The sequence below is a fragment of the Phragmites australis genome, chromosome 11 (genome assembly GCF_958298935.1).
Source record: "Phragmites australis chromosome 11, lpPhrAust1.1, whole genome shotgun sequence".
Taxonomy (NCBI): domain Eukaryota; kingdom Viridiplantae; phylum Streptophyta; class Magnoliopsida; order Poales; family Poaceae; genus Phragmites; species Phragmites australis.
The window spans coordinates 24805328-24874977 of NC_084931.1; the positions used below are offsets into that span (position 1 = coordinate 24805328).

A 69650-nucleotide genomic window follows, 5' to 3' on the forward strand; every position below is an offset into this window, starting at 1 on the left:
GAATTTTCTACCATCCATTTTCACTCCTGTGCAGAAAGTACCGCTGTGGGTAGCAACCTGCCTACACTGTCAGTAGCCAGACCCTAGTTCTTCAGCGATCAGATAGCTAGCAACTCGGGGGGTCATACACACGCACGCGTGGCCGTTTCCTCGAGCTCCTCTTCTGTGGGGCTGCTGCTCGCCATGCAGTGTGCGCTCTCACTACTATAAAATCATTGAAAATAAATAGTATATCATAAACAGTTTCTTAGTATATATCTAGATAAAATATCTTTAAATAATTACTAAAATAAACGTATATGTAAGAAGGCAGATGTCTAGATGTAAATTAACTTACATATATTTTTTTATAAATTCGTCTATTTCTATCATACAGATATAGATGGCTTTCATAAAAATCCGTCTGTGAAATTATCATAAATTTCTTGTAAGATTTGTCTATGTCCATTCAGTAGACACAGAGAGATTTTACAAACACCCGTTTGTATTTAAAGACCTGTGAGTATTTTCTAACTTGACTGCTCATCTCTCATGGCTCTTGACTTCCCACACACACAATCCACTCGTCTCACTAGTGTCTTTTGACTTTCCACACACAACCCCCAGTCTCCCATCAATATAAAACGACGAGAAGTGTTCTTCTTTCTCACTTGTGATATCTAAATGTTTCACTTCACTGAGAAGCGTCCTCACTTACTATCAGTATTGGAGAAACGAGATCTTGATAGGGGTCGAATCTCTTTCATTATACTGAGATGAGTATTATATGGTTCTCTGTGTGATTTAGTTAGATTTTACTAGGTTTTTATTACTTTGATTTGTGTACCTAATGATGTAATCTTATTTCAGTCATAGATATATAATAGTGTAGTGTGTCCTCTTGCTCGCTTTGGTGGGAGCTGCTCATGGCCACCCTCCTCTCGGCGGCTCGACGTTGAGCTCCTTGTTCTATGACGAGTCATGCCCCGGCGCCTACGACATCGTCCAGCACGTCATCCAGGACGTACGGTTATCCGACCCCCGCATCCCGGCCAGCCTCATCCGCCTCCACTTCAACAACTGCTTCATCAACGTGAGCACCGATGTCTCTGCCTTGGTTGATCAATCAATACGTATCCGCATTCCATCATTTGACATGCATGTCAATATGTGTTTCAGGGCTGCGATGGCTTGCTTCTGCTGGATGACGACCTCCCGGCGATCTAGAGCGAGAAGCACGTGACCGTTAATGACAACTCGGCGCACGGCTGCTTCCTGGTGGTCAACGACATCAAAAGTGCGCAGGAGGATGCGTGCCCCGGCATCGTCTCCTGCACCGACATCCTCGCCCTCGCAGTCGAGATCTCCGTTGAACTCGTAAGGGCCCTAACCTTCTTGCATTGATTAACTGGAACTGCCTACCGAGCTCCTTGATGTTGTTCAAGTTTAGTTTGCATGATCTTCGAAAATATCACTACTATAGAACTGGGCTTATATACCGGTCTATCACTGTCGGTTCCTCATGGGCCGACAGTGATGGGCCATCACTGCCGATTCATTAGCCGCGCAGGAAGAATCGGCCATCGTAGATTATGAACCGGTAGTGATAAAAGTCATCATTGTCGGCTAATAGATTGAGCCAGCAGTGATACACCCACCCTCATCGTTTTCGGCTTAATCTACTGACCGGTAGTAATATATCTCTACATCACTGCCGGCGGAATATATGAGCCAGCAGTGATATCCTCCTCTTCCCCACCTTCTTCTACCTCGAACTAACAGAGCCATTTCAGAACTCTCTCACTCACAAAATTTTCTATGGCAACAACCACTTCATCCCTTCTCCCGTATTGATTCCCTCACCACTCAAGCTCAATTTTTGGTCAAGAAGGATGTCGGTGACACAGGAACCAGGGGTCCCCGAGTCCAGAGGCCAGATCAGCAGTTTGCCACATGGCGCTCTCCCGCAGGGATCATTTCCTCGAGGTGCAAGAAGAATAAGTCCCGGGAGAGGGTGCTCGGGGCCATGAACATTGGTCCCCGAGTACCCGAGTTCCCCGATGACCCGAGAAGACCAAGTGCCAAGAAGAGAGTGATCGGGGCTGCGAACAGTGGCCCCCGAGCACTCAAGTCCCTCGACGACGAGACAAGCCGAGTACTGGGAAGAGGGAGCTCGGGGCCACGAATAGTGGCCCCCGAGCACCCGAGTCCCCCGAGGACCCAAGGAAAGTCAGTTCTGAGAGAGTGTGCTAGGGGCCGTGAATAGTGGCCCCCGAGCACTCGGTTCCCCGAGGACCCGAACAGCTAGCTCTGGGAGAGAGTGCTCGGGGCCGTGAACAGTGGCCCCCGAGCACTCGGACCCCCGAAGACCAAGATAGGGCATATCCGGGAGAGAGTGCTCGGGGCGGCGAATAGTGGCCCTCGAGCACTCGGTTCCCCGAGGACCTGAGAAGTCCCTCGCCGGTGGCCCCTACAGAGGTCCAGTGGTGAGGTGTCAACTGGTGAGAGGCCCGATGCTGCATTTAAGAGGACGTGTGGTCTGTCACCTCCAACTGATCCTCCATGCTTGCTGTCAGTCCCTGCCACGGCCTGGCAGGGGGGCGTAAGGACATTTAATGCACGGGTCCCATCGCGGGACATCCGGCGCACCTCGGGATAACTGCACGCTGGGCTGCTCGGTGGCTGCCCGGTGGACCCTCCCCGCGGCGCCCGTTGAAGAACGGCATGATGACCTACAAGACCGAACGGGGCGCATTTTTAACCCTCTCCGTCACCTCGCGCAGCAGCCCATGATGGTTGCTTTCCATTTATGGCGCTTTGAAACTCGCGCCCTCCCTTTCTGGGTACACTACCGACCCGACGACTATAAAGGCGGGGCGGGCTCCCCGGAGAAGGTAAGTGGAAGTTAGGCAAGACAGAGGTTCAGTGCAAGCACAGAAGCTCAGAACACCGAAGAACAAGGAGCCCGAAGCTCTAGACTAGACAAATATTCTTGTAACCCAGCGGAACCTCTGAGAGACATTCTCAGAGCATTTATAGCATACACACAAGAGTAGAGTGTTACGCTCAGCGCGGCTCGAACCTGTCTAAAAACCTCTTGAGCATTTACTACTTTCTGCATCTGATCCTTCCATTCCACCTACATCGCATTTACGCACATTTATTTCACCCGCAAAACGAATTCAGAATCATCCCCCCGGCCAAATCTCAAAGGGGGTCCCTCCGGATCCCTGCTTGAGGAGTTCACCCTCCGACAAAGGAGGTTTAGATGAGCTCTCTCTAGCTATCCAAACAAAATCCCTTCTTTCCTCTCCATGTACTCATTTTTGCCTTTTCTTCATTTTTTAGGCAAGTGAACTCTGAATTTTTTTCCTAACAACAAGCAAGCTTCTAGTAGGAGCCTCTTGAGGTCAAGTAAGTTGACATCTTTGACGTTAATCATATATTTAGCATTTTAACTCAAAATGTTACCTGTAAAACCAAACGTGATCTTATCCCTATAGAGACCTAGGTAAATTTTCAAAGTTAATCCTAATGAACCATAGGAATAAATTTAGAAGTCTACAATATAGAAACTTTAGATATGAGCATATTTAGTTTTCATTTTTAATGAATTAGAAAAATTAGTCATGATATTTAGGTATGAGCATATTTATTTTTGGCACTTGGTTACGTAGAAAGATGATGGATAAGTTGATAGAGTGTGCTCAGTTGAATGTGTTGGCTCATGGAACGTCAACTACAATCCTCACATTCTAAGGATATAACATAAATGACTATATATTTTATACGAGAGCTCAAGATAATAAGAGCTCCAACCAAAATAGCGGTATCCGTATAGATACCTACGACTGCAATGAAAATAGGGAGACCTACTATAGATTCATAGATGAGATCTATGAGCTCGACTATAGAGTGTTAAAGTTCCTCTTTTTTGTGCCAATTGGTCAAACTCCCAGGGGGGTGTGAAGATCGACAAGTACGGTATGACTACAGTAGACAAAAACTTGTTGGATATAGGGAAGAACTATTCATACTTGTGAATTATGTTATGCAAGTCTTCTATGTAAATGACCCAGACTCGGCTAACAAGGAGGAGAGCCACGTGGTTCTTCAAGAAAAAGAAGGATTATTGGAGTGGAGAATATTGTTGGCGAGGAATACTACAATCAATTCGATGTGATACCTCCTTTCATGGAAGACACCGATGAACCTCCCTATGTACGGCGTGATCATAATGAAGGGCGCATTGTTAAGACAAAGTAGCTAAATTGTATTAATTACTATGTATGAATTTGTTTTAGATGCAATTATACCTCACTTTTGTTATGAAAGCTTCAATTTATAGTGGCGATGGTGAAAGATGTCTTTATTATTGAGCATACAAATTTTTTGCACCCTGCGGCACCACCAGTGAAAGGGGTTTCACTGCCGGTGGACATATTAGACCGGCAGTGAAACTACTTTCACTGCCCATGGATTTATTGAGCCGACAGTAAAAGTACTTTCATTGATGGTGATCCTCTTGAGCCGGTAGTGAAGGTATCCTTTCACTACCAGTGAACGTATTGAGCTGGTAGTGAAAGCACTCCCTGATAAAATAGCTCGATGCCCGTGCCCTCTGACACTTAGAAATTTTTTCCCTTCCCTCTGATGCCCTCCGACAAAATGCCTCCTGATGCCGAGGAGCCCACGCCACCGTAGGACTACGAGCTCGAGCCCGCTGTCCCTGTCCTCCTCGACACCTTCGTCCTCCTCCCTGGCGCTGTCGCCGCCCTCCTCCCCAGCGCCATTCCCATCTTCCTCGATGTCTTCGTCCTCCTCCCTAGCCCATGCTCCTGCTGAGTCCGATCGCCTCCTCCCCAGCCTACGCACATCCCCAGCCCACGCTCCTCCACAACTCTGACCGCCTCCTCCCCGACGACCACCACCAAAGCCATGGTGAGTAGCCATCCCCTTCCCAACCGAGCTGTTGTAGCCGGTGCTCCGGCCGAGCCATGTGATGCCCCTCCCTTCTTCTTTGTGTGATATCGACCATCATGTCACTGTGATGCCCGGCCATCGTGCCGCTGTCATGTTATGCCTAAATTGATGGGTATCTGTCACTTTGTTCCTAGTGAGCTAGAAGGGCTTGATTATACAAACTTTAACATAATAGAGACTAAACCAGCAAAACTAAATTATAGTGGCTTCCTTGCAGAAATTTGATGTCCTTATGGGCTTACATTGGTTCCTTTTTTCTAGTACGTTGTGGAGATTCTTCTCTAGTTTATTGCTTTGTATGTTTTATTTGTTTCAAAATGCAGTGAGAATGGCATGTAGATATAGAATTACTGACATGGAGGTGTGCTAGGCAATCTAATTATTCCTTGGGGAAGATTTATTTGTTTTCTGCATTTCAAGCAATTGGAGCTTGACCGAGAACTACGTATTGAAGTGTTTGCTTCACCACCAATACAAGAAATTCATATTCTTACTCTACAGTTATGAGTACATGCTTGCACATCAAGGCGTTCTGCTTTTATGGGCAACTCGATTCTAGTACTAATTTGCTATGGTGACATAATATTCTTGCAGCTTTCATTGGATCCTACTTGTCATCCACCCAGATTTGAGCAAGATCATTGTATTGGACTCACAAAAGAGAGATCAGACGACTTACCAAAACCTCATCAACATGCTAAACATGTAAACTCGATCATTTCATTATCTTGATGATCACATCTAAGTTTAATTGGTATTCATATTTACTTACAGGGTGTACACAAGATACCGTAAAAAGAGTCTTATTCACTTTCCATTCAGGAGGGAGTATAATGTAAAAACTGACTTTCCGGTACGCACGTAATTTTCGTGTATTTATTTTCTTTTGAATAAAAAGATTCAATTCGTTCCACTGACGAATCATTTCCTCTTGAAGTGTATGAGGTAGCCACCTAACAAGAATCTCTGCGCGTTTCATGTTCGAACTTTCATGCACGGATTTAGCTCAGACAGAGACGTTGTCAAGTTCAATAATCTTCAGGTATGAAATAAAGTATTGATGCCTTCTTCTCAATTTCTACACGAGTTCAAAGACTAATTCTTTCGATTCTTTAAATGCAGCGCTCTAAACTATACACAAAAGAGTTACAACCTGTAGAAATAAATGCCTTTTAAGAATAGAACATCGGGTTCTTCATGAATCATGTTATCAACCCAAACAACGAGTTTCATGAACCGATCATGCCGTCGATCAGTGACAAACCTTCAGATTACACCGTACCTTCTAGTACAAAGTATGCGACAAGGAGGAAGTCTACTAGAGGGTTAGACAGCTTATATATCGCCAAATGACACCATTTTAATGAAGAACATTAATTACTATATAATAATATAGGACATGAATTATTATGTATTAATGAAGGTGTATTTCGGAGTTGGTACCGTCGGACGACTCTTCGACAAAATGGCCTTCCAACGATGATGCGAAGGAGGAGCAAGAAGCAGTGGCCCGTCAGTGCGCCCAAGAGGAGGAGGATGGGAGGCTGGCCTGTCAATGGTGCGCTGCGGAGAAGCAAGAAGCAGCGTCCCATAAGCGTGCCTAGGAGGAGGAGGACGAGAGAGTGGCCTGTCAGTGCGCTGCAGGAGGAGGCCAAATGCTCAAACCATACTAGCATTCAAGAGTCGGACTTTGATGTCTTTGACACGTCGGTGAGCTTGGAGCTTAGGCGACGCTGCGGTTGATCAGGCGTGGCTGGGTCCTCCGCTCCACCACCATCGGCTCCCGTGTCCCCGCACATACACACGCCATCAATCGTCTGTGCGGAGACGCGGTCCTCATCGCGGGAGAGGTAGAGGGATACTGGACTGACTCAACTCGACCGACTTTTTGGAGGGTGACCTATGAGAACTATTATGTATATATGTGTGACAAGAATTACTATGTATTAATGAATGTGTCTTTGTTATTGATTTACATTACATATGTCTCATTGTATGTATGTATTGAATAGGAGAGAGACAAAGAGATCGAGGACAAAGAGGACAGAGAGGGATGACAGGGCCGGAGTAGAAGGGGGAGGCATAACACTACCGGCTGAAGTTTTCAGTTGGTAGTGATGCCTTGGGAATCACTGTTGACTGAAACCAACAGCCGACAATGATACCCAGGGAATCACTGCCGGCTGAATTCTTCAGCCGGCAGTAATAACCCCTTCCACTGTCGGTTCACGGAGCCGACAGTGATAGTCCCTGACTATCACTACCCGTTACCCACTGTCAGCTCTAAAACTTGTAGTGAATGGAGTTTTGGAGTTAGCAGTGATGTACTGTTCTGTAGTAGTGTATCCAACTGCGCACAGGTAGGAGGGCCAAGGGCCTAGCTGGAGGGTGCGACAACAACCTCAACGAGCGCCAACAACCTCCTGAGCTTCTTCAACCCACTGGACAAGCTCCAGGACAAATTTAGAAACTTCAACCTCGACGACACTGACCTCGTCACCCTCGAAGGTAACGTACACTGTCACTTACCCAGTGGATCGAAGACTCAATCAACGCTCAATCAAACATTCAATCAACTCAGAAGCAGCAAGGGAAGGATTGGAGCTGAGCCGAGGAGGAAGAAGGCGAGTTCTGATGTTTGTTCTTCGATGTTCTTCTCTTTGGACGATTGCCTCTCTTGTATGCCTCTCATCCGAGTGGGCCACCCCAACTCATTTCAGTCCAGCCCACAGCCAGGCCCATCAGCCCAGCCCGTGACATCACGTACACCTACTAACTGAATACATTTAAGGAAATATAATTTGTATACAATTCAAACCTCGCTCGAAAATTCTTTATGTGGTGTGCACAGTGATTTCAACAAGTTTCTACTTTAGGAGCGCACACATTCAGTAAAGTGCATAGTCAGTTCACGCAGGAGAACTGCACCGTCGGGCAGATCAACATGTGGAATTTTTAGAATTTGTCCAATTAAAAAAATTCTACTCATAGATCTATAGAGAAATAATATCGAAAAACAGATCATTTTGACAGTATCATGATATTTTACGCCATGGTTAAATAGCACGACGTCATAACAATTGACGCCATTAGTAACCACGTATATTCTTATGAGTCTATTTTTAGATTGTTTTTCATATGAGCCTATTGGTAGAATATGTTTTTAAAAGAAGATTAAAATGTAAAAATTGTACGGTTGACGGTGCACTGAAGAACCTGGATCAGGTCACGCCTAACGTGTTCGACAACAAATACCACGGCACCCTCCTGCAGGGCCACGCCCAGCTCCCGTCCGGCCAGGTTATGCCGTCTGACTCGGCTGTGCTGACGACCACCGCTCCTATTGTTCACCGATTTACGAGCAACCAGAAGGCTTTCTACAGGAATTTTGCTGCGCCCATAATTAAGATGGGGAATATTAGCTCACTGACAGGGAGAGATTGAGATATCAGAAAGAACTACTGGATGGTTAATAACAAAGGCTACTGAAGACTCTCCTTCAATTCGACTATATATTTTTAATCCAACTATATCTATATATTTTTAAGCTGATGATATATCCTTGTCTGGTTTACGAAAAAAAATTCGATATAAATAGGAATATCATAAGGTTCCCACTTGGATATTTGACCAACGACATGCTCAAGCCTCGTTAAAACACCTTTTGGAAACCCCGATGGAAAAGGCAAGAAGAAAATATTGCACAACTTGCGTCTTGCCACTAAATATGTTGCCTCACTGTAAACTCAATCAAGGATTACAACATCTTAAACTCGGGACCAGGAATACATCATAAATTTGTCCCAAGGATGAACCTTATGAACAGTATATATACCTCCCTCGGGGACAACAACTCTTCATGCTTCTTTAACCCATGTAATTACGTGGCTAGTATCAAGAATTCAATTGTACATGTACGGTTGTATCATTTTGGATTTTTCATCAATTTGTGTTTTACCTAACTATTGCTCTTCTTTTTGTCACTGTAGCTACTATACCTGCCCATTAATAGATATAATACGAACCTAAGCCTACCATAACAATTTTTCATCTGCTCGGGCACTGTATCATCATATATTTGCTGTATTTCATGTAAATTATGCTCTGCAGGTACTTATTTTCTTTCTTTTTCTTTGCTATTCTAGTTGAATAGCCTTTGTTCGGGTTGGGAGGTCAAACTATATCATCTACGTAGTCTGCAGACTGCGACTTTCTCTGTTGCCTTCCCAACGTCGTGACCTTGAGCTACATAGTTAAAGCCAACATATTCCGTATCCTCTTATACCGATTCAATTGTGTATCCTACTTTGCAAATCAATAGTTCTGTCGGCGTTCCTTTCACTGCCAGAGGCTGTGGGTTCCACTATCAGTGATTTGCAGGCTACGTCTTGCTCTGTCACCTGGTTGATACTCGATTTGAGCTACGGGTCCAAGCCCGGTGCTACAGTGCATGTATCCTCCCCTACTGACCCTTGTCTCCGTTGATGTCGATGGATATCCAGGTCATTGGACTTCTTTTTTTTTTGTTGCATTCATCTTGGTCATTCGACATTGGATATGCGGTGTGAGGCTCCCGCTTCAACACCTATGACATCATTGGGGATAACATCTTCCCACTTGACAGTGCATTTATCCCCTTCCGCTGCTGTAGAGAGGGCAACAACATTTGCTAGTCAAAACACTAGCCTACTTGTTTTATCCATGATTGAATATATCAATCATCCTCTCATATCAGGTAGTATATCCTTTTCTTTCTTTTTACACATCTCGTATTGAGCAATGTTTCTATTTTTTATTTGTTTTATTACATTTGACATTAAAAGATCCTTGACATTGAAATTTTGAACTCTTAAATCCATGCAGGGTACAACTAACCTATGCATTGATCAAATCATCTTGTCTTTATTTTGCTTACGATTAAGGGAACAAAATAAGAGTTTAAAATTGCATATATTTAAGTTTTTTAATGTATATTATGAAAAAAAACAAATTACAAGTCCGAACAAATCACTAGGCACGCACTTCCGACATCCAAGAAGCATCTTGCCCTACTAAACAACTAACGGCTGAATCACCGGCGGTCGCAACATCCAAGATGATTTCGGCTTTCTGGCCACCTCTGAGAGCTTTTGCCTCGATCGGCCCTTTCCTGACAACTGCAACCCAAGTCGGTCGCCCAGCTCATGTTTGATCATCGCAAGACCCTCACCACAGCTACAGCAACAGCTACAGCCCTTTCTTTTTTAAAACTATTTATGGCCGAAATGACAGACATTTGGGCACCTTTCCTTTTCGATCCCACCGCGCGCAGCGTACACAACCACTCAGTCGCGACCGCTTCTTCTCACGCAGTCGTCCATCTCTCTCTAACGAAGAACTAATATATTATCAGCAACCGCGTGTGGAGAGGAAGGTGCATGCGGCAGCCATCGCTAGCACCGATACTGCAAATTGACTTGCTCCGGCTGCGGAACATGTCAAACGCGCAACCAGGTGGCCTGTCCAAAGAAAAATCCTCGCGTGCGCTTATCGGTTATCAATCGTAGAGACGGGCTATAAATATGCCGCACCCGACAATTCCCCTCGCATCCATCGCTGCAATCTCCATCTGCAACAAACCAGCAAGCGGCCAAGCACCACCACGCGCTGCTAGATACTACTTAGCTAGTACCTACACTGCCAAGCAGCCTCTTCACTGATCACGTAGCACTCAAGAATCGTACACGTACACGCGCATGGCCAATTCCTCGTGCTCCTCTTCTCTGGGGCTGCTGCTCGCCACGCACTGCGCCCTCTTGCTCGCTTTGGTGGGAGCTGCTCATGGCCACCCTCCTCTCGCCGGCTCGGCGCTGAGCTCCTTGTTCTACGACGAGTCGTGCCCCAGCGCCTACGACATCGTCCGGCGCGTCATCCAGGACGCGCGGGTATCCGACCCCCGCATCCCGGCCAGCCTCATCCGCCTCCACTTCCACGACTGCTTCGTCAACGTGAGCACCGATGCCTCTGTCCTGGCTGATCAATCAATACGTATCCGCATTGCATCATCTGACATGCATGTCAATATGCGTTTCAGGGCTGCGACGGCTCGCTTCTGCTGGACGACGACCTCCCGGCGATTCAGAGCGAGAAGAACGTGCCCGCAAATGACAACTCGGCGCGCGGCTTCCCGGTGGTCGACGACATCAAAAGTGCGCTGGAGGACGCGTGCCCCGGCATCGTCTCCTGCGCGGACATCCTCGCCCTCGCAGCCGAGATCTCCGTTGAACTCGTAAGCAATCGACTCGATCTTGTTGCATTGAGCGACCAGCGCCCACACCTACCTTCTCAGTATCGCTCAAGCTTCTCAATACTGACGGAATCATGGAACTGCGCGTAGGCCGGAGGTCCCCGCTGGCGGGTGCAGCTCGGCCGGCGAGACGGCACGACGACCAACATCGAGAGCGCCAACAACCTCCCGAGCTTCTCCGACCCCCTGGACAAGCTCCAGGAGAAATTTAGAAACTTCAACCTCGACGACACTGACCTCGTCGCCCTACAGGGTAACATACACCTACTAACTCAATACATTTCAGGAAATATAATTTGTATACAATTCAAACCTCGAAAATTCTTTATATGGCGTGCACACTGATTTCAACAACAAATTTCTACTTCAGGAGCGCACACATTCGGTAAAGTGCAGTGTCAATTCACGCGGGAGAACTGCTCGGCTGGGCAACCTGAAGGTGCACTGGAGAACCTGGACCAGGTCACACCAAACGTGTTCGACAACAAGTATTACGGCAACCTCTTGCACGGCCGCGCCCAGCTCCCGTCCGACCAGGTCATGCTGTCTGACCCCTCTGCGCCTACGACGACCGCTCCCATTGTTCAGCGCTTCGCAAGCAACCAACAAGATTTCTTCAAGAATTTTGCAATGTCCATGATTAAGATGGGGAACATCAGTCCGCTGACAGGGAGGGATGGAGAGATCAGGAAGAACTGCCGGAGGGTCAATAGCAATGGCTACTGAAGACTCCCATTCAATTCGATTGGTTTCCCTTTTTATTAACCAATTTTGACTCTTGTGTAAATCATTCTTTCAGTTTTATTTCTCTATTTGTGACGGTAAAGTGTTCCCTTTTTCCTTTTCGGAAAGCAAATGTGAAAATGTTCATATACCTCGTATGCCCATTTCGAGTTTACATTCTTTAACAAATGTCATATTAATCCAACTGTATCTATATATATTTTTAAGCAGTGATATATCCTTGTCTGGTTTACGCAACAAAAATTAATATAAATAGGAATATCATAAGGTCCCCACTTGGATATTGGACCAACGGCATGCTCATGCCTTTTTAAAAACACCATTTGGAAACCTGGTGGAAAAGGCAACAAGAAAATATTGCATAACTTGTATCTTGCCACTAAATATGTTGCCTCACTGTAAACTCAATAAAGGAATACAACACCTTAAACTGGGGACCAAAGAATAGTATATGCATCCCTCCACGACAACAACTCCTTGTCCTTCTTTATGTCAACTAGCGGGATGGCCCATGAAATTACGCGGCTAGTATCAAATATCCAATTATGCATGTACGGTTGTATAAATTTGGTTTTTATCATTAATTTATGTTTTATCTTACTATTGCTCATCTTTCTGCCACTGTCGCTACTATATCTGCTCATTGATAGACATAATTTGAACCTAAACCTACCATAACAACTTTTTCATTTATTTGGGCACTATATCATCAAGTTTTTGCTTATGTCATGTAGATTATGCTCCGCATGCACATTTTTCTTTGCTATTCCATTTGAATAGATTTTGGTTGGGTTGAGTGGTCAAGCTTTATCATCTACGCAGTCTACGGACTGTGACTTTCTCTATTAACTTCCTGACGCCACGACCTCGAGCTACATGGTTAAAGCCCAGTACAACGGAGCATATATCCTCTTATACAGAGTTACTCATGTGTCCTGCTCTACAAATCAATAGCTTCGTTGGTGTTCCTTGTCGCTGCCAAAGGTTGAGGTTCCACTAGCACTTATTTACGGGCTACATCTTGCTCTGCCACCTGGCTGATGCACGATTTGAGATACGGGTCCAAGCCCGGTGTAGCAATACATGTATCTTCCCCTACCGACCCTTGTCTCCATTAATGTCAGTGGACATACGGTCACTAGCCTTCTTCTTTTCGTTGGGTCCGTCTCAGTCATTCGTTGTTCGATACGCGGTCCGAGCTCATCTCCAGCTTTAACACAACTAACTGTGCATTGTGACATCATTAAGGTCAACGTCTTCCTGTCCGACAACACATTCATCCCCTTCCGCTATTGCAGAGCAAGCAACAATATTGGCTAGTCGAACCGCTAACCTGCTTGTTTTTTTCCACGATTTGAATAGATCTATCATCCCCTCATATCAGGTCTTATCTCCTTTTCTTTCTGTTTACACCTCTCGTATTGAGCTATGTTTCTATTTTTTATTTGTTATTACATTTTATATTAAAAATTATTTGAATTGCAAGTTTGACCTCTTAAATGCATGCAGGGTGCAAACAAGCCTATGCATTAATCAAATCATGTTATCTTTCTTTTTAACCGGCATTTGGTTCGATTTTTTAGTAATGGCCTAGCTTACTTTGGGTTTTTTATAGTGGGTAATTTATAAATATGTATATGAACATTTTGCTTTTATTTTTCTATGATTAATGTACCAATTTTAGGCCTTGAGAGCAAAGGAAGATATTTCTCTTATTGGCCAGTTAGTAATATAATAGATGCCTCGAATAAACATGCTGTAACACCCCAGGGTCACAAAACCTGGGATGCCACTAAACTGCACAACCTACTTACTGTCTGTCATAGAAAAAAAAAACAACAGTATCTTCTCTATAAATTTAAGCATCGCAAAAGCTATAACATAGATCTATAAGATAGGTAGAATATCACATTAGCAGATAAAATCATCCTGGTATGAACCGAGAGCAAAATATTAAGTTTAACATCACCACTACTTTTTAAACTTCAAACATACGGCTCTAAGGACTAAACTTTATTTATTATTACAGCACAATGACAAAATGTGTAGACATGAAGTACAAAATATGTTGCTACATTCCCATTCCTTCACGACATGCATCGAGTACATAGAAAGAGTAATGCTAGGGTGAGATTGAAAATCTCAGCGAGCAAACTTGTTTTGACAAGCTATTTAAATCACAAGTTGATTAAACATCAATTTAATATAGGTTTTTTCAAGACATAAGACATGTTAAGATAGTATTAACAATATTAAAGAATAAATTCAAATAAAGATCCAACCACAGGAATAACTTCATATCCACAATAACATATAAATGTTATTAACTTCCATGAATGCATATGAATGCAATGATATATCTTCTTTTACATCCCATCCCTTCTCGGGTAACGTACAATGTGTACCGGTACTATCGTTATCTTTACGACATAACTTCCAATGCATATGCATATGCAAATGCAAGTGCACATGGCAGAAATATGTTGCAATTGTACTAAAGTATAGCACTAATAATACCTCAACTTCATTCTCAAGTCGAACAACAACATAGTTCAACAAGAATTGTAGCAACATAAAGATAGACATGTTAAGAGACAATTCGACGGAAGTTCAAAATTGGTAAGGCAATGATTAACCATGCTTAAAGGTAAAGAGAAACATAGAATTCATGTCATAGTCAAATTTGTCATGGCTATGAAATAAAGGTATACGTGATGAAAATAACAAGACAAAACAGTAACAACACCATAGCTACGTTTACTTGCCTTCAACCGACGGTAACGGCGAACTTCAAGTGTGAGACGAAGCACCACCACCTAAACACAACCATATCTCAGCACCAACACTCCTCATACATGCAAATACATAAAATAAAGCACTCCTACACCCAAAACCCTCAATCGAGCAATACGGACCAAAAAATAGCATACATGCATTAGTTTGACATGAGCAGCAGTACTTCTCTTTTTCGTATCTATTTTTCTACCACAGATATGATAATAAATAAATACATTTTAGGAAACTACAGAACAAGGACTACAACTTTCATTCTGACGATATAATTTTCCCATGCCTCTAAGGTTTCCTAAATGACATATCAAAACAGCTCTAGAAACCTGTCATCAATTTCAAACAGCAACCACTCAAAACTGTTTATTTCAAGAAATACTCAACGAAAAAATCTAAAATTTTGTGGAAATATAGATCATAACACAAGCTTCAACTTTTATATAATTTGGATCTATATAAAACGTCATTAACATGGCCAAAACAAGCTCTGAACTGCTTTGAACTTTCTAACGATAACATGACAGACATGCAACTTCAGATAGCAAAATCTCCTAAACCGTGCGGGGGGGGGGGGAATCTGAAATTCATACAACAGCTATATTTCACAGTTAGCTACAACTTTCTAGTTGATCTCTTCCGCAGGACAAATCATCTAAGACCCCAAAACAATGATTTCGTCTACACTGCGCACCCAGAAAATTTCTGCAGCTAACTGAACCATTAACAACATACTTTCCAGAGAGATTGAGCCCTATCGTCGGGAGTAAAACAACCTTTTAAACCCCAAAAATAAAACAGCAGCATAGATTGAACCAATACTGTCGGAGGATGAACTCTTGTCGCAGGGATCCCGAGAGACCCCTTTTTAAAGATTCGGTCGGGGGATGATCCTGAACGAGCTTGTCTGGGAAATAGATGGGAGCGGAAATAAATGCAGTGGCTGGTGGTGGGAGATGATCGTCCTAGTACAAGAAAGATGGGTGCACCGGGGTTTAGACAGGTTCGGGCCGCACGGAGGCGTAACACCCTACTCCTGTGGGAGTGGTATACCTTTCCTTGAAGGGAATTCTTCAAGGATGTATCTGGTTACAGGGGTGAGCTGTCTACAGAGAGCTTGAGACTCTCGTGTTCTAGCTTGGCTCGAGCTTGTTTGTGATGTTCTTCGTCTTTTGATCTGAGCTTCGGGGTCTTTTTTGAGGGCTTCCGGATCTGAGGCGGAATTCTTCAAGGATGAGTCGTGAGTCGTGTGTTGTGTGTCGTGAGCTGTGAGCTGTGAGCGTTGGCTGTCAGCGTTGGCTGTGTATTCTCCATCCTTTCCTTTTATAGGCGCGCCGACCTCGACTTATCCTGAATGGGAAAGAGGGGGCGCACGTGCCAAGGTGCCACGGAGAAAGGCGTCATCATTCCGTCTTGGCGAAGTGACAGGGGCGGTGGAAAATTGCGGCGTGCATCCGACCACCAGCCACTGTGGAGGTCCTTCGGCGCCATTAAGAGGGCCCACCGGGCAGCCGCAGAGGTGCCCGGTGCGCCCACCCTGTCTTGTCCTTCTGCCGGGGCAGGGTGGCAGGCGGAGCGCTTCGATTCTGGCAACGTTATCCCGAGGCACCCGGGTGAAACGGGATGGGACCCTGTAAGGATCGGTGACGTCCTAAGAGAGGGGGGTGAATTAGGACACTTAGAGCTAAACCGGCTCAAAAAATAACACAAGATAAACCTATATCAATTTCTATCTAAATGTGCTCTAGGTTTATCTAGCGTGTCTACTTTACCGATTAAGGAAACTTGCAACCTATCTAGTAAGGTAAATTGCAAGAATGTAAATGCGAAAGTGTAAAGAGGGTAGAGAGAACAAACTCGGCACAAGGATTTTTATCCCGTGGTTTCGATGGCATGAATGCCACCCCTAGTCCACGTTGGAGCTCTACAAAGGATATGCTCCCGGTCGGCACCCGGTCACGGCCTTTGAGCCACCAAGTCACAAAGACAAGGCCTCTATCCGGATGAGCCACCAAACCACCAAGGCAAGGTCTCACCACTAGCCTCTCTTCCGGTTCTTCGCCGCCGTGATCACTTCGGAGCTTGAGCCACAAAGGTAAGGGTCTCCGCGTCCCCGCACAAATACCTTGCCGCCTCTCCACACCAAGTCGGAGGGTCAACAAGCTTACCGGCGAGTCACCAAGACTCCAAGGTGCCGGCGTACCAATTGGTACAAGTTAGGATCACTCCTTGATCCACTCTCTATGCAGCTATCAACTAGCTACACTCTCTCTAGGCCTACAAGCACTAATCACTCTCTAATGGTGTGCTTAATCGCCTTGGATTTGATCACTTAAACACTTTGGTGGCTTGGATGTCTTCTCAAGTGTACATGAACTTCTCTGGACTCCAGCTGCTTCAAATGACTGAGTGGAGGAGTATTTATAGCCTCAAACCCGCCAACTAGCCGTTGCCCCAACGGCTCAGAAAATTGTGAGCACCGGATAATCCTGTGATGATAGTAGTACAAGCACCGGATTATCCTGTGAGTACATCAGAGAAACTAGCCGTTGGAACCCACTCAAACTCAACTGTGAGCACCGGATTATCCTGTGATGAGTTAGTTAACACCGGACAAAAGCACCGGATTATCCTATGCCCATAAGTTCATTTTGGAGCTCTCTGCAAAAATTAGTCCGGTGAGTTCATTTTGTGAGCACCGGATTATCCTGTGAGGCACCGGACTTATGTTGATTTGAGCACCGGAGTTATGTTGATTTGAGCACCGGATATTCCTCTGAAGCACCGGAGTTATGTTGATTTTGAGCACCGGATTATCCTGTGAGGCAAATTTCAGCACAACTGTATTTTGGGCATAACTTTTTGCTCCGAACTCCGATTTTGATGATCTTGGGCTCTATTGAAAGCTTGTGAATAGATCTACAAGATTATACAAAAATCCATCCCATTTGATCACATCAAAATTCATTATGAGCACCGGATAATCCGGTGAGGCAAATTTCAGCACAACTGCGTTTTGTATTTTGGGCATAACTTTTCGCTCCGAACTTCGATTTTGATGATCTTGGGCTCTATTGAAAGCTTGTGAAGAACTCTATAAAATTATACAGAAATCCAACCCATTTGATCACATCAAAATTCATGGAACAAGTCCAATTCATTCCTTTCTTTGTTCCGGCTTCGACGACTTCTCTTTTGTGGCATCCATGAGACCTACTAAAGCATATACTTGACAAACATGTTAGTCTTATTGACTATGTTGTCATTAATCACCAAAATCACATACATGCCCTTATGTAATTTAGGCAATCAACCTAATGGCATGTTTCCTACAGACCCGTGCATTTAATGGACCCACGCCCCCCTGCCAGAGCATGGCAGGGTCTGACACTAGAGCGTGGGCAGCTGAGAATGTCAGGATATCAGGATGTCAGGCCGCGCGTGCCTATTAAATGCGGCATTCGTGTCTTTGACTGGCTGACACCCCGGCGAGGGGACCCTTTGGGTCGTCGAATGATCTTGCGCGAACCTTCGAGGAACCGAGTCCTCGGGGGCTGCCACGTGCAGCCCCGAGCACCCTCTCCCGAGCACTCCGGTGAGACCTTCGGGGAACTGAGTCCTCGGGGGCTGCCACGTGCAGCCCCGAGCACTCTCTCCCGAGCACTGGGGGAAACCTTCGGGGAGCCGAGTCCTCGGGGGCTACCACGTGCAGCCCCGAGCACTCTCTCCCGAGCACTAGGGGGAAATCTTCGGGGAACCGAGTCCTCGGGGGCTGCCACGTGCAGCCCCGAGCACTCTCTCCCAAGCACTGGGGGAAACCTTCGGGGAACCGAGTCCTCGGGGGCTGCCACGTGCAGCCCCGAGCACTCTCTCCCGAGCACTTCCTTCCCGGTACTTGGACTCCGCGGATCATCGAGGAACTGGGGTGCTCGGGAACCAGAGACGGCGGCCCCGAGCACCTTCTCCCGGGACTTAGCCTCTTCTTATCTCGCAGGGCGGACCTCGCGGGATGGTGACGCGTGGCGGATGGCCGGCCCGGTCTCGGGACTCAGGGACCCCTGGTTCCTGATACACCGACAAATACCTATGCGAGAATCACGAATTCGTTCCCTTTCCCCTGTGCGCCTCTCCCTACCTTTATGCATGCCCTTGACGTCACCAAGCTGCACCAAAAACATGGTGCCACCACCATGAACAGGGAGGAGAATCTCAGCTTTGGTGAAACAAGAGAAGAGCAATGCCTACCTTGGATTGGAGAGGGGCTGCAGCAGCAAAGGGGGCATCGGCCGGTCATTCCTTCCCCTCTCCCCGCGATCCCGTTTGGCTGATTCTTCTCGATGGATGGGTGCTGCAGGGCGGAAGCCTAGGGCTACGGGCGCCACCACACCAGGGAAGGAGAGGGGCGGCACAGTAGAAAGAACAGGATTGGCTAGGGTTTGGCTGGGTGGAGGGGGGAGAAAGAAGGGGAAAGGGGTTCATGGGCCTTTTGGGAGGGGCTGGGTTAACCGGCTCAAGCCTAGGTTGGCTCAACCCACTCCCAAATTAATGTTTTTTTTTCTGTTTTTAAAAGAAATTTACTGTTGCTATTTTGCTTCAATTATTTCTCTTTTCTTTTCCAGCGAGAACGATTCGACACCGAAAAACCGGAAACGATGGCTTCCAACTTTTCCCACAATTTAGAGTATTACACATGCATGTAGGGAATGCTTGGTTTCTTTGCCTAATCTACCCATTAAGCACGGCTAGGCTGGGTCAGGTAATCCAAACCTTGCTAGTGGAGGAGAAAAGCAACAATGGAAACCAAAAAAGAGAAGCGAGCATTCTTTCTTGTCCACTAGGCAAGGATGGGCAAAGAAACCTAACATGCCTGTAAAATGTACGGGTAAGACCTAAATTGTCTGGAATTTCTACATTTCTATGATCCCATCCTCCTACATAAATTGGCAGAAATATTTAGGAAACAGCTTGGCCAATTTTCATCACTAGAAAGCTTACAATCGCCGACGACTGCAACTACAGAGCTTAAATTTGCGATATTATGTGAGTTATTAGATGTTGATCTGATGGTAAAGAAGTGACAGAAAAGTGGTAAAATTTCAATCTCTGATAATTAGACACTCCTAATTATTTTGTTTTCTAGGTAACTCACAACAAGTCGCTCCCTGATTTTTATGTCTTTTCTATAACAGCTGAACTTCTCAATCTACAGTTCCAATCACAAGGCACTTCCTACACCCAAGATTACAAAATTTAAAAACATTTATCTTTAGAGTTGAATATCCAATTTGAAATCTGTTTGAACCGAGATGTAACTTACGATTAAGGGAACAAAATAAGAGTTTAAAATTGCATATATTTTCAGCTTTCTGGCCACCTCTGAGAGCTTTTGCCTCGATCGGCCCTTTCCTGACAATTGCAACCCAAGTCGGTCGCCCAGCCCATGTTTGACCATCGGAAGACCCTCACCACAGCTACAGCTACAACTCTTTCTTTTTTAAACTATTTATGGCCGAAATGACAGACATTTGGGCACCTTTCCTTTTCGATACCACCGCGCGCAGCGTACACAATCACTCAGTCGCGACCGCTTCTTCTCACGCCACCCATCCGCAGTCGTCCATCTCTCCCTAACGAAGAACTAATATATTAACAGCAACCCGTGTGTGGAGAGGAAGGTGCAACCAGCTGCATGCTTCAAATTGGCTTGCTCCGGCTGCGGAACATGTCAAACGCGCAACCAGGTGGCCTGTCCAAAGAAAAATCCTCGCGTGCGCTTATCGGTTATCAATCGTAGAGACGGGCTATAAATATGCCGCACCCGACAATTCCCCTCGCATCCATCGCTGCAATCTCCATCTGCAACAAAACAGCGAGCAGCCAAGCACCACCACGCGCTGCTAGCTACTACTTAGCTAGTACCTACACTGCCAAGCAGCCTCTTCACTGATCACGTAGCACTCAAGAATCGTACACGTACACGCGCATGGCCAATTCCTCGTGCTCCTCTTCTCTGGGGCTGCTGCTCGCCACGCACTGCGCCCTCTTGCTGGCTTTGGTGGGAGCTGCTCATGGCCACCCTCCTCTCGCCGGCTCGGCGCTGAGCTCCTTGTTCTACGACGAGTCGTGCCCCAGCGCCTACGACATCGTCCGGCGCGTCATCCAGGACGCGCGGGTATCCGACCCCCGCATCCCGGCCAGCCTCATCCGCCTCCACTTCCACGACTGCTTCGTCAACGTGAGCACCGATGCCTCTGTCCTGGCTGATCAATCAATACGTATCCGCATTGCATCATCTGACATGCATGTCAATATGCGTTTCAGGGCTGCGACGGCTCGCTTCTGCTGGACGACGACCTCCCGGCGATTCAGAGCGAGAAGAACGTGCCCGCAAATGACAACTCGGCGCGCGGCTTCCCGGTGGTCGACGACATCAAAAGTGCGCTGGAGGACGCGTGCCCCGGCATCGTCTCCTGCGCGGACATCCTCGCCCTCGCAGCCGAGATCTCCGTTGAACTCGTAAGCAATCGACTCGATCTTGTTGCATTGAGCGACCAGCGCCCACACCTACCTTCTCAGTATCGCTCAAGCTTCTCAATACTGACGGAATCATGGAACTGCGCGTAGGCCGGAGGTCCCCGCTGGCGGGTGCAGCTCGGCCGGCGAGACGGCACGACGACCAACATCGAGAGCGCCAACAACCTCCCGAGCTTCTCCGACCCCCTGGACAAGCTCCAGGAGAAATTTAGAAACTTCAACCTCGACGACACTGACCTCGTCGCCCTACAGGGTAACATACACCTACTAACTCAATACATTTCAGGAAATATAATTTGTATACAATTCAAACCTCGAAAATTCTTTATATGGCGTGCACACTGATTTCAACAACAAATTTCTACTTCAGGAGCGCACACATTCGGTAAAGTGCAGTGTCAATTCACGCGGGAGAACTGCTCGGCTGGGCAACCTGAAGGTGCACTGGAGAACCTGGACCAGGTCACACCAAACGTGTTCGACAACAAGTATTACGGCAACCTCTTGCACGGCCGCGCCCAGCTCCCGTCCGACCAGGTCATGCTGTCTGACCCCTCTGCGCCTACGACGACCGCTCCCATTGTTCAGCGCTTCGCAAGCAACCAACAAGATTTCTTCAAGAATTTTGCAATGTCCATGATTAAGATGGGGAACATCAGTCCGCTGACAGGGAGGGATGGAGAGATCAGGAAGAACTGCCGGAGGGTCAATAGCAATGGCTACTGAAGACTCCCATTCAATTTGATTGGTTTCCTTTTTATTAACCAATTTTTGACGCCTGTGTAAATCATTCTTTCAGTTTCATTTCTCTGTAAAGTGTTCCTTTTTCCTTTTCGGAAAGCAAATGTGAAAATGTTCATATACCTCGTATGCCCATTTCGAGTTTACATTCTTTAACAAATGTCATATTAATCCAACTATATCAAAATATATTTTTAAGCAGTGATGTATCATTGTCTAGTTTACGCAAAAAAAAATTGATATAAATAGGAATATCATACGGTCCCCACTTGGATATTGGACCAACGGCATGCTCACGCCTTTTTAAAAACACCATTTTGAAACCCTGGTGGAAAAGGCAACAAAAAAAATATTGCATAACTTGTATCTTGCCAGTAAATATGTTGCCTCACTGTAAACTCAATAAAGAAATACAACACCTTAAACTAGGGACCAAAGAATACAACATCATAAATTTGTCCCAAGGATGAACCCTTATGAACAGTATATGCATCCCTCCACGACAACACCTCCTTGTGCTTCTTTATGTCAACTAGAGGGATGGCCCATAAAATTACGCGGCTAGTATCAAATATCCAATTGTGCATGTACGGTTGTATAAAGTTGGTTTTTATCATTAATTTACATTTTATCTTACCATTACTCATCTTGCTGCTCATTGTTAGACATAATTTGAACCTGAACCTACCATAACAACTTTTTCATCTGTTTGGGCACTATATCGTCAATTTTTTGCTTATTTCATGTAGATTATGCTCCTCATGCACATTTTTCTTTGCTATTCCATTTGAATAAATTTTGGTTGGGTTGAGTGGTCAAACTTTATCATCTACGTAGTTTGCGGACTGTGACTTTCTTTGTTAACTTCCTGACGCCACGACCTCGAGCTACATGGTTAAAGCCCAATACAACAGAGCATATATCCTCTTATACAGAGTTACTCCTGTGTCCTGCTCTACAAATCAATAGCTCCATTAGTGCTCCTTGTCGCTGCTAAAGGCTGCGGTTCCACTATCACTTATTTGTGGGCTACATCTTGCTCTGCCACCTGGCTGATGCACGATTTGAGCTACGGGTCCAAACCCAGTGTAGTAATACATGTATCTTCCCCTACCGACCCTTGTCTCCATTAATGTCATTGGACATACAGTCACTGGGCTTCTTCTTTTCGTTGGATCCATCTCAGTCATTCGGTGTTAGATACGCAATCTGAGCTCATCTCCCGCTTTAACACAACTACGCATTGTGACATCATTCAGGTCAACGTCTTCCTTCCAACAACACATTCATCCCCTTCTGCTACTGCAAAGCAGGCAACAACATTGGCTAGTGTAACCGCTAACCTGCTTGTTTTTTTCATGATTTGAATAGATCTATCATCCCCTTATATCAGGTCTTATCTCCTTTTCTTTCTTTTTACACCTCTTGTATTGAGCTATGTTTCTATTTTTTATTTATTATTACATTTTATATTAAAAATCATTTGAATTTGCAACTTTGATCTCTTAAATGCATGCTGGGTGCAAACAAGCCTATGCATTAATCAAATCATGTTATCTTTCTTTTTATCCGGCATTTGGTTCGATTTTTTATAATGGCCTAGCTTACTTTGGGTTTTTATAATGGTAGTAGTGGGTAATTTATAAACATGTATACGAACATTTTGCTTTTATTTTTCTATGATTAACGTGTCAATTTTAGGCCTTGAGATCAAAGGAAGATGTTTCTTTTATTGGCCAGTTAGTAATATAATAGATGCCTCGAATAAATATGTTGTAACACCCCAGAGCCACAAAACCTAGCATGACACTAAACTACACAACCTACAGCTTGTCATATAAAAAAAATAACAGCATCTTCTCTATAAATTTAAGCATCGCGGAAGCTATAACATAGATCAATAAGATATGCAGAATATCACATTAGCAGATAATTATCCTGACATGAACTGAGAGCAAAATATTAATTTTAACATTACCACTACTCTTTAAAGTTCAAACGTACGACTCTAAGGACTAAACTTTATTGATTATTACAGCACAATGACAAAATATGTAGACATAAAGTGCAAAACGTGTTGCTACATTCCCATCCCTTCACGACATGCATCGAGTACCTGGAAAGAGTAATGCAAGGGTGAGATTAAAAATCTCAGCAAGCGACTTATTTTGACAAGCTATTTAAATCACAAGTTGATTAAGCATCAATTTAATACAGTTTTTTTCTCAAGACATAAATCATGTTAGGATAGTATTAATAACATTAAAGAATAACTTCAAATAAAGATCACAACAAAGGTATAACTTCATATCCACAATAACATATAAATGTTATTAACTTCTATGAATGCATACGGATACAATGATATATTTTCTTTTACATCGCACATCTCCTCGGGCAATGTACGATGCGTACCGGTACTGTCGTTATCTTTACGACTTAACCTCCAATGCATATGCAAATGCAAGTGCACATAACAGAAATATGTTGCAATTGTACTAAAGTATACCACCAATAATATCTCAACTTAATTCTCAAGTCGAACAGTAACATAGTTCAACAAGAATTGTAGCAACATAAAGATAGACATAAGGCAATGATTAACCATGCTTAAAGGTAAAGAATAGCATAGAATTTATATCATAGTCAAATTTGTCATGGCTCTGAAATAAAGGTGTAAGTGATGAAAATAACAAGTCAAGCAGTAGCAACACCATAGCTACGTTTACTTGCCTTCAACCGGCGGTAACGGCGAACTTCAAGTGTGAGACGAAGCACCACCACCTAGACACAACCATATCTCAGCACCAACACCCCTCATACATAAAAATACATAAAATAAAATGCTCCTACACCCGAAACCCTCAATCAAGCAATACCAACCAAAAAACAGCATATATGCATTAGTTTGACAGGAGCAGTAGTACTTCTCTTTTTCGTATCTATTTTTCTACCACAGATATGATAACAAATAAACACATTTTAGGAAACTACAAAACAAGTGCTACAACTTTCGTTCTGACGACATAATTTTTCCATGCCTCTAAGGTTTCCTAAATGACATATCACAAAAGCTTAGAAACCTATCATCAATTTCAAACAGCAGCCACTCAAAACTGTTTATTTCAAGAAATACTCAACGAAAAAATCTAAATTTTTATGGACATGTAGATCATAACACAAGATTCAACTTTTATAGAATTTGGATGTACATAAAACTTCATTAACATGGCCTAAACAAGCTCTAAATTGTTTGAACTTTCTGACGACAACATGACAGACAAGCAACTTCAGATAGCAAAATCTCCTAAACTGTGTGGGGGAAAAAAATCTGAAATTCATACAGCAGCTATATTTCACAGGTAACTACAACTTTCTAGTTGATCTATTCCGCAAGAAAAATCATCTAAAACAATGATTTCGTCTGTACTGCGCACCCAGAAAATTTCTATAGCTAACCTGAACCATTAACAACGGACTTTCCAGAGAGATTGAGCCCTATCCTCGGGATTAAAACAATCTTTTAAACCCCAAAAAGAAAACAGCAGCATAGATTGGGCCAATATCTATGCGAGAATCACGAATTTGTTCCCTTTCCCCTGTGAGCCTCTCACTACCTTTATGCCTTCCCTTGCCGTCACCAAGCTGCACCAAAAATATGGTGCCACCACCATGAACAGGGAGGAGAAGCTCAGCCTTGGTGAAACAAGAGAAGAGCAGCGCCTACCTTGGATTGGAGAGGGGCTGCAGCAGCAAAGGGGGCGTCGATCGGTCCTTCCTTCCCCATTCCCCGCGATCCCGTTTGACTGATTCTTCTCGATGGATTGGTGCTGCAAAGGGGAAGCTCAAGGCTGGGGACGCCACCACACCAAGGAAGGAGAGGGGTGGCACAGTAGAAAGAATAGGATTGGTTAGGGTTTGGCTGGGTGAAGGGGGGAGAAAGAAGGGGAAAGGGGTTCATGGGCGATTGGGGAGAGGCTGGGTTAACCGGCTCAAGCCTAGGTTGGCTCAGCCTACTCCCAGATTAATGTTCTTTTTCTGTTTTTAAAAGAAATCTACTACTGCTATTTTGCTTCAATTCCTTTCCTTTTCTTTTCTGACGAGAGCGATTCGACACCAAAAAAACTAGAAACGATGGCTTCCAACTTTCCCCACAATTTTAGGGCGTTACACATGCATGTAGGGAATGCTTGGATTCTTTTCCTAATCTACCCATTAAGCACGGCTAGGCTGGGTCAGGTAATCCAAACCTTTGCTAATGGAGGAGAAAAGCAACAATGGAAACAAAAAAGGAGAAGCGAGCATTCTTTCTTGTCCACTAGGCAAGGATGGGCAAAGAAACCTAATATGTCCGTAAATGTACGGGTAAGATCTAAATTGTCTGGATTTTCTACATTTCTATGATCCCATCCTCCTACATAAATTGGCAGAAATATTTAGGAAACAGCTTTGCCAATTTTCATCACTAGAAAGCTTATATTATGTGAGTTATTAGATGTTGATCTGATGGTAAAAAAGTGACAGAAAAGTGGTAAAATTTCAATCTCTGTTAATTAGACACTCCTAATTTTGTTTTCTAGGTAACTCACAACAAGTCGCTCCCTGATTTTTATGTCTTTTCTATAACAGCTGAACTTCTCAATCTACAATTCCAATAAATATCACAAGGCACTTCCTACACCCAAGATTACAAAATTTAAAAACATTTATCTTTAGAGTTGAATATCCAATTTGAAATCTATTTGAACCGAGATGTAACTTACGATTAAGGGAACAAAATAAGAGTTTAAAATTGCATATATTTAAGTTTTAATGTATATTATGAAAAAAAACAAATTACAATTCCGAACAAATCACTAGGCACGCACTTGCGACATCCAACAAGCATCTTGCCCTACTAATCAACTAACGGCTGAATCACCGGCGGTCGCAACATCCAAGATGATTTCGGCTTTCTGGCCACCTCTGAGAGCTTTTGCCTCTATCGGCCCTTTCCTGACAACTGCAACCCAAGTCGGTCGCCCAGCTCATGTTTGATCATCGCAAGACCCTCACCACAGCTACAGCCCTTTCTTTCTTAAAACTATTTATGGCCGAAATGACAGACATTAGGTCACCTTTCCTTTTCGATCCCACCGCGCGCAGCGCACACAATCACTCAGTCGCGACTCGCGACCGCTTCTTCTCGCGCCGGCTTCCGCAGTCGTCCATCTCTCTCTAACGAAGAACTAATATATTATCAGCAACCGCGTGTGGAGACGAAGGTACATGCGGCCGCCATCGCTAGCACCGATACTCCAAATTGACTTGCTCCGGCTGCGGAACATGTCAAACGCGCAACCAGGTGGCCTGTCCAAAGAAAAATCCTCGCGTAAGCTTATCGGTTATCAATCGTAGAGACGGGCTATAAATAGGTCGCACCCGACAATTCCCCTCGCATCCATTGCTGCAATCTCCATCTGCAACAAATCAGCGAGCAGCCAAGCACCACCACGCGCTGCTAGCTACTACTCAGCTAGTACCTACACTGCCAAGCAGCCTCTTCACTGATCACGTAGCACTCAAGAATCGTACACGTACACGCGCATGGCCAATTCCTCGTGCTCCTCTTCTCTGGGGCTGCTGCTCGCCACGCACTGCGCCCTCTTGCTGGCTTTGGTGGGAGCTGCTCATGGCCACCCTCCTCTCGCCGGCTCGGCGCTGAGCTCCTTGTTCTACGACGAGTCGTGCCCCAGCGCCTACGACATCGTCCGGCGCGTCATCCAGGACGCGCGGGTATCCGACCCCCGCATCCCGGCCAGCCTCATCCGCCTCCACTTCCACGACTGCTTCGTCAACGTGAGCACCGATGCCTCTGTCCTGGCTGATCAATCAATACGTATCCGCATTGCATCATCTGACATGCATGTCAATATGCGTTTCAGGGCTGCGACGGCTCGCTTCTGCTGGACGACGACCTCCCGGCGATTCAGAGCGAGAAGAACGTGCCCGCCAATGACAACTCGGCGCGCGGCTTCCCGGTGGTTGACGACATCAAAAGTGCGCTGGAGGACGCGTGCCCCGGCATCGTCTCCTGCGCGGACATCCTCGCCCTCGCAGCCGAGATCTCCGTTGAACTCGTAAGCAATCGACTCGATCTTGTTGCATTGAGCGACCTCAAGCTTCTCAATACTGACGGAATCATGGAACTGCGCGTAGGCCGGAGGTCCCCGCTGGAGGGTGCTGCTCGGCCGGCGAGACGGCACGACGACCAACATCGAGAGCGCCAACAACCTCCCGAGCTTCTCCGACCCCCTGGACAAGCTCCAGGAGAAATTTAGAAACTTCAACCTCGACGACACTGACCTCGTCGCCCTACAGGGTAACATACACCTACTAACTTAATACATTTCAGGAAATATAATTTGTATACAATTCAAACCTCGAAAATTCTTTATATTGCGTGCACACTGATTTCAACAACAAATTTCTGTTTCAGGAGCGCACACGTTCGGTAAAGTGCAGTGTCAATTCACGCGAGAGAACTGCTCGGCTGGGCAGCCTGAGGGTGCACTAGAGAACCTGGACCAGGTCACACCCAACGTGTTTGACAACAAGTATTACGGCAACCTCTTGCACGGCCGCGCCCAGCTCCCGTCCGACCAGGTCATGCTGTCTGACCCCTCTGCGCCTACGACGACTGCTCCCATTATTCAGCGCTTCGCAAGCAACCAACAGGATTTCTTCAAGAATTTCGCGATGTCCATGATTAAGATGGGGAACATCAGTCCGCTGACAGGGAGGGATGGAGAGATCAGGAAGAACTGCCGAAGGGTCAATAGCAATGGCTATTGAAGACTCCCATTCAATTTGATTTTGATCTTCAATATGATTTGATTGATTCCTTTTTAACCAATTGTGGTGTTGTGTAAATCATTCTTTTCATTTCATTTTTGATTATTTGTAACTGTAAGATGTTCCCTTTTCGATCCCTTATCCGGAAGCAAATGTGTAAATGTTTTGAGACCACTGCCTCAACTATATGGATTTGGATCTAAATCATCCTATCTAAACATGCCATGATATACCATATATCCTAAAATGGGTTTACATGCCGTTCCACCGCTGCGATTTATTTATTTATTTTAGAACCACTTAAACTAAAATTTTGATAATAACACCCTCAGAACTAAAATTTTAAAAACAAACTCTTTGCCATGTCATAGTGTGTGGCGGAGCTCCTTCTTGGCACATCATGGACCATGGTGGCTGGCACGACAGTATTGTCTTGTAAAGGACTGGCAGGCAATTTGTCATGTTATGTTTTTTTTTTCTAAGGCATACCAGTGCTATCTTGCCACGACATTTACAGCGGCATGGTAAAAAAGATTCATTTTGTAAAAAAAAAAAAAATCTATGGTTCTGATTTTAAATTTTAGTTTGAAAATATTTTAAAAATTAGAAGAAAAAAACTGCATCTTCTCAGGACATGTCATCCTCACTTCTAGATAAGTTTTTAATTATTGCCATGTGAGTACTGACTGCGCCAGTGCCTGGAGTCAAAGACACTACGAACAGAGAATTATTTGAAAACCCCTAGCATCATGTGATCAGCAGCTAAAAAACGGCGAGGATTGACGATCACTGTACTCTCTCACACTAAAATAGAGCAAATCTGTTCCAGCTTCCAACAGACATCTCTGCAATCCACAAATAATAAGCTGAGGGAGCACACTGCTCGCTCCCGTCTCTCGTAGAATCCACCCATATTTAACTCCCGCCACCGTCCACTGATTACCGACATAATTAACCAACCCCATGAACTGAAACGAAACAAGTTAAACTCGATTAACCATGCTACTTGACATAAATTAGGCAATAAATCCATCTCCAGGATGTGTATAGGTTCATGGTGATGTGCATTGCATCGGAGGACAAGAGCAGAATAAAAATTTGTGGGCAAATCTTGGATGCTTCCACAGGGTGCTCACCTACTCAATTGTCCATGATCGTGTCCCGCTGAGCACGCGAGTTTCACTCAACAGCTCCATTTGCAAACCTACAAATCGGAGCAACTCCCAAGCTAGCCAGCCATAACCCGGACCCAACCGAGAAGGAGAGCTGCGAGATGGATGGCTACTGCAACCTCGCCTCGTCCCCTCCAACGGCGAACGGCGCCAGGGCGAGGCCGTCGCTGGAGCTGACCAACACCAAGGAGACCAAGGCGTGGGAAGGGCTGGCCATCGGGGCTGTGACGCTGGCCAGGACCTTCTCCACCGGCTCCCACCGGTTCTGCAGGTCCGGCAGCCAGAGGAGCAGGAGCGGCGGCCTGCCGAGCGCGCTGAGGAGGGCCTTCTCCATGCGGCGGCACCCGGCGGGCCCCAGCGCCGGGGACGGGTACTGGAGGATCCACGACATGGATGGGGACATCGATTGCAATGCTGTCGAGGAGCATGGCGAGGAGGAGGCGGAAGAGAAGGAGGAGCGGGAAGAAGGGGCACCGGCTGCGGCAGAGGCGGAGGCCAAGGGTGGGAGGAAGAAGAAGATGGGTGGCATGTTGAAGGCGTGCAAGAAGCTTTTCTGGTTGTAAATAGTGCTCTGCTGCTGCTGTAATGGGACCGGATTATGCAATGTTGAGTGTTTGTGTGTCAATGCTGGCGAGGTGATTGCGTAGTTCGTGCAGTCATCGTTTGGTTTTTGTCGTTGATTCTGTAATCGGAGGGAAGAAAACCAGATGATCATACGGTATTTCCGCATTGTGTTGATGAGGCTGCGGACGACTGCGCGTGCTCAACTGTCAGCAAGAAGCTTAGATCTCGACGAGGTGGTCTAGATCAAACGCGCTCCTGGGACTTCGTGCACAATCTCTGTGTCGGGTGGGACCTTGGGCCCACGGCTGTTGGGTTGTCGCTCGCACATTCGCGTCGCAGGGTGAAAATAAAACCGGAGATTTTTTCCAAAAAAGAATAAACTCCGAGAAGACAGAGTCTAACCTGGGCTTTCGTTCGTTTGTCAGGGCCCAACCTCGAGACAACTTTTGGGCTGAGCATCTCTTAGGCTTGGCAGCCCAAGTTTAATCCGACCAACACGTGACCATGTTCCATTTTTTGGGACACATGCAAGGCTCAGCCAATCCAAACGTAACTGAATATTTTGCTACCATGAACGCCTTTGCTCGACGTGATCATTTTACTCACTCCATCAATTGCGTTATGATTTCCATTTTTTGGTTCAGAATTGAACCCGGCGCCGAAGCATCAAAGCATTTTTCTTTTTGTGGAGATGCTATGTTCAGCGGCAGATCTTCGGAGGGACAAGAGGGCTCAAGCCCCTCTACCGGCTGTCACTCGTATAGCCTTCCAACCCCACTCCCCTCTTCTAAATTTTTTGCAAGAGAAGGAGAAGAAAGAGATGAGGTGGAAGAAGAGGAGAAAGAAGATCAACCCCTTATAATTTCGATGTGTTGTAACTGGCTACATTGCTACTACATCACCCACCGGCACTGTCTTGTACATTATTCCCACCATTTGAGCTTTTCAGTCAGGACTCGATTCGCTACCAGCAAAGCATCACGAATAACCCATTTGTATAACTCGCGTATGATCACGTGTTTTAAGGCCTTTGATTTACTGTCGAGTCTCTGCAATGGTAATTTGAACTCTCCGATTGAGTTGTAAAGGAGTTGTACACAACATGTTCTTGGTTATGCCGTCTTTAATTGGTTTAACATGTTGTGTGATTTTTGATACCTAATAGGTGGACACCTGAGCATTAAAAAAAATCACTTTGATATCATGTAAATGCACGCTACTTTCGATATATTAGGTGCAAATCACTTGATTCCATATAAATGTACGCTATTTTCGAAAGATTCGGTATTCAGTGTTGTGCGGTAGGCAGCGCGTAAAACCCACACCAAGGAGGCCAAGCCACGACACACAAACCATAAAAGCCACTACGGCCATCCAGCGAGCAAATGCCCAGAGCATCAATTTTTCTATTCCCTTTCTTCTTTTCTTTAGGACTGCCAGGGCATCGTTGACGACGGCAATCAAGAAAGCGGACCGGCGGACTGGCGGCCGGAGAGGAGTCACCGTCAAGTGCCATGAAACGAAAGGCCGTTGACAACTTCGCCAGACGCCGGTGCCGACTGGCGACTACACGCCCGCGCTTGAAGGCACTTCACAGCCGGCAGAGCCCAGCCAGCCTGCTCGGGACGATGACGAAGGCGTCAGCGCCCTGTTCCACAGGACGTAGACACGATCAAACCTTAGCGCCGCGGAGTCCAAGCGTGCCGCAGAAATATCAAAAGCTCTATAAAATGGACCCATCCACGAGGCGGTACATCGTACACATAACACTTCGCCGAGAGAAATCGAGACCGGAACCAATCGACGCGGGATACGTCGCGCCCGGTGCCGTTCCGCCAAAGAGAGACCCGCGCGGCGGGCACGCGTTCGCACCAGTTCGGCGGGACGGCAACGGCTGACCGGCCCCGCGGGAGCGTCAGAGAGCCGTAGCACGCGACGCGACGGAACCGCCCAGGTGAGCCGCGAATATTCCCACTCCCACCACCCGACGAACTGCGGTCGGGCACCTTATCGTACAACCGCCTCGAGGGCGCGAGGGGACGCAGGCGGCGAGCGAGTTCCTCCGCGGAAGACGAAGGTGGGAGGAGGTCACAGTATTTATCAGAATTATTTATTTATATTATGATTCGTAGTAAGTGGATAGTTGAAAAAATATAAAGTAAATAAGAGAATAAGGGAATTAACTAATGATAGAGATAAATAAATTGTGGTTGTATTTCCGGACGGAAGCTAGCGGCCCACGCCCGCAAACGCCACACCTCCACCCCACCCCACCCCTGAGAATAGGCGAGCGGTTCCTCGAATCCAAGAGCCCCGCTCCGTCCGTCCTAAATCCGGCCACGCCCGCCGGGGAGGGAAGACGACGATTGACGATTGATCAGTCCTCCCTTCCCTCCCGAATGGAAGATTGATCAATCCCGGACGAATAAACTACTAGTAGGTTTCTTAGGGGTCACCTTCCTCTCCCCCCCCCCCACCCCCACCCTCGTTTGTTGCTTAGCTAGACTCGATCTGAGTTGGTTCCAGAGGAATAAATCTCCTCCCCGGTTGGTTGGATTAATCCTCCCTTTCGTTCCTTCTGGTGAGTCCAGTTCAGTTTCTTTTCTTCCCGATTCGTTTTTACCTCTCGCCGATCCGACGACGCGTTTGTCTGACTCGATTTTTGTTGTGGCACTTTTGATTTTGGAGTATTTTACATCATCGTCGGCCCAGCGGTTTCTTGAGTCCCATCTGGTAACAGGTTTAGTGGCGTTCTCTGACTCCTTGCTCCAGAGAAAAATGCTACTTTTTTTTTGTTGGGTTATTCTCGTGGTCTCGGGAAGGATAATGGCAGTAGAGATAGGATGAGAGACAGGCCAATAACATTCAAGGATGGCATCTCATGTCCTGTCCCTAACTAATGAGCGCGATTGATTGTTTCGCCAGCCTAGAGGGCGTTTTCATGTCTGCACGCTTGATGCTGAAGTGGTAGTTGCTTCCGGAATCCTTTTTCTTAGTCCTAGAGAGAGATTGCTTCTTTGACCATTCGAGTGTTCATCTTGCATTGCTTGTTTAGGCCATTTGCTCCCAATACATGGGTTCATATTGTAGAACCTTTCCTCCTACTTGGGTGTGATTAGTCATCAAACTAAAAAAAATGGCATCTTTTTGGTGTTCTTGTGTGGTGCACAATTGCAAGCATGTTGCTCTTACAATTCCTCTCGAGGTCAATTTGTGCAAGTTGACAAAACGTGCTGTAGTTCTTCCGCAGGTCTCTGTCACTCGGAAATTCTCTGCGTATTCTGCTTCTGCTTGCCTCGGAGTTAGATTAGCCAAAGCCGGGTCATGGCTGAGATGGAAGACGGGATGGCAGTGACGAGGACGACGACAATGGAGTCCGAGGGCGCGACGACAGACGAGGACGTGCATCTTTCGCCGACCTGCGTCTGTCGCGGCGGCGGTGGTGGAGGCGGAGGCCGCATCAAGATCCTCTGTAGCTTCGGCGGCCGCATCATGCCCCGCCGGTCCGACGGCGTGCTCAAGTACGTCGGCGGCGAGACCCGCGTCCTCGCCGTGCCCCGCTCCATCCCCTTCTGCGGTACGCGTCCTGCCTTCTCGATCTGTGTGTGGTTATTGATGCTTTAGTAACGTCGCGCTCAGATCTTTAGTCGTTCACCTGTGAGCAGAGATGAAGAAGAAGGTGGAGGAGATGTTCAAGACGGAGGTGTCGGTCATCAAGTACCAGCTGCTCTCCCTCGCCGAGGAACTCGACGTGCTCGTCTCCGTCACCTGCGACGACGACCTGGTCCACATGCTGGACGAGTACGACCGCCTCGAGGCCAAGCGGTCGCCGACTGCGTCGCCGCGCTTCCGCGTCTACATCTTCGCGCCGCAGCCCGCCGCGCCCCTCCCGTTGGCCGCCGCCCCCGTGCCTTCCTCTTCCCGCTACGCCGGGTACTCGCGCTACCACCCGCACCACCACCACCACCACTTCCAGCCGGAGCGCTACGTGGCCACCGTGCCCGGCACGCCAAACCGGAGCCCGCCGTACCCCGCCCAGCCGCACGGCGCCGTCTCGGCGGGCAACTCCCCGCGCGCCAACACCGTAGGCGCCGAGCAGCCCCCCATCTTCGGGCTAGGGATGCAGCGCGTGCGGAGCTCACCGAATCTCGGCAGCCTGGACGCAGCGCTGCAGCACTTGAATCCACACGTGGCGGACATCGGCGGCTGCGGCGGCTGCTTAGCAGGAGGATACATGAGCGGCTCACCAAGGCTCGCCGGCGCCGGTCCCCTCTCCTTGCAGAGCAACTACCACAACTACCAGCACCAGTACCCGCCGGCGCCGCTGCCAGTGCCGCACCACGCGGCGCGCGGCTACGTCCGGGTGGGCAACTACCTCGCGCCGATGGCGCCGGCACCCCGATCATCGGATCGGCCGGTCACGAGGGGCGGGCCGCCGCCGCCGCACAGCGAGATGCACACGCCGAAGAAGACCACGTTGGTATGGGACTGACGCGGCCGTCCGTACGCCGGTGGGAGCCTGATGGTGTAGAGATTTTGCAGCAGTTGCTGAGGAGCAGTGAGGTACGAGCGATACGAGTGCTTGAGATGTAAGCAGATGGTCCGATGGACGGATGGATGCACGCGGCCCTGTTTTTGCTGTTGCGATTGTGTCCACGGCTCCACGCTGAGTATGTGCGTCTCTCACTTCTCAATGTTCTCATGTTCACCGCCGGCCGAAGCAGTGAAGCGCGGATTGTTAGGAACTCGTGACTCGTCAGAGCCCGCTGCAGACCTTGGAGCATCTTCAGCAGCTTTCTCAGAATATCTCCTATTTCTCTTCTATAGGAGTTTTTCTTAAAAAATATTCTCTTATATCTCTTTACTCTAGTAGATTTTTTAGATCTCATTTTCTACATCTCACTCTTCTTTATTTTATTAATATCTTATAAAAAGATAGTCCGCATGTTAGTAAAGTACGTGGCTGGGTAGAGGATAAAAGAAATATCTTATATTTAGGGACGGAAAGGCTGGTTTAGGGAATACCTAAAAATAAAGGGTAAATTAGAGGAGCTGCTAGAGAGTTTTTTTAATCAAATTCACTATATTTAGCTATATAAAATGAGTTAGGAGAGCTGCTGTAGATTCTCTTAGTTATAGCCTTCTAGGTGACAGTCATGTATCCTGCTGATCTAGTTAGGTTTTTAGAAACGACAGGTTGAGAAACCGACAATGGCGTTTGTTGCGGCTGTAGGAAGGTGTGGTCTCGTGGAGGGTCAAGGCGATCGGGTAATATATTGTATCTATTATCTTACTAATTAGCCAATAAAAAAAGCATTCTAGTTTATTCTAAGGTCTAAAATTTATCATATTAATCAGAGAAAAGAAAGCAAAATGTTTCTATACATATTTATAAATTATCCACCATTGCCATTTACTTCTGTGCTACCCAACTCTGTCGTTGCCGATCTAATTCTCACATTTCCTCACAATAAAAATCCAATTCACACGTGGATGAGAAGAAGAAACTTGACGGGAGAATCAACGAGAAGTGGACAGCGCCAGACCAGAACTAGGCGCAGGGGTTCGAGGTCTCGACGTGAACCAGACCGGCTTTGAAAAGGTCTGCCCGGAGGTCGTCACGTGCGTCGACAGCCAAGCCATGGAGGCTAACCGGAGTACTGTTGCTGAGGTGGTTCCACTTGTCAACTGATTATTGTTCGACCACTGGACTCTCGGTTGTTCCAATTCCCAAGTGATTGATTAGTCTCTCAGCAATCGATCTCCCTTCCCTGGACACGATCTCAGATAAACCGATCACAGTGTTAACTAATTATGTTAAATCCTGTTTGTTTTAGTGGGGCTGCAATTAGATCCCGTGTAATCGGATAACATCGCAATACAAATTCCATTCTGCTTAAAATTGGGCGTAATCAGAATTTGTTACCTCTCCCTCGTCATTTCATTTCCACCACCCGCTCGCAATTCCTCTACATTTCTCTGCTTGCCGGTGGCTGCCTCGCCACCCTCCCCTTACGTGTAGTGGCAATGGCCTCCGCCTACACGCCCGGCGGAGCCAAGAAGTTCGCGCTTGGCGGTACGGAGACCCTTGCGCCGGGTGACTCGGAGATTCTCAGCATTGGCCCCCAAGTTCGGCTGCACACGCTCCCTCACCCTCACCAAGCGGGACGCCATCAAGCCATTTCAAGATGAGGAGCTAGGCTCTGGTGCGCGTCTTTGTCGCCCTCAGCGTTAGCGGAGGTGGCACGGCCCATCTCGTTGAAGCGGTTCATCCAGGGACTAGTCAATTTTCTCTTTCCCTTCCGAGCTTGCATGTACTATGTGGCAATTGATATGAAATCCTCGTCGATTTCTTGCTTTTGGTTCGAGAAAGTTTGCTCCTTTGCGCCAAATTGATGGGAATTAGCAGGGTTTTTTTCCTTCTTCCAGGATTTTGGGTTGCTTTTACATTATTGTACTGTTAGCTCATGCTCAATCTGCTACCGTTACCGAGAGCAACCAAAGTAACCAAGTATTTAGCGCAAACTGTTTGCGTTAACACTGATTTTCCATTCCCTCTACGTTTGAGTTTGCTTAGTCCAACCAAACATTACCTCAGTCTCTCCTGTTTAGCGGCAGCCGGACAATAGATGGCAGAGCATCAACCTACAGCAACGGCGTTCATCCCGATCGAGCAAGGCTCTGGGTTTGGGAACCCAGGTGCAAGACGCTGCAGCAGTCAGACGAGGGGCAAGGCGCGGCAGCGCCATATACATGAGATGGCAGAGCCACAGCCTACAGTAGCGGCGTTCAAGCAGACCGAGCATGCACCGCACTGGTTTTGGGCATACGGATTCAGGACGCGATAACAGGCGGACGAGGGGCAAGGCGTGATGCCCTGCACGGCAAACGGCAGAGCAGCAACGTGCAATAGCGTCGTTCGTGTAGACCAAGCAAACGCCATGCAATTTTAGGCACACAAATTAGCCCCCCTGCCCAGGCCTGCTGCTGGGTAGCGTGGCCTGATACAACCGACCCGGCCTGAAAAATCCCAATATGGCTCGGTCTAACCAGTTACATGTGATTTCTTGCTTGTATGAGTTTAGCTAGTATGAATCATATGTGTAGGTTGAGTGGATTCATATTTATTAAAAAAAAGTATTTGTTTGGTTGTATATGTTTGGACAGTCTAAGCTGAGTTTCTGTTTGATTTGCTGAATATGAGGTCGTATGAGCGAATGCAAGAGTTGAAATTAGTATTGGTTGTTCGTATAAAAATGATTTTGTGATGCTGATAAGTAGGTCTACCTGTACAAGTGGATACATGAGCCTGCATCCATCAAGCTAGCCTACAGATGGAAGCTTGAATCGAGCTTTCCTCCTGAATCAGGCTGTAGGCGTACATTTTTATACGCCCAGTCAGGCTGAAACAATATATGTGAACAACCAAACATACATATTTATGAGATTCTACGTATCTGCCGAACTAGCGTATATCTGTGTGGCTAACCAATCACACCTTTAGGGGTGAAAATAGGACGGATATTTTCTGCTCGCCCGACTGACCGAAGGCTTGCGAAGCAAATATGAGATGCAATATTAGATATCTAACATTATCTGTGTTCGAGAGGAAAATAGGATACAAGATAACTGGTATCCGTGTGAAATATTTTAATGTTAAGTGTCACATGAAATTCTATTATAATTTCACTTAAAAATATGATAATATATAGGTAGATTGTCACATATCCGTAGACAAATAATATTGAATGCTCTTATTTTCATATCTCAGCGATCACTCTCTGTGTGCTCACTTTGATTGCACCTATATTATTTAATGTGCTTTGTAGGGACTCAAATGAAGTGAAAAATTTTCATCTATCCGACTAACCAAAATCTTACATCACTATCCGCTCTGACTCCGATTTCGAGAAAAATTTGTAGGATATGATATAGGATGAAGAAATAATTATTCGGGACTATCCGTGTCCGACTCGACTCCGAGAAAAAAATATGGGATAGGATACATGATGAGCTATATCCGTTTGTATCCGATCCGATTACACCCCTACAACCAATGCACACGACCAGGCTCGGGCTTAACTTCTCAGTCCGCAGATATTTTCGAACTAAGCTTGAGCTTCAAAAATAGACTCAAAGCCTAGAAAATACTAAGAAACCCACAAAGAGCCTGAGCCCCGATAAAAAAAATTATTTTTGGGTTGGGCTCGGGTTTGTCATTTTTTCATCAAGCTTTTCAAAGCCTTGCCTGACCTGACCTTTGAACACATATAACATAAATTCACATTGTGGTATCAAGCAGACAAGAGTCGAGGGTAGGGTTGAATAACGAGCTAGCTCGGCTTGTTTGGCTCGTTTAGACAACAAGCTGGCTCGGCTTGGCTCGTTAACATAACGAGTAAAAATGCCAACTCGACTCGACTCATTTGGCTGACGGATGACTATTGGTGATGTGAACAGAGGTTTGTGATGACACCGAGAAGCCGAGGTGGATGGGGATCTGGGTGGTCGATGACATGTACATCGTGGATGGGGGACTGATGATTGCTATAGATGGAGGATAGTGTTGCTGATTCACCGCTCACCGAGTCATTAGCAGCTGGCGGCTCGACGCTTGGGCCTCGCAACCCTCACGTCCATGCCTCGAGTAGTCGAGCCCTCATCCTTCGAGCAACGGTTGCGACGGCTGCGGGAGAATAGAAATGGGATGCTACGTTAGGGTTCTTAGAAGTGGGATGGGCTACTAGGCTGCATAATGTTATATGGGCTGCCTCTTAGCTCGTTTGGCTTGTGAGCTGCTCGCGAGCTAGCTAGTTATCTAAATGAGGTAAAACTCTGACTTAGCTCGTTAGATTTTGGAATGAGTCGAGCCAAGATAAACATGTGCTAAACCAGCTCACAAGCTTTGAGATTTTTATCCAACCCTAATCAAGATGCAAGACGTGACGCCCTCGACAATAGATGCAGGAGAAGCTCCTGCAATAGCGTCGTTCATCCAAACCGAGCAAGTGTATAGCTGGTTCTAGGTACTTAGACTGAGGTCATGGCATACAGACGGACGAAAGGCAAGGCGTAACACCCAGGACAGTAGATGGCGGAGAAACAACTTTTTTCTTTTTCTATTTTTTAAGTCTTAACACTGGATATAAGCTGTAGTATACACACTATACCATACACACGCACACTAAGACACACGAAGCTATGTGGAAGAATATCCAGTGAACCCCTTGTGAGACACTTAGATCTAATCCCATGGATCGAACTAGACAATACGTCGAACTGGGACCGGGTAGAGCAAAACCATATCCAACTCGAAACCTGACAGTCTCAACCTAATCTGAGCTCGAAATAACAAACGGTTGGATATTGGGATCCAAGCCCGCATCCGTCGAGTTTCAAGTGCCCGTCAGGTCAAGGAGCTCGCTGACTGGAGCGGGGAGGCCAGGCCGGGCGACGGCCGGTTAGCTTGGCGTTCGAGAGGCCGTGTTAGGCGGGGAGGCTAGTAGACCACGCGGGGTGGGGGTCAGGTGTGTGTTTGATGGCACAAGTTAGTTAGGCTAACTTGACTGTTTGAGTTGATATGATCCTCTATGCATATGAATGATTTAAGTGATATGTAGCCATTCACTGGTAAAACTGAAAATCCAATCTTTACTCGATCCATTTTGATACCTAACCCACTAAACCTGTAGATAAAAATCTAAACTTAAAGCGGGACCCGTCAAATACAAAACTCGCAGATATCCAGATCATAGGTCCAATTACCATCCTAAATCGAACCCCGATAGATGAAGTGCACAACTGCAACGCTACCACCGCGTTCTCGGCAGAGCAACAACTTGCCGCAGCGGCATTCATCAAAAATCCAAACCGAGCGATGCACTGCGCCGGACAACAGATGTCAGAGCCAAGACCTGTAACAGCGACCAGGACGCGCAAGGCCAAGGTGGGGCCGTGGGGTCATGGGCATGGCAAGAAGATGAAGTATGATGCTTATCGTTCTGCCAGCATGAGATTACATTCTATATTACCAAAATTAACTGTAGCCATTACGTTTCAGTGAAATTATAGTTTATATAGCAACACGATAGTATATCTAGCTGTACAATTATGCGGACCACCACACTAATTTATTAGTAATTGGGAAGTCTCATCCTTCCCTCACAAAATCTAAAATTACTACGTTAATTAAAGAAAAAATAAAACAAAATGTATCTATACATCTATACTTTTGTACTCCTATAAAATGTATAATTTATGACAAATCTAATCAATTTTTACTGTCCATCCAAATTGATCAAACGGTCACAGTGCAAAGTTGAGTATTGTTTTCCTTCTAAAAATATATTTAATCTCTCATTATTTGTCTTGTACATCTAAATATCCAATATTTACATTCATACATTCCAAAAAGACATTCAATTTTTTGTTATTTGCCTTCCATATCTAGACATTCAATATTTATCTTTCATACATTCACTGTCAGATTTCTCCAGAGGTTGCGCCATCTCTCACACTCGCTTGCAACACCAACTTTTTGGAGAGGGTGTGCCGCTGCCCGCACATTACCTCTATCGCCGTCTATCACGGAGGTCACCTTTGTCGCGCTATCTTTACACCAATTTATTATGAAAGAATTATTTTCATCCCTTCACAAATTGGTCAACTTCTTAATCCTCCTAACAACTTTGCTATGGACGGGCAAATGTGGATGATACGGTTTCCTCCACCCTACTATCCAGTTATTTGTCATTCTTCTCCCTCCTAAAATTACATGATCATATTGTAAATTTCGTGTATACAAATATCTCTTATGTTATACTATTTTTTACTTCCTCAGATTGCTATATCTTAAATTGATTCCACATCTCTAAAACACATGTGCAGTTACAAGTGTTTATAAATTACCCACCAATACTACTACAGAAAAAATAAATCCATAATAACCCTATATTTGTTTCTCTATTACCCACATCAAGCATTCTCCTTGGCTCTAAGGAAAAGAAATTACCATATTATTCAAAGAAAAAATAAAGCAAAATGTTGTCATACATGTTTATAAATTACCCACCAATACCATTACAGAAAAAATAAATCCAAAATACCCCTATATATTTTTCTGTTACCTATTTCTATCATTATTAAAAAATAAAGTCAAATGTCAAAAAAGAAAAAGCAAATGGCACGCCTAAAAATAGAAAATAAAGCACACGGCAAAAAAGGGGAAAAAACAAACGGGCACACCAGAAAGAAACGCACGTCTAAAAAGGAAAAAAAAACACACGGCAAAGAGAAAAGGAAAAACCAAACGACACACACAAAAAAGCCTATCAATGCTTTTATCACGTGTCGCGACGTGCTTTGGTCATAGCTATTGATCCCGATTCCCAACATGCTTCTGTGGTAGCCCATCGATCCCAAGTCTCCACGTGAGGAGGCATAGAAAAATTCGATTCCCGGCGGCAATGGCTCAACTCTAAGCACTGAAGATCCTGACGGCATCATGGATGAGAATGAGCTCTTCAGTGACTATGGATGGTGAGAAGGGAGGCTCACTTTACCAACCGTGGATGAGGAGAAAGCCGAGCATGGCTGCATGAGGCGAGGCCATCATGGATAGAAGCATGGATAGCGATGTGGGCATTGAAGATGAGGACGAGCTCATGCGGTACAAGGATTGCCAGAATTGCTACCAATTGTAGGAATCCCGTTTGTAATTGCAACGTGAGAAGATCTAGTACTACGTACAGAACACATAGCGAGAAGGGGAAAAAACGGCAGCTAAGAGCAGAGGAATATATTGTTGGTTGCTAAATTCGATGATCTTGAGCCCTTATAGGCTAGCAATGGTGGACGTGGTGGCGCCAACAAGCCTAGCAGCGGTGCATCGGAGGAAGAGCTAGCACAAGCAAACCGCGACCATGGTGATGCTCAAGCAAGCTATTAAAAGAGAATGACTTGAGTTGCTGGCCAGCTTGACTGATTAACGACAGAGACAACAAGCAACAGCGAAATTAGAAAGTGGTGGTTGTCTAGCTACGCAAATGCGCAGCCCACTCTGCTAGTTAGTATACTCAAGCATAATAAAGGTCAAACGAGAATATTTTTTAACCTTTTTTTAATTTAATATTTTAATATTAATCCGTCCTTGCAGATTCTAAAAACAGGGGTTAGAATCTGCAATTTCAGTTTTAATGGGTTAATATTAAAATATTAGAAAAAGGTTAAAAAAAATTACCGTGCTACCGGTGCATATTAGCCGCTCGATTTAGATCCAAAGGTACACAGGCTGATGTTGACCACAAATTATAAATATTTTGCCAAAAAGTCATTCACAATGTTCATTTTCTTTGGCAGTCCACTTTCTTCGGTTCTTCCCAATCTTCTCTTCCGCAGATCACACCACACGCATGAAATCCAAAACCTCGAGGTGTACAGTGGCGGTGCGATGGAACGGTGGAGGTGCACAACACTGCCATCAACGAGAGGAGAGATCGAAATTGAAAAAATATAAATCAAGAACAACATTTGGTGGTTAAGTGCATGTTTATTTCGATTTCGGATAATGACTTTGAGTTTTTACAATTTGAAATTAAGATAAATAGATGTTTTTTCTATAGTTTTTTACAATCCGTTTATTATATTATGGAAATTTAAAAAAACTACTTTCTCTTAATTTTTCATAAATCGTGAAAATCCACTTACTAAATTGTCAATCAATTTTTTTAAATACATAATATAAAATTTTAATCTATTTTTTTACAATTTACAAACTATAAACTGTTTTTTAAATTCTCAGCTAACTCCGTGGCCCAGCAGGACTTTTCCTGGAACGCGCATGTGTGCAGGTCAGTGCTACACAGATCTTCGTGCTGTTGTGCAACTTCCGTTGGGTTTAGCCATTTCCTGTTCAGCACTGGTTATGGAGCTCATGATAGTTCACGTGGCATGCATGATTGCTGCCCGTTGCCAAATCTGCTTCCTGCCCATAGCTGATTCTCGAACTTTTTAAAAAATTATAAAAATAATAGCTAAATTTAAAAAATTGTAAGAATAGATATTTGTTGGTACGTGAAATATCGATACGAGACCTGTTGGTATTTCGCATGCCGATATCCTACGTGGCATTGGGCTTGAAGGCCTGTCGGCGTATGAAATGCCAACAGGTCGTGAGCCAAGCTAAAGGGTGTGCTATATAGTATGTTCGTACAGCGTACCAGTCTGTCGTCATTTCGCTTGTCGATAGGTGACACGTCATAACTTGTCGACACGCGGGACGCCAAAAAATTAAGAACATAAATCCCATATGAATCTCCTGTCTCCCGCTATTGGAGATCCTATTTGCGAAGAACCCTTGCCTTTTGTTTAGCTTGAGACTCAATCATCGTGGCTCTAGTATGAATCTAAGGTTTTAATTGAACTGATTCATAGGATCGCAACTAGATAATTTCTATTAGAAAACCACTATAAATAAAAAATAGGGACGGGAAAAGTCAAGAGACCTCTACAGAACCAAATATCATAGATTGTTCATGTCGTGAAAAGGTGTCACATTAGGGCTGTCAGTATTTCGTATGCCGACAGACCTTTAATATCAGTCTGATCGTCTATTCCTCTTATGTTCCTCGTCTTCCACGCGTGCGGTCGAGCAGAGAGTAGCGACGATGGGCAAGAGTGGCGGCGACGGGTAAGAGCGGAGCGACAAGCGAGGCCAGGCTTCAACGGGCAGCGACGCGCGACAGCCTCGACTGGCGGGGAGCAACCCGATGGCAGTGATGAAGATCTTGCATTTTTTTAATAAATAATAGTAAATAGTCAGAATAGGGTAGGAAAAATTAGTATACAATATTTAGAATAGAGTAGGAAAATTCTAGAATATAGTAGAAAAATTAGGATAGAAAATTTAGAATATAGTAGATCTAGTTTGGAAGTTTGCGATAGTTAGAAAAGTTAGTATAGTTGTGTAGAAAATTTAGTATAGTTTGAAAGTTTAGGTTAGAATAGTTTAAGGTAGTTCAACAATGTAGAATATTTAGAAAAGTTTGAATATTTAGACAATTTAGTATTAGAAATACTTAGAAAAATAGTAGGAAAATAGCTAGAGAAATGTCAAGTAGAGTAGATAATTTAGGAGAAATAAGGATATGAAATTTAGAGTAGAGTAGGTATGGTTCGGAAATTAGCTATATATATATAGAAAATATAGTACAGTTAGTTAGGAAATGTAGAGTAGTTGGAAAAGTTCAAATATTTCGGTAATGTTGAGTTAAAATGTAGCATAGTATAGTTAAAATGTAGTATAGTATAGTTAGTTAGGAAATGTAGAGTATATTTGATGATTATGTAGAATACAAGTGATGAGGTTGAATAGAATTTGTGGTCATAACTGTTGTATGTTGATTACAACTATTTAACCAGATAGAGTATAGTATGGTTGTTAAATCAGGACTGTCGATCCTAGTTGGGTTCAGGGTTTTTTTATGGTCCTAGATATGTTATGCATTGTGACAATATGATAGATCTAAGTAACTTTTAGTATGTGGACACATAATTGCACATTTCGGGAGAGATTCAGCAGTCCCAAGTGTTAGGTTGGCTGTATAATCTGTTGCAACTCAGTTTGGCACATCTGCGGTTGACGACGAAGGTTTTGATTCCTAGACATCGAGAAATCGGCTGGCAGCGAGAGCTCTTGGAGGTTACATGTTCAAAGCAATGATAACAATTCGTGTCATTGGGGTTGAGACGGGGGTTTTTCCACTGTATCATTATAGAAGCGAGCGATGTTGGGTCCACAAAAGCTGGACCTAGCACCGTAGAAGTTTTTGGTGAAAATATTATCCATAAGAAAGTGCAGGAGAGTGTGGTTCCAGAGGTACCCTTGCAGACTAGTGCGCCAATTGAGATACAGAGTGCAAGAGAAGAACGTAACGATGGGGAAGAAAATTAGGCCACGACGCATGCTGATCAGGGAGAGCAGGGCGAGGCATTAGTGGATCAGATGGAGACAGATAACAATGAGTTCCGCACATTTGTAGACTTAGGTGCAGGGAAGAATGGTCGAATTTTGTTTGGAGAAGTTGACGGTGAACGATAGACACGAGTCAATATGGTAGGATGATTCCTTCGTGATGACCAAAGTCCAGATGTTTCATGACAAAGTCCATCTGTAGCATACAGTGAAGAGATGGTATTTCTCTGAGGCGAGGGAGTTCAAGGTGGTAATATCTAATCTTCGGACATACGACGTCAAATGTTTAGCTGAAGGATTCACTTGGCGAGTTCATGGATTCTTGCCAAAGTGTGACACAATATGGTTAGCATCTATTATTGAGCCACATACTTACAACTTGAGCCGACCTCTACACGCGAGTAGAAACATGAGCACTGATTATGTTGCAAATGTGATGTACTTAGACATTGTGAAGAAGACTAGTATGTCTACTTTTGGAGTTATGCATGCTATCAACACCAAACCCACCCAAAAAATATTGAGGGATTTTCATCCCCAGGAAGTCGAACTGCTGATGTGGTTCTATGGCGACCCTTATAGGCTTTGCGAGTCTTAGGATACCTCTTACACATATGGCCTACACTTCTTTATATGTACCAACTACCAGTACGACAAGCCTCGATATGGATCATACGAGTATCCACCGGTATAGCGATATATATCACTCATGTGGGTCTTTTCATATGATTTCATGTACTCTATTACTAATCTCCCCTCTTGTTTCTTTTGTCTAGTCTCATCTACCTATCTGCGACTTCATGCAATGGCTCGATATGGAGCAAAATGAGCACCAGAAGCGGTGGGTAGACATAGAGATGCAGTGAAGGAGAGAATCTTACGAACGTCACGAGTACGAACGACATCAGGATGAACTACTAATGAAGCGGTAGAAGGAGGAGTGCATCAGGAACGCCACGAAGGAGCGTGCCGCGGCTCAAGCACGCGAAGAAGAGAGGGAAAGGAAGTGAGAGAGTGCCCGCCGCACTAAGACGAAGGGTCCTGATGCACTAAGAAAAGACAAATATCCTAGATACACTCAGTTGAGAGTATCTATTGTAATCCGATCTATTTTCATTCCCTAAGTTAGGTTAGTCTTTAGGTGTACCGTATATGTCAATATTTGTTGTCGTCATTTCTTTATGGTTATAGTCCATTCACGCACTGACGATAAACCCTATGTCCAATGTAATGTTTACCAACATATGTAACCTCTATACCGGGTACTATGATAATTATACTTCACAATTACTATTGTTCAAAAATTTAGATTTTGTATTCTCCAAACGCTACTTCATTAAAAAAAATTACTCACATAATTTTACATCAACTAAATAAAGAAATATCGATAAAATTACATAGAATAAATATTAGGAAAAAATGAATCATTCCGTGATGCCGTTTGGTCAACTCTTTAAACAACAAACATTTTTGACCGTTCAACAATAGCGCGCATCATTGCCTCAAACTACGTGTAGCTTTAGTTGCTATTTTTTTTAAAAAAGTTTAATTTCTTTTATAGGGTGCACATTGAGTTCTAGCTATACCTTATTAAATATATATATTCTCCTAATTATTAATAAAATAGAGAATGAAATAAAAAATAGGGGAAGGGGGACGGTCGTGCCTTTGATTTTGTTTAAGGGCTGAGCCAGTACGCGAGCCTAGGAATGGAGCGTTTCATTAAATACACGATATTCTTCTAATTATTAATAAAAATCAATTAAAAGAGATAGTTGTCGGTCTGTCGGTATTCCATTTGCTGACGGGCCTGTTAGCTAGCCGCTACCGTGACACCCTTATCAGTGTCCATCCGGATGAATGTCGGCACGTGGAATGCTGACAAACCTTTAATCCGCATTCCGATTGCCGACAGGTCCCTAGGTATAATTTCACATAAACTGTTGGCACACGAATACCGATAGTCCCTTATCGATATTCTGTATGCGGATATGTACCTATTCTTATCATTTTTTGAATTTAACTATTGTTTTTGAAATTTTCCAATAAAATAATTTTTTTTAAAAAAAAATCGCTGATTCTCTCCCCCTGAGATTCCAAATTTCCTACGACTCGATGTAAAATGTGCTGCAGATATCAAGATCGATCGTGCAGGTATATCAACACAAAGTTCCTCTGAAAATACGACGAACCACCATTTATTCGTAGCGGTACACTATATTGAGTGTTGACCGATGTACTCTTGCTGTGACATTGAGCTAAAAAGGGTCATTTAAGCTAGCAAAAGAATAGTTAAAAAGGGAAATCCTCCAACTCCCTTCCAATTCTGCAAAGCCAAACAGCACGACCGCAAGCACATTGGGCTGCAACCTCCAACAGCACTAGTTTGCAGCCAGCACATGCGAATGCAGGTCGCCAGGTACGCGCGCGCGTGTATCTCAGTTCCCAAGTCCCAGAAAGATTTAGATCGAAATGAACCAAAACCTTCAAAAAAGCTGGCGCCGATCGTGGTTTCGGTGGATCATCAGATCAGAATCAGATGGCGGAGCTCCAGACGGCGCCGTCGCCCTCGCCGCAGGCGCTGTGGATGGCCCTCATCCTGTCAACCGACTTGCAGATGCCGCTGCACGACCAGTCGAAGGACGCCGCGCACACGTTCCCGGCCTGCTTCTTCCACTCGCAGTCTACAGAGCAGAGCAAGAAAGAGCAAAAACATGTAAGCAACAGCATTTAGCCATCCGTTCGTCACATGGCGGCTCAAGTAGCTGCTCCAGCTGCGCACGAATATCTTTTTTTTTTTTGGCTTCCCCCAACGGTGCTCGATACAGGACGCGGCTAGCGTGTGGTGGTCAGGTCAGTACCTGGCGGCGTGGCGCAGCAGAGGCTGCGGTCGTCGACGTGCTCGACCTCCAGCCCGAGGAGCCACGCGCCGAGCGACACGTCCTCGTTCGCAAACCTGTGAAGGATCGGCCTGCGTTGTTTTCGCCGCGCGTACGCACACATGGTCAGCGTCAGTCACCCTCGGCGTGCATGCGCGCGCGAACGGAGCCATGGAAGCTAACATATGCGATGGAGACACGCATGCATGCTTACTTGTTTATGGAGATGTAGGAGGCGAGGTCCCTGGAGACGGCGTAGATCTGGCCCGTGGCGTGGCGGAAGTACTTGTTGCCCTCGTCCCCGAACTTCCAGTACTCCGGCTCGTGGTACTTCACGCCCCTGCAGCCATGCACGGTGACCATTCAGTACAAAGAAATGTAATGTAAATAGAAATTCTGGTGCTGTTACAACTCACGGCCTGGCCCAAGTCCTAGCACTAGTTACATGATGGAGGAGAGCAACGATTTACTTCTGTGACAGAACTGGGCCGGACTTCATGCAGCCAACGTAGACCCTGGGCCTCGTCCTGTACTTGGCGAGCCTGTTCGTCAGCATCCCCAGGTTGACGTGGACGTCGTCGTCGACCTTGACGTACAATTCGGCGTCCCAGGTGGCGACGGCGGTCGCGAAGTAGGTCCTGGTCTTGGTCGACAGCTCGTGGTAGCCCTCCACGTGGTCGAGGCGCAGGAAGTCAGCCGTCGCCGCCTCCTCCACGTCGATGGCGCGGTCCAGCGCGCCGCCCGGCGTCGCGCTGTGCCCGATCACGAACCGGATCACGATCCCCTTCTCCTTCTCCAGCCGCCGCAGCTTCTCCCCTCGGGGCACCCAGGTGTCGCGGAGCGAGTCCCGCCGCTTCTTGCTGCTGAAGGCCGTGTTGATGCCGATCACCACGAACGCCTTCGGGAGGCCCCTGGACGGCACGGCCATGCCCAGGCCGCCGTTCCGCTTGGCTCGCTCCACGGCCAGCTCCATCTCCAGCGACGACACAGACTTGTCCAGGGACCTGTACATGCATGTGTGACGCACGTAAGCTCAGTCTTCAGAACTCATGCATGAACGTTCCAAGTTAACAAAAACACTTTGGGGCATGTATTCTACAGCATAGGGAGTTGGGACTACTCACTGGATGGCCAAATGAGTTCTTGACACCTCCTTCATAATATCATTCGGATTACTCTCTTCCATCTTCTGAAAGGAATAAATAAGTATTGCTTAAAACGGGTGTTCAATGAAAGTTTTTCATTGCAGGCGTGCTTACTTACACGCCTTTGGTCGCAGTCGTCTGCAAAAACAGAGATCCTGGAGCCGTGCCCGGAAGGGGTGCTCGACGGCGGCGTCAGCAGCGTCATCCGGCCGCTGAACAGCAGCCCCACGAAGAAGCTAGTCGCGCAAAGCATCACGGCGGCCTTCCCCGACATCGGTCTCGCCCGCGGCGCCTTCTTCTCCGGCTGCGGCTGCCTCTCCGTCAGCGCCTTCAGTGTACACGAACAATTCAGGTTCACCTCAGGAAAAGAAATCGCAAAGAAATGCGCGAACTTTTAGGTTAACCCTAGCTGCAAATTACAAACCATCGTTGCAGCGATGTTTGCAGGTGCTTGACACAGCTCTAATCTCCGGTGGCTTTGTTCATGAACACGCGGCGAATCTGAGACTTCTGAGCACCTGCTGGAACCGAGGGGGGCGACGGGGCAGGGAAATGCAGGGCTCGGATCATCGCGCGTGGAACACGCCGGCTATCTGTCATCCGATCCCTTCACGGCGAGGAGGTTCAGTTTGCGAGGCCCTTTGCGTGAGGATGCTCATGCTGTCAGTGTGGGCTTAGCTGTGATGGCACGAATAAGGCAGCAGACCGCAGGCATTGCTGATGATACCCTGAAGAAAGGATCACTGTCTGGGGGGCGGAGAAGCAGGCAGCAAAAATGTCGTGATTCGTCTCGCCGGGTGTGCCGTATGCTTCTCGCCGGAGTGGCGTGCTAACCGCTCGCTTGAGCTGACGGAGATAGTTTTGCAAGCATTTGCATTGCCGCAGATACCTCTGGAATGGAGGCAACCTTCTGCAATCGCTGCTTATCGAAGGAAAACGTAAAACAGATACGGAATGGACTCAATTCATGCATTTGACCTAGCCATCCCCGAATGACCCGACCCAACCCATCTGCTCAAACTATCCTAAGCCAGCACGTATTCCACAAGCCAAAATAGGCGAGCGAGACAACCCATCCCCCTACTTAGAGGTGGGACTTGGGCTAGACCGAATTAGGGCAACCCATGGCATGACGATTTGGCACGACCCATGACACGACACACAAGAAAAATTGGGCCAGGCTAGCACGACACGGACACGCGAGCGGTGCCATGCCTAGGGTCTTGGCACGATGGACGGCACGGCCCGGCTCGGCACGAATGGACCCGATTCTCGCAGAATTGTTGGTTGGTGATTGGAACGTACTGCCATCGACGATGGGTCAAGCTAATACAAGTGCCCGACAATCGGCACTCTTATGAGAATGCTCTAGCATGTATAAGCCTCTGAGCGTCGGATCATCCGGCGTGTATAAACTGCCGGGGAAAATGCTCCAGCGTGTATAAATGCCTCAACGCCGAACCATCCTGTGTGTATAATTTTCCTGAGATTTGCCCAATTGAATCCAATCTTTATCCCACTTCGATATCTTCTTCATATATTGCAACTATAAGATCTACTAAAATATATACTTGACAAACATATTAGTCCCATTAACTATATCATCATTAATCATCAAAATCACATACATACCCTAAAAGGATCATATTCGCTATAGTGGCCATCAGGGTGTCACTGCTGAAGCAGCGCACTACCATGATGGCGATGCGACCTGGGCGACCAGCACGAGCGTCAAGGTTAGGAGCTCCGAGTTGACATTGGCTGGGACATCCAGTTGTGGTGGCGGTGGATCGGAGGTGCTCACGTTCAGGCTGAAGGTGAATGGCGTGAAGCCATGGGTAGGGAAGAAGTCAAGGCACGCGGAGGCGACCTCAGGTTGATGACGCCACGTGTTAGTTGTGGCCGAAGTGGTGCTAGGGCCAGCAACATGCACGTTGACCCAAAGACGACGAAGCAGGCGAGGACCATGACAATCGTGACCATGGAGGAAGGGGTGGCCATGATGACCACGAACCGTGGCCCTAGGGAGCATGGTGGTGATGACGACCTTGGGCAAAATGAAGACCACAACGACACCTGAAGTAATGGTTCAGGCGGTGATGACAGTCTTGGCACAGAACACGAAGGAGGGCAATCGCCAAAGCCATCAATATTCAAATTCGCCATGACGCTCACATGAGATCAATGAAGGCTTTCGTGCCTCTTGTTCTTCTTTACATTCACTCAGTGCAGAGCCTGCTGATTACTTGTTTAAACTAAATTGAATATAAAGACAGAGATACAAAAATGGATTCAACAGATTATTCTCATTACTAGATGTATGTATTTATGCACGATGAATAGTTATATTAATGCAGTTCGAAAGACATCCCTCCTAAATGAATATACATTGCCCAACAGGCATGCATAACCACCGGACAGTTGCCTGACAGTTTCCGGCGTTGTTCACTTTGGTTCGTAACAGTCTCCAGGCAACTTTGATGCCATGCAAGAACTGTTCGATTCTGGAGGCCAGCACAAAGGTTCAAATGAACTGGCCTTTCAAAGTTCTGCCAGTTCTAGTCTTACAGCCACTTGCCTTTGCACCGTAATATTATCGAAATACATTTCTGATGTCAAGCATATCCCAAATGCAGGCGAACAGTTACGCCGTATAATGGAACCGAGAAGCATGGTTATGGCATCGAATGGTGCAACTTTGTCTTTCTTGAATCCCGATTGATCCGTCTCTTCAGAGACGGCTCAGACATTTTTGTACCAATTATTCAATCATTACAAACTCTTAATAACCTGCATCTTGAAGCTCCAAAGGGATACACTAGCATTCCCTTTCAGAAGTATCAACCTAGTATCATTGCTTCCTCCAATACCTGCATGTACACGAGCTCACAGGCAAGGAGCTTCCAAATACAACCTGATGAGCAATGAGCAGCAACTGACCCATCTTGATGAATAACAGGGTCAGCTGATTAGCGACTTTTCAACAGATGCATTACCATCGGAACAATGCAAAATCTGAATTCAAAAGTGAGGTGAGAATTCCAGCAGAGACAACTTCCAGGCTACCGAACTTGGAAGTGATAACTAATAAAATTGCAATTTGCAACAACTGGAACAAAAGCAGCCAGGTAACAGAAGAGATATGACTTGATCACTCAGAACCAGTAGTGGGATGATGAATGCCTGATTGCCTGTTGCTACCACACAAATACTACTCAAGCAAACAAGTGATATATAAACCAAATATTCATAAAGAACTATAACTCAGGGTAATTTTCCTGATTTTCGTTTAATCAACATGTCCCCTTTTTCATGTCCAACACAATACAGACCCAACTGGAATGAAAAGCACAAAAATCCACCAAATACTCATAGCTCAAACACCAATTTGGTCCTGCTAGACCACGAGCAACAACTAACGACACTTAAATACTAAAACAGAAACAAAGAACAAATTGCCACCCCATTCATGTAACTATAGAGTTGGTAATTCCTAGTCAGCCAGTCAGCTACATTAGTGGAGGCAAGGCCTTATCACTACAGCATGTCTGACAACAATGTAAACAACAGAAGAACCCAAAAGACAAGCATATTTCCTACCACCATAACCCATATTTACAGGCATGAAATGGTGAGTACAGAGATAACCTTACAGATGGCTGAGACAACAGACAGTGGCTTCACCGGTCCTATCATGTTAGCACAGTACATTCATCGGAGCTCAACATGCTAGTAGGACGGGTATGGAATTGGATCCCTTGCAGCTCGACGGCTAACATCATTCAGAACAGAACCAAAGACACGGCTACTATACTCGTATGTACCATTGCTTGCTCCCCTGCTGGGTAACCCACTTGATGGTGCTGGTCAAAAACAAAATTATAAGATTTAACACAAAATTTAACATTAAATTTCTCGTATTCCGAAAGTACCAAAGAAATTCTCTTACGTTGAGAGTGGGCATCGTATGAATGATTTGGTGAAATACCATAGCCTGCAATCCTTCCATTCACCACAGTATGTTGTGACAAAGGAGTATCACTTGATCTCATAAGTTGAGGAGGTTTTGGCGGTGGTATAGGGTTCAATCTAGGAGTAACAGGATTATTGCCATTTGAAGAGGGTTTGTCTTGCCCAGAGATCTGTCCAATAAATGCAATTATGTCAGGGTGTAGCCTTTTGCTAATACGTAGAAAACATAGTAAGCCAAGAACCTCAACTAGTAAATTACAATATCATATTGCACTTGTCCCAAATTGAGTCCATCATCACAAGCAGTATCATGTTCAGTGCATAACAGATATACCATAAAGAAAGCACTAACATTCAACTGTACAGCTATACTAAAATAATTCATATTAAAAAGGGAGCAAAAAGAAACGCACCGCAAATCTAAGTGTTTTATTATGAAGTCGAACAAGGCCAGAAAATAGCCTAACAGCATACTGGGCAATCTCCTCTGTTTCGTACTCAGCAAAAGCATAACCTTTTGATCGACTAGTTTCCTTGTCACGAGGAATGTGTAGGTCTACAACACGACCTACCTGAATAAGAATCTCATACAAAACCCTCTCAGGTACCTTTTCATCCAAGTTACCTATTTAAGAAAAAAAAAATACAGTTACAGAATTAATACAATACAAGAGGAGTAGGTTATTATATTTGAAGTACAGAAACAAGAGGCAGAGTAACAAAATAACCAAACGTTAAACTAGTATCAGCACTGCACCAACACCAACAGCAAGATATCAGGATAAGGAAACCACAACATACACGTGAAGTTATGCATAAAACATCGCAAAAGAAGTTCATAAAGCAGCAAGACTATATTATGCAACCAACAAGCTGAGAACACCTACTAGTCAAACAAAAAACACAACAGATCCTCATGTGCCAGGCAAAGTTTTCATATTCCTTACTTCACAATAATGGAAGGATCAAAATCTTTGTTGTAACAATTTAAAACTACTAACGCTCAACTCAAACATTAAGTGCAACATGGTGTCATGATGAGCATGGCTTGCAATACCGTGTATTATTCTCAAACCATAGATGACACCCCTGACCATATCAAGCATCCATAACTTGCTACTGTTTTGGGTTTGTACAATTAGCTCTATGCCTTTACATGTTATGAATGCCAATTTTCCAGTGATGCACACCAATTTAAGATCATTAGTCTTTTTCACTGGGGAAAGATTACGACAGAACCTCACACAATTAACCCAAATAAAAACTAAACCGGGGTGGGGGGGGGGGGTGGCAAAGCTCCTGCATTACACCATCTTAAGCATGGAAGGCTACCTAATATAAGAATCCGGGAGGGCAACCCGAAACCCTAAACGCAAACCACAATTTCATTCAATTCAGCACCTAATTACTAGGCGGAACCCATGAAATGACCCTAGCAAACAACACCAGCTGGGGCGCAGAAAAAGACCAAACCTCGCGAGCAACGCAAACTACAGTAATTAACCGAATGGAACCAACGGACAGAACAGGAGCAAGTCCGAAACATCCCAATTTGGGGGTGGAGATAACAGCGCCAGCAACCGACCAAATCCACTAGTTCCAGCACAGACAACCAGAAACGCCGCCGGAACCGCCGCGCCGGGCCACTCGGGCGGGCCTCGAGCAGGAGGGGACGCGGGGGGAGAGGAGATCTCACCTATGAAGACGGTGCAGCCCGGGTTCCTCGCCATGGGCGCCGGATCTGGGAGCCGGAGACGGAGGGGAGAGACTCTCCGGGCAGCGAAGACGCGTTGACGCCGCGGCGGATGCGAGGAGTCCAGCCGGAGAAGGCAGGCAAGCAACCGAAGCAAGTGCGGCCAGAGGCCACACGGCACGAGGCAGGCCAGGCGAGCGCACGGGAGATTGGAAGACGGTTCTTCACGGCGTTTGGTCTGGTGGACCGCCTGCGTGGTGGGCTATTTGTGGAGGCGGCTCGGCTGCCGACACCGAGACGGATGAGGGCTCGTGGGGCTGGCGGTGGGGTCCAATGCAGATGGGCCCGGGTGGCAGGGAGAGGGTTCTGATCTTTTGTGGTGGCGTGCCGCGTAGATATTTTTGCGGCCTTTTTTCATTAGGCTGACTCCAGCGGAGCCGCTGTGGACGTACTTTTTGCCGATCGCAACGTCCGCAACAGCTCCAGCAGAAACGCTATACAGCGCTATAGTGATACATGCACCTGTTACTATAGCGTCTGGAGTTGCAAATGTGCCGATCATTTGGAGCTGCGGTATTAATGTAGTGAGAGGATTATCATATGTTTGAAAGGAGGAGAAAAATAATAAAAGATAGGAAAAATAAAAAAACTGTTAAAAATAAAAAAATAAAAGATACTGTAATAATATTAGATGATACTATAATAATATTATAAAGAATAAATTTTTAAATATCTACTTAAGATAATTTTAAAAACCAAAAATTTAGACCTCTCTTAGTGGAGCACCTTTTACTAGTCCAGCCCACAATTAGCGACACTTCCGCACTAACTCCTCTCGAGTTCCTCACGCCAGCTCAACTCAGTCCACGTATCTCTCCCATCAAGGCTCCGCCCCGTGCCCCTCTCTTGGCTGGGCTCTTTTCACTTGGAGCACTCCGGCAGATCAGAAGCAGGGAGGGTTAGAGAGGCTGCAGCATACAGGCACCGTGTTGCAGACCCGCGGCCGGCTTCCCACAGCGAGTAACGTTCGATTTTTTAATTGTTGCATAATTACTATATTTAAGTTTAATCAATTTTTATTACCACCTGTGATAGTCTATTTACGAACTTCATAACACTAGATCCAAGGATACGGTTGACTTAATTTTTATTATAATATTTTTTAATTGTCTAGTTTCTACGGTAAAAATTGGAGGGCAATCTCCGGTTAAATCTTTCAGGATATCGCTTTTAGTGATGTGATAGTAGCATGTTCCAAACTGGTTTTCACAATTAAATTGAATATTTTTGTTAGGGTGAATTAAAATTTTAATTTAACTTCCATAATCATTCACCCCTTATGATTGTATATTTTGTGTGTAATCAATCCTACACAAATGTAGTAAGACCATCTCTAACTGATTCTCGTCAGGGTCCATAATCTCTTCGCAAAGAAATTTTCGTTCTCTTCAGTGCTCAAACGGTTTCTTTTTATGGTTTCCATAGCAAAGGGATTCCAAAGGTCATTCGCTTTAGAACGAGATTCTCTCTTCTTACCCTTCACGAATCCCTTCGAAGAAAAACTGTTGAAGATGAAACAGAAAAAAGAGAAAAAGGATGATAAAAGAAATTGGGAAGGAAATGAAATAAAAAGAATATGTTTGTGCATGGTCTAATATCTTTGCATTGTCGTCTCATTGAGTCAGTCTGCTTTACTGTGCTGATGTGTCAGGGTACTAGTCATATTATGAAAAAAACCTGGCCGATGATCATCTCGGTTCAACGGTTTGATTGATAGTCGGACCACTGGTTTATAGAAAATAATAAGCTATTGATTTTCAGTAGTATAATGAGCGAACAAAGCGTAAGTATATTTAATATCCCGTCTATCACAACTTGAGGCCCAACATAAGTATATTACTGTAATATTTTCAACGCTTCGCGTTGCAAGTATTGCAGGTGGTCGGACCGTCGGGAGGGCAGAGAAAAGTCGCCGGTTCAACCGGTCTCGATCGATTCACAATGGTTCAGTACGTGTCTAGTCTTTTCGTTTGAGCAGACCAAACATGGCACCGGTTCTGGTCTGCGGCTAAACCAGCGGTCCGATCTGTTTTTAACTATGGCACCGATATTACGCATCTGCATAGCCCTTTCAGCACTAAAAAAAGAAGACTGAGTTTGCGCTCTTGGGTACTTAGGCTCCTCTGCCAGCCGATCGTGGCTCATGAAACAATTAAGTGACGAGTTAGGCAATGCTGCACTTACATGAGTAACATGTTCTCATTTGCAATAGTTTATTTTTACCATCCTTTAGAAGTACCAAATTGTGGTAACTGGTACTAAATTTCGAGACCATCGAAGACATCAGAATACGATAGGTCATATGGACACGAAGAGATCCTCTATAGTACTGTATCGTCACTGACATGTGAGATTAAACTCATATATTAGTAATTATTACTGTACCATATAATACTGTAGAGTATCCATGTCCCACGGACTCGACCCTACCTGATATGACACATTTTGGCGTGACTGTAGAATGCTTTGCAGCTAGGTTTCAAGAGAAACAAATGTAGTGATGCGAACGAAATCAAAACGGCAAGGATCACTGCTCTTGCACTTTGCAATTATGTAATCAGAACGAAAACAGCCTCTAATCTATGTACAAGGACATCGATGTGTATGTGTTCTAGAGTCCTGTTCTGAGTATTAACAAAAGCGTAACAAAAATTTACACGACAAAGAAGTCGTCACAAAACGCAGCATCAGAGAGGATCAGGAAGCATCAGGCGCAGCCTCCGAGGATCTCGGCGAGCCCCTTCCGCTGCTCGTCAGTGAGGTTCTCGGGGAAGACGACATCAAACTTCAACCTCAGGTCCCCGCGCGCGCCCTTCTCGCCGCCGGCGACGGGCATGCCTCCGCCCTTCACGACCTTCACGTACCCGGGGCAGATGACCTCGTCGCGGAATGAGCACCGGAACTTGTCGCCACCAAGCAGCCTGAACGAGAGCGACCACCCGGTCAGCGCGGTCACCAGCGGGACCTGCGCCTTCAGCACCAGGTCGTCGCCGAGCCTCTTGAACCGCTTGTGCCTCTTCTCCGTTATAACAAACACGGCGTCGCCCGTCAGGCAGCCTGGCCGCTCGTCGCCCGCGCCCTCCAGCGTCACCGCCGTGCCTTTCCTCCACCCGGGTTTCACCCGGATGGTCTGCGTCACCTCCTTCTTGGTGATCAGTCTGTCAGGATTCAGAAATGTACGTCAGTCGGTCAGTAGCGTGAAAGGTGAGCATGGTAAGCCGTCAGTCCAGTCAGTAGCACAGGAATAAGGGAAGTGCAGAGTCACTGGGTAGCTTATCCCTGCTCGATCGGCCAGCACCCTCACATGCAGGCAGCATGCATTACACACCACTTAATGCCCAAAAGGACCACTTCTGATAGGCGATAACCTCCAAAAGGAAGGCATTCTAACAAACATGAGCTCTTAGAAATTGCATGGCTGATCAAGATAAGGTTTGGGACACTGATTCCCCATGCCCAGCTTCAGAATCTTGCTGATCTCATTGAGTCATTGCATTGGTGTGTGATAGGTTGGACATAACCTTGCAATAATAGGGTAGATGACACAGGGGCAGGAGGCAGACAGCAAACGACGGATGAGTAAAGATTTCATGTCTAATGCAGAGCAAGCTGAATATTTTGGCGATAAAAGTGGCCTGTGACTGGCTGGAGAAACTAACCCCCATAACCTGAAAGGTTGTACCACTGAACTGCTTGAGTGTCTCCCTTAATGTGGAGTGCTTGTTAAGATTTTGTTCCATAAAGTACACCCCATAATTCGGCTTAAAGTATTTGGTGTCACAGTAACAGCTCTGCTTGCATAGCCTGAAGCTTTCAAAGAAGCATTTATCTAGCACATGTTAAAATGTAAAGGTTCTTCTGGTTAAACAGAAAATGGGTGCACCCTTTTATTTTTAACATATTTACTACCTTTCTTTTATCTGAAAGTGGCACCAGCATTGGCGAACAAACCTCTCAAAAAACAATGGCAAAATGGATTTCTACTTTCTAGGAACATTTTGTCTAGGAGTACAGACTGAACACTGAATGATCCTTTCTAAATTCAGAGCTATGCAAGTTGCGCCGGTGTGGGAATTGTAATTTCAGCGGATATTGTCATGTCTAGCAGCATAATATATTCTGCTATCACATAGGAAAGAGTATAAAAGGCTGTCAAAAAATTGCTATTTTTATTCTTTTTTTAAAAAAAAACACGATTTACGGCATTAAGTTCACTGGAGAGTGGAGAACACCGCTAAACGGCAATGATGCTGTCAGAAACAGGTTAAAACTGCACACATGAATCATGGATGTCTCTATTCGTCGTACGGTTCTACGTCATCCTAGGTGAGCGAGACAGCTTACCCGTTCTTGGTGAGGACGTCGCGGGTGTACCTCACCTCCTTCTTGCACCCGTTGCAGAGCTCCTCGAGGGTGCACTCCACCTTGCACTCCAGCGGCGGCGCCTTGCGCACCACGTAGCTGGAGAACTCGGCGAATGCGCGCCGCCCGCCGCCCGCGACGTTGCTGCAGGAGCTGTACACCTTCTTGGTCGACTCCCACGCCGGCGTGCAGGGCCCGGCGCTCCCCGCCACGCCGGCCTTCTCATCCCGTGCTCTCGCTATAGCCGGTGTGGCATCCCCGACGTTGCTGTCCTTCTTGGCCGCCCTACTCCTCACTTCGTCCCACGCGGCGAACACCGCCCTGTTCTCCTGCCAGTCCAGCAGCGCCTGCCAAAACAGCAACGCTACAATCAGCATCACCATGCACCACGCAGGAAGAATTGGCATCGATCGGCGGTCACCTCGTAGGCCTCGGTGATGGCCTTGAACCGTGCCTCGGCCTCGGGCCTGGACGCGGGCGGGTGCTTGTCGGGGTGCCACTGCCGCGCCAGTGTCTTGTACGCCGCCCTGACCCCCTGCGGGGAGGCGTCCTTGGCGACGTGCAGGATCTCGTAGTACAGCTCCGGTGGGTTCCCCATTGGCCCGCCCGGGGATCGGAGTGGCCTGGCGCGCGAGGCCAAGATCAACGAAACGGATGAACAGCAGAGAGTGAGTGAGTGAGAGAGGATTCAGGAGGGGCTGGGACCTGGCAGGGTGCTAAAATGGGCAGCGAGTAGGAGTGGATCGAGAGATGCGTGGCTGTTTTGTAGGGATGCATGCTTGGACCGGAGAGCGAGAGGGCGGAGACGAGAGCGACGGGGGCAGTTGGCGCGAGGTGGAGGTACGAGTGGTTGTACAACAGGTAGGCCACGAGGGACATGGGTCGTGCGTGCTTCTGGTCGAGATGCAGAGGACGCCACGACGCCATTGCCATTGCCATTGCCATTGCCATGTACGCATCAGTACAGCATCAGGTGGTGTGAGGTTTGGGGATGGCGCTGGGACATTAGTGCGGTGAGGCAGCCAGGAGGGGCCCTAGATATCATGTGTTTCTGCTTCTGACTGCCTGTATTCAAATCACAATACAGATCTACAAGTTTGAGGCCGTATGGATCAATCGAGTTAACCCCGTCCATGAGATACGCGTTTGGCGCCGGAGCCGTATGTGCCGAAACAGTCTGGACGCTGTACGCTCGTACTGCTATACGTTTCAGGTGCTACCAAAGCTGTCGAGAATGCAGGCATCCAGCAGCGGGCGCAGGGCTGTAGATTAACCGGCTAGTACTCCACAGCCGCCAGCTTGATCATCATGCAGGAGCCAGGGCCGTGTTCCTGCGACCATGATATCATCTGCGGCATACGTACAGAAATGTTATCGTACTTGTACTGTCGTACCGAGGAAAAATAGTTTTAAAAAACTGTTCTTTCCTTTCGTATGTACGTGATACCCTGAGTCCTCACATGCACGATGACAGGGCTCATCGCATTAACTGGTAGGTTTTGTTCCGATCCAAATAATCGAATCGAATCGAATCGAAGCACACTTCCATTTGTTATCGCTGTACGTTCGGTTCAGGCTTGAACTGGCTCTGTATCGCAATTCACAGCAGCAGATTATGTCAGTTACTCGTGCGCTCTTGCTGTCCAGTATAGCTGGCGAACTAGCTCTGTAACTTCTGCCAGGATCCAAGCACGCACGTGTGCCTAGTGGCGGAGCTTGAGCCAAAATTCAATGGAGGCTAAAAAAGAACTGTGCTGCAGCAAAGACCGAAGATTGAGCCGTTGGCAGAGGCCATAACAAGATTAAATTCTAGGCCGTAGCCATTTTAATAGTGGATTGAAGCTTTTTTTTGTTGGGCGTGGCCTCAATGAAGCTCCACCCTTGCATCTGCCTGTTGAAAGTGGGGAGTACAATGAGAGCAAAAATAAGCCTCTGAAATGATTATTCATTGCTAAGAAACCAAGTTAAAATGTGGCTTGATTTATTTACGATGAGTAATTGATAAATGTGTTGTTTTAGTTTAATAATTTTTAATTGCATGGGCATGATGATTTTTGAATTACATATGCATATATATGTGTTGCAATGATGTTCATGGCTAACCAAAGTTGCTGAGAAAATAGAGTTAGCGTGTTTGTCTCTGGGTCCAGAAAAATTATACACGTCGGATAATCTGACGATGGGGATTTTCTACACGCCGGATGTTCCGACGTTCTGATGGGACACATGCCAGAGCGTTTCAACTCTAAGGCGGAAGTTGAAGTACACACCGAATAATCTGGTGATGGGCATTGTGAACGTCGGAGTAATTCTTGCAGAGAGATTGCAGAATCAAGTCTGGTATACTTGAACTCGCCGGATGGTTCGACAATGCTGTGTATGAACACCGGAGTGATCGCCGGAGCAATTCTTGTAGAGAGAGTGCAAAACCATGGTCTGAAAGATTTGAATGCGCCAGATGTTCCGGCGATGGGACGAAGAACACGCTAGATCATTTTGTGTAGAGTGGTTGCAAAACTTGCCGGTTTGACAAGTTGCACACGCCGGATGGTCCGACGCTTAGGAGGTGTGCATGCCGGACCATCCAACGTTCATGATTTCTTTGAGAAGTGCTTTAACTGAGGATTTTTAATTATGAACTAATTTATAATGAAATTGGAGATATGTGTTTGCTTGTCTAATGTTGTGCAGATGATGGATGCAACTTGGCAGCCGAAGGCTGGATGATCGGGGCCAAGTGAGGTGCTTAGTGCCAGACGATCGAGGCAGTCGAGCGGAGTTAAGGGTGGTCCTAGTTGTGCAAATGGAAGTTAAGTAAAGCTTGGAAGGAAGGATGAAGATGACATGTTGATAAAGTCAAGCGAAGAGGATACCGGTGCAAGTGACAAGACGACCCGAGCGATCAGGAGTAGGAGAGATCTGCCGACGGTCAATATCGCAAGATGGAGTACATGTATCAACATCAGGATGCTTGCTTGGGGTCAAAGCAAGCACTAGTATGTCACACTTTGAAAAGCGTGCAAGATGGTTTCACGGTTTAGCCTCAAACCCGTAGAAGGGTGGAGTGCACGTGTGATCATCGCGAAGCTTGCGTAGAGATAAAGCTAAGTTATGAAGGCGCTATAGTCGTCCGATGGATGGAGGGAAAAATAGACCAAAATACTCTCGGTGGTAGGTAGGAGTGTACTACAAGAGAGAGATATTTTAGAAAAAAAACTAGGAAACTTAGGGGTCATGGAACCTAAACTTATAAATTAAGGGGTATGACTATAAGAGAGGTGGAATCAGCCACTTAGCCCCTTGAGTTATTCATATGAGAGCCTTGTGCTAGTGTTTTAGAGGAGAGAAAGATGAGTGCTTAGCCTATGTATTAGGTGAGAGCTTTGCGAGAAAAAATATTTATAATATGTTTAAAATAGGGCTGACCTTTGGAAGTAAAAATGTTTATTTTTCTTCTTATGATTGTATTCATATTCTTCTTGTTTTTCTCTATTGGTTACTTTGTAAGTTTGTAAGTTTTTGGTTTTCAGTTGTGATTTTTATTTTTATGCTTATGCTGAAATTTTTCATCTTCTTGGAGTCATTCTTCTTGTTGCTAAAAACATAAAATTCACATACAAACATACACAATAAGGTATTGAATTCCCCTTCCTCTAAATCATCAATTTAGAGAGTTTCTTTTCTTGTGTCTATTCTTTTTGATCAAAGTGTTTCTTTCTTCAAGTTAAAATCTTTTATGGCTATGACTTGTAGAATTGGTTTCAATGGAAGCTAAGGTTCATATACAAATATGAGAGCCATAATTTTATTTGTGTTCTTGATTGCAACTTGCTTCTTTCTATATTTTACTTCCGTTTGAGTTTTTTATGTGTTCGGTGAAACAAAAGGAGAAGACCATCTAATTAAAAGAATTTAATAAGACACCTATTAATCCATTGTAATGGTCGCTCTCGATCCTATAATTACCATCGGAATCTCTGATGACCCATCTCACTGTAGGACCATGCATGTGTATGAATCTTTCTCGTTGCATCAGGATGAAATACCTCTTTCTCCAGCATTATTTACTTGAAAAATGAGATGTCGGAGTCGGAGAGAGCAAGATAATGACAGGTATATGGAAAGGCCAAGAAGAGTAGAAGACCACACTGCTTGTAGGCAGGGGGTCACTTCAGCCCGACAAGAATGCGAAATTGAAATGAGCTAGCAAGTCTTGAAGAAATAAAAATTTAGGATTCTTGATCCATATCCATGAAGTATTTTCAGCTTACACGTCAAGCACTTATCTCCTGTAGCCAATGCGTACGCACAACACGTGGAAAATTAGTTGCAGTCACAAAAAAATGCTACCCCGCAGGGAGCAGCTGATATATCTAAGTGGTGTCGCTTAGTGAAAAGAAAAAGGTTTGGCTGTCGATACTGTTTTCTTTTATGAAACAGGTACGGGATCTACCGGTAATTATATTGATAGAGAAGGTGGTCAAAATTATAAGAAAACCACCAGAAATAATATGGTTTTTAATCAAATCAATCCCAGAATGGAGCAGTGGGAACAAATCTTCAGGAAGGAAATTGCTCCGGTTATCCAGCGTGCAAAGAGTAGTATAGCTTCATCTCTTCGATCATGGATTGATCCTTTTGTTTAATTCTCTCTTCTGACCTTTTTTTGTTATATGCTTGTACAAAAACTCTATAAAAATCTATAAAATGACTTCTACTAGGGGAACTCATCCATAGTTTTTCGTAAAAAAATTATAAGAAAATCGCCGGACCAGCCTAAATTGAACCAAAAGCCCCCTCCCCTAGCCCAAAAATAGCAAAACCACACCAAAGTAGAAACCGTGGCCTAATCTCCCTGAATGATCCGCCTAAGCTCTAAGTCTAAGGGTCTGATTAGTTGCTCACATAGGAGCAACCTGATCCGGTGGATGCGTATAAGTCATACCAGTCATCTAGTTCATCAGTCCTTATTGAGGGGGTTGTTAGATCTGTGTCGGATGACGCATGATGCCCTCCTGTAAAAGGAGGAGCCTCTGAGCTATCGTAGATCTAAAACGTTGAGCCCCTTGCTGATGGTTAGGAGACAATAAACCCTGCGCCCCGTTAGGGTTCAGGTTCTAGGGAGGTGTTCTCAGCTATTGCTTGCTGTCACCCGGACCTGGAATGGGAAGGACCTGTGCACCTGTAGAGTTGTTACCACGATCATCCAGATCATCACCCTTATCTTCGATGGTGAAGACTTCTCAGGGGTAACCTCCACTAGATGAGGAGACCATATCCATCATAGATTTATCATCGGATTGCTTTGGGTAGGTATATCGACAATCTATGTTGTCGGAAGCTGCGGGGGAAGGTTCTAACTTTCAGTGAATATTGCATTCATGGTTGTCTTGGCAGCTGAATGGTTCGATGGCGAAGTCTTTGGCGCATTGATCCATGAAGAGATTTACCTCATCTCTTGAATCATCGCCAAAAAAGGGATGCTTCGAGTAAGACACATCAACAGAGCACACAAAGATTTTTTTATATAGGTTCAAGCCTCCCTTAGAAATAATAACCCTATGTCATATGTGTCTTGTATGATCTCTTGGACTGTTACAAGGGGGTACGTTGATAGTCTAGATAGATCTAACCTAGTCGGCGACTTACTTGTGTGTAGTCAGAGGAGATCTAGTTGCGAAAGGCTTTCAGAGCTTCTGCAGGCGTGTAATGGCTTGTGGGAATTGTCTAGCTTGTTTGACTTGTTGTCTTTTGTCCTCCACAGGGTCCTTAGGCTCCGTATATATCAGGGGGTGGCACAGGTCATTTGGAGTCTTCCTTTCCATTCTTGGAGATATCCTGGGTGCCTACGAGCAGTTTCCATTCATCCAGGGATCCTCTTCCCGAAGATAGAGATATGCTCCGAGAATAATAAAAAGCCCTGGGGTATCCAGATATGGTAGTTATCCATTAGTCTTCGTCACAACCCAAATGAAGATCTTTTGTTATACATACCGGCCAGATCACATATCATGAGTGGGTTATTGGTGGTGGAAAGGGAAGTGCTTGACAAGCGAGAGAAGATGAAGCAACTGATATACTATGTTAGCGAAGTACTCCACGATCCTAAAGAGTGCTACCCTCAAGTGTAGAAGATACTATACAATGTGTTGATGGCCTCTCTCAAGTTATAACACTATTTTTAGGCTCACAAGATCACCATACCATCAATATTCCCACTCGAGGAAATCCTACAAAATAGAGATGCAATATGCCGAATGACCATGTGGGCAAACAAGCTTCTGGAATTTGACGTTCGCTTCATAACTTGGACAATGATCAAGTCACAAGTACTCGTTGATTTTGTTGCTGAATGGAAAGAACTTGATCAAACTTAGGACAACCATGGTAACTTATTAGATGTATCGACTATTTTCTTCGACTGGTCACTTACGCTTCAAGGCGTGGGGGCTGGAGTTATACTTATCTCTTCAACAAGAGAAAGCCTGCAATATGCTTTATAGATTGACTTCCCGGCCACGAATAATGTAGCAGAATATGAGGGTCTGCTCACCGGTCTCCGAGTAACTTCTGCTCTTGGTATCCGCCTCATTCTTGTGAAAGAGGATTCACAGTTGGTGGTGAAGCAAATCAACAAGAAGTATCAAACCTTGGATAAGACTATGACAGACTACCTCGTGGAGTTAAGGAAGCTGGAAAACAAATTCATTGGACTCAAGGTCAAATATTCCCAAAGAAGGATAATGGCCTCACTGATAGTTTTGCTTGCCAAGCATCCTCATGATCTCTAGGACAATTAGGATTGTCATAAAGAAACTCTCAAAGCCATCTGTGAAATCATCAGATGGCATAGCAGAAGGAGTGCGGATCAACACCCCAAAAGGAGTCATGGGGGAACTCGTGTCTCAGCTCGAAAGCAAAGTTTCGTGGATGGATCCAATCCGTAAGTACCTTCAAGATCGAGTTGTGCCTGAAGACGATGCACTATCCGAGTAGATTTCCCATTGATCTAGGATGTATAAACTGGTGGATGGTGTCCTCTATCGAAGAGACGCTCATGGAGTACTCATGAAGTGCATCCCTTAGAAGCAGGGTAGAGAACTACTCGAAGAAATCCATGGAGGGGTGTATGAAGCTCACGCTTCCTTTCGAAACTTGGTCGAGAAGGCATTCAGACAAGGTTTCTATTAGCCTACAACTCTCCATGATGTGAGCAAGTTGGTAAAATATGTACCAGCTGTCAATTCCATAGTAGACATGTACACCAAGCCATTCAAGCCTCACAGATGATCCCCTTATTGTAGCCATTCACAACTTAGGGGATGGAAATTTTGGGGCCCTTCCTGGTGGCACCTGTGGTTTCAAGTTCCTATTCACCAAGTGGATTGAAGCTGAGCCAGTTGGCAAAATCACCTCGGCAGTTGCTAAGAAGTTCATCATGAAAAGTTTCATGACAATGTTTAGCGTCCCGATTAGGATTATCACCGACAATGGCACTCAGTTCTCCAGTGCGGCATTCATCGATTACTGCGAAGGACAAGGCACTACGGTCTGCTTTGCCTCAGTGGCTCATTCACAAAGTAATGGACAGTCTGAGCTGGCAAATGGTCTAGTGTTCCATGGAATCAAGACCCGTGTCTTCAATCGTTTATCCACTCACGCTAAAGCCTCAGCTTCTTAGTTGCCTAACTGCTTTGGGCATTCTGAATGACATCCACCAGGGTGACGGGTGAAACACTTTTCTTCCTAGTCTACGGGGATAAAACAATGCTATCCTATAAACTAAAGATCAAATCCCCTTGTGTTGAAGTATACGCCGATAAGGATGAAATCCTGAGAAGATAGGATGACCTCAACGTTCTCGAGGAAAAAGGACACAAGTGCTAATAAGATCAGCATGATACTAGCAAGCTCTGTGGCACTACCATGACCAGAACATCTGAAAGAGATCTTTTACAGAGATGCTGCTGATCACCGCTTTTACATAATGGCTCATGGCTAATCAAGCGCTAGATAGTCGTTGGCATCACATCTTTTTAGCTGGCTCGCATAGACAAAAAGGTGGCCTCTCAACACATTCGATTGTCCGGTGTGTTTTTTGAAGCGGGCAGGGCAGATAAAGGGACAGAGCATTACTTCACTACCACTCAAAAGTTCCCAGGTGTTATCAAGATGCTTTAGTCAGATGGATAATATTTTCACTACCACTCAAAACTTCCACTGCGATGGTTCAAATTTTGAACCCGGCTAGTGACAAGTCTTTTCTCTCCCATCCTTTCGTAAGATTAGGAAGATATTTTTGGGGCAAATAAAAAATCCTACTCAGATGGAATATCTTCTCGAGGACTTGCTTAAGAACTCGAAGGTGTTCAGAATCCTGAGTAGATGACCAAGGATCCTGAGAACTCTATTAGATGTGCCATCCTAATCAGGAATTTGGGTTCTACTCGATGATTCGATTGGTTAAAATGCCTATCTTTGTTGACCAAATCTTTGATTCATTGAAGCCTCATTTCATGTATTGGTGGGGGGATTGATGATGAGTAGTATAGAACTACCATATCCGGATACCCTCCATCATTTTTGGGGCATATATCTATCTCTAGGATGGGAATCATTGGATGCATGGAAGCTACTCGTAGATACCCAGGATATCTCATAAATAGGGAAGTTTATCTCTAAGAATGGGAAGAAAGGACTCCAAAGGTTGTACGATGACCTCCCTATATATACAGAGCTAGGGGACCCTCATGGGAACAAGCACTTACAATTCGACACAAGCCATCATACACCATTGAAGCCTGTGGAAGCTCTGACCCTCCAAGCCTTATGTAGTTAGATATGTATTAGCATCTCTCTGACTACATGCAAGGTAGCCATCCAACTAGTTTTAGATCCACCTAGGCTAGCCATGCACCTCCTTTTAATAGCCTTAGAGAATAATACACGATAAACATGACGTAGGGCTATTATCCTAAGAGGGGTCTGAACCTGTATAAAAACCCCTCTATGTGCTTTGTGATTTGTCTATTCGATGCATCCCCTACCTCTTCTACAAGTTCGTAAGATCGACGGTTCACCAATCGTGGATAGATAGGTTGTTGCTGATTGTTGTTTCTGTGATAGTGACCCTTGCAAGAGTAATATTGTCATATTTAAACTTTATTCAATTGACCATAGTAATGACACAATGATACACTAAGCGTGGCTAATAATGAACCAGACTACACTAACCCTAACTTTTGACTCTAGCAATCACACCTCTTTCTATGGCAGCAATTATGAAGGTAGGATGCAATGAAGAGATTCTTCTTCTCCTCCTCCTTTGTCAACTTTGGCATTCCTAGACATCATGCTAGTTGCTACAATCTTCTGCACATTGTTCATCTTGCAAACTTGCATCATGCTTTGGTCATCAAAATTCTCCCTCTTTGTCAACAATCTTCCAAAAAGGCTATATGCACATATTGAACTCAAAGGAAAAAATATTAGAGCACATGGGAGATAGCTTCACAAATCATGATCCAATTAAAAGGATACCAATTGTATGGATATTACTACAAATGAATGATACTAGTTGTATGCTATGAAAGTACATGGATCACAATTTATGAAATTCACATAATATAGTCTCAACTCCTATGCGAAACAACTCTCTTTTGAAGAAATGGATTTCATGTATGAGAACTAAGGTGAAGTGACTTATGTCACAAGCAAAGACATGAGGCCATTTTACAAGTGTCTTAACTCCTTGTTCCTCCTCACACTAGCTCCTAAAAGTGGTGATGCCACTCCTTTCCAAGGTATAACAAGGAACCTGCTTGGTAGGATGTTCAATGAGAGTGAACCTTTCAGTGTGGTGGATTTTCTTTGGGAAGAAATACATACTACTTCGCACACACCTAGTAGAAGTCGCACTTATGCTCCGTATATTATGTATATGA

General features: G+C 45.4%; 8 protein-coding genes and 1 pseudogene across 16 annotated transcripts; 6 read left to right on the forward strand and 3 right to left on the reverse strand.

Moving 5' to 3' along the window:
* Positions 1–755: 755 nt before the first annotated feature.
* Positions 756–8451, forward strand: LOC133884084 (peroxidase 54-like; annotated as a pseudogene).
* Positions 8452–10539: 2088 nt separating this feature from the next.
* LOC133883939 (peroxidase 2-like) lies at positions 10540–12122 on the forward strand. The gene is made up of 4 exons (XM_062323346.1): positions 10540–10949; positions 11036–11230; positions 11339–11501; positions 11619–12122. Exons 1-4 carry the CDS (start codon positions 10698–10700, stop codon positions 11972–11974), a joined length of 966 nt encoding a protein of 321 aa, XP_062179330.1. The 5' UTR covers positions 10540–10697; the 3' UTR covers positions 11975–12122.
* An 8505-nt stretch (positions 12123–20627) lies between these two features.
* Positions 20628–22214, forward strand: LOC133884224 (peroxidase 2-like). The gene is made up of 4 exons (XM_062323573.1): positions 20628–21014; positions 21101–21295; positions 21404–21566; positions 21684–22214. The coding sequence occupies exons 1-4, from the start codon at positions 20763–20765 to the stop codon at positions 22037–22039; spliced, it is 966 nt and encodes a 321-aa protein (XP_062179557.1). The 5' UTR covers positions 20628–20762; the 3' UTR covers positions 22040–22214.
* A 5268-nt stretch (positions 22215–27482) lies between these two features.
* Positions 27483–29071, forward strand: LOC133885003 (peroxidase 2-like). Its single transcript, XM_062324630.1, has 4 exons — positions 27483–27892; positions 27979–28173; positions 28253–28415; positions 28533–29071. Exons 1-4 carry the CDS (start codon positions 27641–27643, stop codon positions 28886–28888), a joined length of 966 nt encoding a protein of 321 aa, XP_062180614.1. The 5' UTR covers positions 27483–27640; the 3' UTR covers positions 28889–29071.
* Positions 29072–29985: 914 nt separating this feature from the next.
* On the forward strand, positions 29986–30623 carry LOC133884085 (uncharacterized). Its single transcript, XM_062323467.1, has one exon. It carries the CDS (start codon positions 30162–30164, stop codon positions 30621–30623), a length of 462 nt encoding a protein of 153 aa, XP_062179451.1. The 5' UTR covers positions 29986–30161.
* A 1771-nt stretch (positions 30624–32394) lies between these two features.
* On the forward strand, positions 32395–35266 carry LOC133884885 (uncharacterized). 7 transcript variants are annotated; one of them, XM_062324471.1, is made up of 3 exons: positions 32395–32701; positions 33864–34201; positions 34290–35266. In XM_062324471.1, exons 2-3 carry the CDS (start codon positions 33949–33951, stop codon positions 35114–35116), a joined length of 1080 nt encoding a protein of 359 aa, XP_062180455.1. In that variant the 5' UTR covers positions 32395–32701; positions 33864–33948; the 3' UTR covers positions 35117–35266. The 7 variants fall into 7 exon arrangements, with proteins under 7 accessions (XP_062180455.1, XP_062180454.1, XP_062180457.1 ...); XM_062324470.1 differs by having other exon boundaries at positions 33875–34201; XM_062324473.1 differs by having other exon boundaries at positions 32395–32578; positions 33875–34201.
* Positions 35267–48130: 12864 nt separating this feature from the next.
* Positions 48131–51602, reverse strand: LOC133885381 (probable beta-1,3-galactosyltransferase 8). 2 transcript variants are annotated; one of them, XM_062325092.1, is made up of 7 exons: positions 51591–51602; positions 49738–49947; positions 49599–49663; positions 48945–49478; positions 48689–48814; positions 48457–48566; positions 48131–48279 (listed from the first exon to the last, which is right to left on the reverse strand). In XM_062325092.1, exons 1-7 carry the CDS (start codon positions 51600–51602, stop codon positions 48131–48133), a joined length of 1206 nt encoding a protein of 401 aa, XP_062181076.1. The 2 variants fall into 2 exon arrangements, with proteins under 2 accessions (XP_062181076.1, XP_062181077.1); XM_062325093.1 differs by lacking the exon at positions 51591–51602 and having other exon boundaries at positions 49599–49686; positions 49740–49872.
* A 1263-nt stretch (positions 51603–52865) lies between these two features.
* On the reverse strand, positions 52866–55533 carry LOC133884713 (uncharacterized). 2 transcript variants are annotated; one of them, XM_062324226.1, is made up of 4 exons: positions 55288–55533; positions 54164–54216; positions 53569–53761; positions 52866–53482 (listed from the first exon to the last, which is right to left on the reverse strand). In XM_062324226.1, exons 1-4 carry the CDS (start codon positions 55319–55321, stop codon positions 53349–53351), a joined length of 414 nt encoding a protein of 137 aa, XP_062180210.1. In that variant the 5' UTR covers positions 55322–55533; the 3' UTR covers positions 52866–53348. The 2 variants fall into 2 exon arrangements, with proteins under 2 accessions (XP_062180210.1, XP_062180209.1); XM_062324225.1 differs by having other exon boundaries at positions 54005–54216; positions 55288–55532.
* Positions 55534–57869: 2336 nt separating this feature from the next.
* LOC133885311 (uncharacterized) lies at positions 57870–60498 on the reverse strand. Its single transcript, XM_062325004.1, has 3 exons — positions 60128–60498; positions 59689–60053; positions 57870–58502 (listed from the first exon to the last, which is right to left on the reverse strand). The coding sequence occupies exons 1-3, from the start codon at positions 60302–60304 to the stop codon at positions 58052–58054; spliced, it is 993 nt and encodes a 330-aa protein (XP_062180988.1). The 5' UTR covers positions 60305–60498; the 3' UTR covers positions 57870–58051.
* Positions 60499–69650: the final 9152 nt, after the last annotated feature.

Excerpts from the sequence above, each read along its gene's own strand:
- LOC133884885 (XM_062324471.1), top strand. The coding sequence starts at position 33,949 with ATGGCTGAGATGGAAGACGGGATGGCAGTGACGAGGACGACGACAATG. Across the intron at positions 34,202-34,289 it reads CCGCTCCATCCCCTTCTGCG|AGATGAAGAAGAAGGTGGAG; the intron begins GTACGCGTCCTG and ends ACCTGTGAGCAG.
- LOC133885311 (XM_062325004.1), bottom strand. The coding sequence starts at position 60,304 with ATGGGGAACCCACCGGAGCTGTACTACGAGATCCTGCACGTCGCCAAG. Across the intron at positions 60,054-60,127 it reads CCATCACCGAGGCCTACGAG|GCGCTGCTGGACTGGCAGGA; the intron begins GTGACCGCCGAT and ends CTGTTTTGGCAG. Across the intron at positions 58,503-59,688 it reads GACGTCCTCACCAAGAACGG|ACTGATCACCAAGAAGGAGG; the intron begins GTAAGCTGTCTC and ends GAATCCTGACAG.
- LOC133885003 (XM_062324630.1), top strand. The coding sequence starts at position 27,641 with ATGGCCAATTCCTCGTGCTCCTCTTCTCTGGGGCTGCTGCTCGCCACG. Across the intron at positions 27,893-27,978 it reads TCCACGACTGCTTCGTCAAC|GGCTGCGACGGCTCGCTTCT; the intron begins GTGAGCACCGAT and ends TATGCGTTTCAG. Across the intron at positions 28,416-28,532 it reads TGACCTCGTCGCCCTACAGG|GAGCGCACACGTTCGGTAAA; the intron begins GTAACATACACC and ends TTTCTGTTTCAG.
- LOC133883939 (XM_062323346.1), top strand. The coding sequence starts at position 10,698 with ATGGCCAATTCCTCGTGCTCCTCTTCTCTGGGGCTGCTGCTCGCCACG. Across the intron at positions 10,950-11,035 it reads TCCACGACTGCTTCGTCAAC|GGCTGCGACGGCTCGCTTCT; the intron begins GTGAGCACCGAT and ends TATGCGTTTCAG. Across the intron at positions 11,502-11,618 it reads TGACCTCGTCGCCCTACAGG|GAGCGCACACATTCGGTAAA; the intron begins GTAACATACACC and ends TTTCTACTTCAG.
- LOC133884713 (XM_062324225.1), bottom strand. The coding sequence starts at position 55,321 with ATGGCGAGGAACCCGGGCTGCACCGTCTTCATAG. Across the intron at positions 54,217-55,287 it reads GGGCTGCACCGTCTTCATAG|GTAACTTGGATGAAAAGGTA; the intron begins GTGAGATCTCCT and ends TTTCTTAAATAG. Across the intron at positions 53,762-54,004 it reads ATAAAACACTTAGATTTGCG|ATCTCTGGGCAAGACAAACC; the intron begins GTGCGTTTCTTT and ends TTTATTGGACAG.
- LOC133884224 (XM_062323573.1), top strand. The coding sequence starts at position 20,763 with ATGGCCAATTCCTCGTGCTCCTCTTCTCTGGGGCTGCTGCTCGCCACG. Across the intron at positions 21,015-21,100 it reads TCCACGACTGCTTCGTCAAC|GGCTGCGACGGCTCGCTTCT; the intron begins GTGAGCACCGAT and ends TATGCGTTTCAG. Across the intron at positions 21,296-21,403 it reads CCGAGATCTCCGTTGAACTC|GCCGGAGGTCCCCGCTGGCG; the intron begins GTAAGCAATCGA and ends AACTGCGCGTAG.
- LOC133884085 (XM_062323467.1), top strand. The coding sequence starts at position 30,162 with ATGGATGGCTACTGCAACCTCGCCTCGTCCCCTCCAACGGCGAACGGC.
- LOC133885381 (XM_062325092.1), bottom strand. Across the intron at positions 49,664-49,737 it reads ACGACTGCGACCAAAGGCGT|AAGATGGAAGAGAGTAATCC; the intron begins GTAAGTAAGCAC and ends TATTCCTTTCAG. Across the intron at positions 48,815-48,944 it reads GGCCCAGTTCTGTCACAGAA|GGGCGTGAAGTACCACGAGC; the intron begins GTAAATCGTTGC and ends GCATGGCTGCAG.